The sequence below is a fragment of the Cynocephalus volans genome, chromosome 10 (genome assembly GCF_027409185.1).
Source record: "Cynocephalus volans isolate mCynVol1 chromosome 10, mCynVol1.pri, whole genome shotgun sequence".
Taxonomy (NCBI): Eukaryota; Metazoa; Chordata; class Mammalia; order Dermoptera; family Cynocephalidae; genus Cynocephalus; species Cynocephalus volans.
Window position 1 is genome coordinate 21,041,927 of NC_084469.1, and position 58,464 is coordinate 21,100,390.

The 58,464-nt window shown below is 39.0% G+C and overlaps 1 protein-coding gene across 1 annotated transcript; it reads right to left on the reverse strand.

Moving 5' to 3' along the window:
• Positions 1-672: 672 nt before the first annotated feature.
• Positions 673-31,284, reverse strand: SLFN5 (schlafen family member 5). Its single transcript, XM_063112570.1, has 5 exons — positions 31,244-31,284; positions 12,883-13,919; positions 11,745-11,870; positions 2,016-2,736; positions 673-1,857 (listed from the first exon to the last, which is right to left on the reverse strand). Exons 1-5 carry the CDS (start codon positions 31,267-31,269, stop codon positions 1,047-1,049), a joined length of 2,721 nt encoding a protein of 906 aa, XP_062968640.1. The 5' UTR covers positions 31,270-31,284; the 3' UTR covers positions 673-1,046.
• Between the last annotated feature and the right edge of the window lie 27,180 nt (positions 31,285-58,464).

Sequence of the window (58,464 nt, forward strand, 5' to 3'; positions counted from 1 at the left end):
GAGCTAGAAGATGAAGCAATGTCTAAGATGAAAAATAATGGGATTAATGGCATATTCAACATAACAGAAGAAAAAATTGATGAACTTGAAGACAAAGCAATAGAAACAACCTGAAACAAAGAGAAATTTAAAGCAAAGAGCACCAGTGAACTGTGGAACAGAGTCAAGTGATCTAACATACATATAATTGGACTACCCGAGGAGAGAAAAAGATGTAGAAAATACACTGGAAGAAATAACTGCTGAAAAATTTGTAAATTTGGTGAAAACTATAAACCCACAGGTCCAAGGAGCTCTCAACAAACCTCACACACAAGAATTGATTGTTCAAACAAAAATAATATCAATATATTGTGGAGTTTATAGCATATATAGAAATAAAGTATATCTCAACAACACTACAACCTTAAGAAGGAGAAATGGAAGTATACTGCTGTAGCATTCTTATACTAGAATGAAATGATAATACTATCAACTGAAGGTAGACAGTGATACGTTAAAAATATACAGTGTAAATCCTAGAGCAACTACTAAAATAATAAAACAAAGAGTTATAACTAATAACCCAACAAAGGAGATAAAATGAAATCATCATAAAATGCTCAATTAAGCCAAAAGAATGTTTTTAAAAAAAAAAGAAGAAAAGAGATAACAAAGAATACAGGGGACAAATAGGAAACAAACAGCAATGGGGTAGATTAAAACCCAAACATAACAATAATCCTATTAAAAATCAATGGCCTAGAAACTGGGTGAAGGATCCAGGAGCCCTTCTGTACTACTCTGTACTGCCTTTGCAACTTCCTGTGAATTATTTTCTGAAATTCCTTGTACTTGTATTTGTTTCCTTGCCAGTGGTTTGCCTCTGCCCCAAAAGAGGACTCTTATCTGTTTTGTTTGCCACCTCATTCTCTATCTCCAACAATATGAGGCTTAACAAGTGGGTGCTCATTAAATACTTGATGTTTAAATGTTTAGATTAAGTAGTTTCACAGTTAAGTAGAGATGAGAGCTACCTAGCTGCTTCTTAGACTGGGATCTTCCTATCAGACAGACACTGTCAGAATATACAGATGTTTCTTCGCCCTGGAAGCCAGACAGAGCAGGAGATTGCTGGAAATGGCTGGCTCAGTTGTCTTTGGGTTGATCCCAAACACGATGTTTCTTTCCAGACCTGAGAATCGATGGATGCTGTCCAACACAATATGATTGGCCAGAATATCTGATGCATCCCTGATCTGTACTAACAGATCCGATTCCTCATCGAGCTGAGACATTTTTCTCTTCCTCATCGCCATTAGAAACTTATCTTTATATTTTTCCACTTCACTTTGTTTGCTGAAAAGCACAGCAATATCCTTGGGAGAATAACCATTTCTCATGAAAAACTGGCACTCCTCTGCTACATAGCTCACCACCCCCTCCAGGTCCAAGTCTTCAATAATCTCTAAGTTGCCTGGAACATCTTGAGGCCATTTAGGTTCATACAGCATCACCAGGGACCCGGGGGGGACGTTCGGTGGAGGATTTTCTCTGACCTGCTGCATGACATCTTGCATGTAGTTGAGTATCGGATATGTATTACGTACCACTCTGGTGAGCTCTTCTCTGGGATGCTGGGCTGAGAGAGGAGGCAGGCCACTGCAACTCAAGTGGTTGGTCTGAAAGTAGTCCAGAAAAATCCAGAGAATTCCTGGGCAGTCCTTTTCCTTCTGAGCAATGGATTTTGCCTTCCCATACCAGTCCCCATTTTCAGTGCGGAAATTCTGAGCTTCATCAATGACAATGTGTTGAATATTTTTAAAGTCATTTTTCATGAAGGTTTTCCGGGTCACTGCCTGGCAAATGTTTTTCTTCCTGAAAATATAAGAAACACACTCAGTTTTCCCCAATCGAACAAAGGAATCCAATCCTACTCTTACACTTCTCTGGGTATGATAAATACAATAGAATCTTAAAGCTACACCAGCCAGAGTTGCTCAGGAAGAGAAAGTGAATATAGTCAGGCTGCTTACCTCACAAGCTTCTGCAAGGGCTGTTTCTCACAGATGTAGAGAATGTCATCTGGCTGACAGTCAAACACATTCCTGATTTTCTCCATGATCCTAAGAGCTAGGATGGTCTTCCCTGTCCCAGGTAAGCCATGAACAAACAGCTCTCTGGTCTTGTGCAGGTTCTTTGAAAGCAACTCATACTGTTTGTCTGTGAGTAGGTTCAAAACTTCAGAGCCCACCTCGTCACTTAAGAAGGATCTGAACCCAAACAAGACTATCACAAGGGACTGTAACAGAGCTTCCATGTGCTGGGTGGTCGTAAGGTTATAGGACTCGGGGTAAATCTGCAGATCTGAACCATGAAGGATGTTTGCTGTTTTATCAGGATTTAGCAGGAAGACCAAGGGAATGATGCATAATCTCCCAGTGTAGCCACCTGTGTTCACCAGCCTTTGCTTCAAACAACGGGCGACTATCATAGAATAGCTCCTGCATTCCACATCCTTCTTGCTGAAGATGGTGTAGAGGATTGGGGTGTTGTCCTGGGAAATTAGAAGAGCATCACAGATGACCCCTTGCTTCTCTTTCAGACCTAAGTCCACAGCCCAGCTTTGAGAAAATATTAATATTCCTTCAGAAACAGTGCGCATTTCTGTATTTATTAAGTCTCTGAGTCCTTTATGTTGTGAGAAGAGTTCCTTGTAGAGGCTTTTTGGAGTATATATCACTCTGCCTGATGATACTAGGCAGGGAAAGAATTGGAAAAAATTAGAGGAAAACTCCTAGACAAGCTAGTAATCATCACTATATGAAGGAGATTCGATCAACATTTGGGCCCTACCACATGTCAACACTAGATTTTACATTAGCAGCAAAACGATAAAATAGTTCCGATGGAACTGCTAATTGGATACATGCACGGGGACAACAATAACTATGATGCAAAGTGGTGAATGCAACTGGAAAGAAGTACACAAAGTATTACGTGAACCCCAAGAAAAGGTACAGTTCAGGAAGGAAGAAAATGTGAAAATCTTTATGAAGAAGGAGACATCTGAGCTGATTCTTAAAGGATGACTTCGAGTTAGCCAGTTGAAGGCTGGGGGAAGAGAGAGATAGTCAAAAGGGGCACATGGGTAAAGCGTGGAGGCAAGAAACACCAAGGTCTGTTCACATAACGGCCAGCGGTTTGTGTCGCTGCTGTCTGAAGTGAGAGGTGAAGGGGTGGAGACGGGTTGGGGAGGAAGGCAACAGAGTGGCATCTTAACCCTGGCAAATGTTATTTCGTGTATGGTCTCACTTAACGTGACATTCTGTAAAGCAAAACTATAGGTATGGAAAACAGATCGGTGGCTGCCAGAGGTTGGGGACTGGGGGAAAGTTTGACTCCAAAGGAGCAGCATAAAGGAGTTTTGTTTTGTTTTGGGTGATGGAACTGTTCTGTATCTTGAATGTGGTGGTATTTACCCAAATCTACACATTTGAAAACTCTTAGGGCTATAACAAAGAAGTCTATTTTATGTATGCAAAATTAAAAAAAAATTTTTTGAAGTACTTTAAAAAAAAAAGCTTTGGATACATATATATAAGAGATTCTTAAATCTTTCGGGATCACAAACCCAAATTTGGACTCTAACGAAAACTATGAATCCTCTGCCAAGAAAAAAAATTAAATGCACACAAAACGTGAATTTTGAATTCAGAATAGAGGGAAGAGTCAAGGATGAATCCAGATTTCTGTGCTTGGCTGGATGGAGCAGGAACTCTCCAATTGATAAAGATAATGTGGAAGAAACAGTAGAAAAATAATACTCAATATAGCATAATATGCAGAATATACGGAAGAAGTAGCAGATTGTCAGAGTGAGAGATCAGTTTTGGAAATGCTCAATTTGGGATGCCGATGGTACATCAAGATGTCCAGCAAGCCACTGGACACACCTGTAAAGTTTGTCTGGCCTCAGAGAAATACTATAATTATTTTCTTAAAAAGTTGACTAAACTAAGGGTATCTCCTACTACTGTTTTGATTTAATATTGTTCTGGAGTAATTAGCCAATGAATTAGAATAAGTACAGGAAAGTAAAGTATAAATATAGGAAAGGTTGTTAATTAAAAATTATCTTCTCTTTTGCCTTGATGAAATTATTAAATAAAATGTTTAGAAATGGAATAACGTATGTTTTTAAACTGAAAGAGGGGCACGCAAGATGGCTGACAAGAGACACCTATTGCTCATCCCAATCACAAAAAGGCACCAAAATAACTAACAAACAGCTAAAAATTGACAGGAGCATCAGTGGGAGAGCATGGGATTGCAGCAGGAGACTGGCGAGATCCCTGTGGAGTGCAAAAGCCCAGAATAGCAGCATAGAGAGGGAAGAAAGACACACTACCTCAGCTACCACGTGTCTGCCACCAGGATCAGTGCAGGAGGGACTTTCCCTGTGGAGAAAAGGTAAATAGAAGGCCACCACTAGCCCTCATCCTCGTCACTGAAACTTGCAATTCCTAGTACAGGAACATACCACAGCCCTTGCACACCTGGAGCCAAGTGTGGGGAGCTGCTTAGAAGACATGCACCACATTGCTTCAGAACAGAAGCACATAATGCTCACTCCCCTCACCCCACCCAAGTGACCCAAGCTGATGCAGTGCAGCGCCATCTTGAAACCAGAGCCACTGCAAGAGCATGCCCTGCCTGGGGACCGTAACCAAAGTGCTTCCCCGGGCTTAAAGATCTGCTGTCATCCCAATGCACTCACATGAGAGGCTACAATGTTCTGATCCCAGTGGATTGGAGCCTGGGTACAGGTGGAGCTGAGATCCACTCTTGCATGTCTGGTAATCTAACCCCAGGGCAGCTGAACTGCCCACCCCCACACCCCCAGCCAGAGATTAGACAGGTGGACACAATTCCATCAGGCTCCCCCACTCCCCACGAGCCAACTGAGCTTCTTCTATGTGCCTGTGACCCCAGCCCAGAAAAATAGATCAGAAGTCCCTACCCTAATGAACACAACATGGAGCGAGCAAAGCTAAAGTATGCCCACACTTTCTGACTAGAGAAGTGGCAGGGCAGTTTTGCCTTCCACAGGTCTACCTTTGACCTCACCACAGCCCAGGAAGTGGCTGGGTGACCCCAACCTCCACAGGCCTGCCCTGCCACCTTGCCCTCAGCCTGAGAAGCAGCCAAGGGCCCACCCTTGACAGACCTGCTCCAGAACCACCAAAAGAAGCATGACCTGATTCCCAGCCCTGAGAAGCAGCTTAGTGGACCAACCAGACAGACCCACACCCAGCTGGCCAGCCAAGCAAAAGGTGCCCATGACCCTGGCCAAGAGAAACAGCCCAGCTGTCACACCCCTGCCAGACCTGCGTGAGTCTTTGAGCCATCCCATGCCTACACATCTGACTGAGAAACAATCCAGATGATGTCCCCCAGATGGGCCTTCCCTCAGTTGGAGAATCTGCATGGTGACCCTATTACCAGCATACCAGTCCCAGAGACCCTAACATGCCACACAACCACATCCCCAGCCTAGGAAATATTAAGAATATTTATAGCAATAAACGCCTGCTTGAAAAAAATAGAAAGATTTCAAATAACCTAAAAATGCACCTCAAGGAACTAGAAAAGCAAGAGTGAACCAAACCCAAAATAAGTAGAAGAAAGCAAATAATTAAAATCAGAGCCAAAATAAATGAAATTGAGACTAAAAATACAAATCAAAAGATCAATCAAACAAAAAGTTGTGTTTTTTTTTTGAAAAAATAAACAAAATTGACAAACCACTAGCTAGACTAGCCAAGAAAAAAAGAGAAAAGACCAAAATAAATAAAATCAGAAATGCAAAAAGAGAGATTATAACTGATACCACTGAAATACAAAGGATCATTAGAGACTATTATAAACAACTATACACCAACAAATTTGAGAATGGATAAATTCCTGTATACATACAGCTTGCCAAAATTGAGCCAAGAAGAAATGGAAAATCTGAACACACTGATAATGATTAATGAGATTGAATCAGTAATAAAATGTCTCCTGACAAAGAAAAGCCCAGGGCCAGATGGCTTTACTGCAGAATATTACCAAACTTTTAAAGAATGAATACTAATACTTCTCTATTTTAAAAAATTGAAGTGGATGGAATTCTTTCAAATTCATTCTACAAGGCCAGCATTACTATGATGCTAAAACCAGGCTAGGACATATGAAAAAAAGAAAACTGTAGGCTGATATTCCTGATGAACATAAATGTAAAAATCATCAACAAAATACTAGCAAACTGAATCCAAGAGAACATCAAAAGGATTATACACCACGATCAAGTGGGATTTATCCCAGGGATGCAAGGATGGTTCAACATACCCAAATCAATAAGTGTGATACTTTATATTAACATAATGAAAGAAAAAACCCCACATATGATCATCTCAATAAGTGCAGGAAAGGCATTTGAGAAAATTCAACATCTCTTCATGATGAAAACCCTCAACAAATTAGGTATAGAAGTAAAGTATCTCAACACAATAAAAACTATATATGTCAAACACAGCTAACATGATACCAAACATGGAAAAGCTGAAAGCTCTTCCCCTAAGAACTGTAACAAGACAAAGATTCCCACTGTCACCACTTTTATTCAACATGGTACTGGAAGTCATAGCCAGAGCAATCAGGCAAGAGAAAAAAATAAAGGTATCCAAATTGGAGAAAAGGAAGTCAAATTGTCTCTGTTTGCAGATGACATAATCTTATATATAGAGAAAACTAAGGACTATACCAAAAAACTCCTAGACCTGATAAATAAATTCAGTAAATTTGCAGGATACAAAATCAACATACAAAAATCAGGAGCATTTCTATATACCAACAATGAACTGCCAGAAAAAGAAATCAAGAACACAATCCCATTTACAATAGTGAGAAAAACAAACAAACAAACAAACAAACAAAAATCTAGGAAAAAATTTAACCAAGGAAGTGGAAGATCTCTACAAGGAAAACCATAAAACACTGATTAAAAAATTTTAAAAAGACACACAAAAATTGGAAAGACATCCCACATTCATGGATTGAAAGAATCAATATTGTCAAAATGACCATACTACGCAAAGCAATCTACAGATTCAATGCAATCCCCATCAAACTACCAATGACATACTTCACAGAAAAAAACAATTAAAAAATCTATATGGAAAAACAAAAGACCCTGAATAGCCAAAGCAATCCTGAGCAATTAGAACAAAGCAGGAGGCATCATACTCCCTGACTTCAAAATATACTACAAACCTATAGTAATAAAAACAGCATAGTAGTGGCACAAAGACAGACACACAGGCCAATAGGACAGAACAGAGAATTCAGAAATAAATGTACATATCTACAGCCAACTGATTTTTGACAAAGGTGCCAAGAACATACATTGGGAAAAGGCCAGTTTCTTCAATAAATGATGCTGGGAAAACTGGAGACCCATATGCAGAAGAATGAAACTAGACTGTCTCTCACCACACACAAATACCAAAATCAAAATGGATTAAAGACTTAAATGAAAGACCTGAAAATATAAAACTACAAGAAGAAAACACAGGGGAAATGCTTCAGGACATAGGACTGGGCAAAGATTTTATGAATAAGACCTCAAAAGCACAGGCAACAAAGGAAAAATAAACAAATAGGATCATAACAAACTTAAAAGCTTCTGCACAGCAAAGGAAACAATCAACATAGTGAAGAGACAACCTGCAGAATAGAAAAAAAAAATTGTCAAACTATTCATCCAACAAGGGAATAATATCCAGAATACACAAGGAACTCAAACAACTCAATAGTTAAAAAAAAAAAAAATCCAAATAAAAAATGGGCAATGACCTGAATAGATATTTCTCAAAAGAAGACATACAGATGGCCAACAGGTATATGAAAAACTACTCAACATCACTAATCATCAGGGAGATGCAAATCAAAACCACAATGAGATATCATCTCACCCCCGTCAGAATGGCTATTATCAAAAAGACAGAAAACAACAAATGCTGGCAAGGATGTGGAGAAAGGGAAACTCTTATACAATCCCACTACTGAGTATATATCCAAAGGAATGAAATGATCATGTCAAAGGGATACCTACACTCTCATGTTTGTTGTGGCTCTATTCACAATAGTCAAGATATGGAATCAACCATCAACGGATGATCAGACAAAGAAAGCCTATTATAGATCCACAATGGAAGAATGAAATCCTGCCATCTGCAGCAACATGGATGAGCTTGGAGAAACTTATGTTAAGAGAAGTAAGCCAGGCACAGAAAGAGATACACTGCATGTTCTCACTCATACGTGGAAGCTAAAAAAGTTGATTTCATAGAAGTAGAGAGTAAAATAGTGGTTACTAGAGACTGGTAAGGGTAGAGGGGAGGGTGGAATAGGGAGAGGGTAGTCAATGGATACAATATTGTAGCTAGATAGGAAAAATAAGAGCTAGTATGCTATAGCACTTAGGGAGACTACAGTTAACAACAATTTTATTGTGCAACTTCAAATAGCTACTAGAGAGGATTTTGAATACTCCCATCACAAAGATATGATAAATGTTTGAGGTGATAGATATGCTGATATGATCATTGCATACTATAAATATACCCAAATATCACATTGTACCCCATAAATATACACAATTATCACGGGTGAAAAAACAAAACTAGGCGCTTTCCTACATGCCAGCAACTCACAACCAGAAATTAATATCATTTAAGGATCCCATTCTAGGATTAAATTTAATATATACAGTAACAATATGGGTGAAACTTTGAAACAATTGAGAGATAGACCATATTTCAGTGAATATAAATGGACTTAACATCTCTGAAGTCAGGATACATCTTATAGTTTAACTGGCAATATTTTCTTTTTTAGTGTTAAATAAAATAATAGCACAAAGTTGTTTTCTTTAGTTTGACAAAATATGGCAAATGGCCAAACATTCCATGTTCAACAATGAGACTTTTAATTCACTTTTGCAAAAATGACAATTCTTTCCAAATTAATTGATTTCATGTAATAGTCATAATTGTCATCAAAATAATCTCAGACTACTTTTTTTTTGTAGAACAAAATGATTCTGAAGCTTCTTGTAGAAAAGAAACATCACAATAATGATGTTAGTGAAAGCGTATTTGGATATGTTTTAGTTAACAATTTGGCAATGTTTATCTAAATTTACAAGCATTGTTACTACTTAGAATTTATCCTAAGAAACACATCAGGTATTTTTACAAAAATGTATATTGTAGCACTGTATAAAACAGAAAAAAAAATAGACATTATCTAAAAGTCCTTCAGAAATGGGACTAAAGAAGTGATAGCAAGGGTGTTTCCAAATTTGTAGCTTTTTCTTACTTGGGTAGTGATTACCCAGGTTTCACTGTATAATTATTTGTTAAATCATATCTTTGTTTTATACACTTTCTGTATGTCTAATATATTTCACAATCAAAACAACTAAAAATAAGAACATTTATGTTTAGGGATACTATGAAATACTACAGTCAATAAAAAAATGGGGTAAATTGGGTAGTCATGACAATATGTACATATACATTACTCAGATGAAGCCCTGTGCTTTCATATGGCTGTAGTCCATCTATTTTCACTGCCTAACAGTATTCCATTATGTGAATATACTACAATACATTTATTCATTGTTGTGACAATAGATATTTTGGTTGTTTCCTGTCTAAAGCTATTACAAATAGTGATTATATGAGGACTTGGGTCATATCTAAAATTATACACATCTCCTGATGGATGTGTACACATTTTCTCTAGAAACCAGAAGGAATTGATGAGTAGTAGTAGAGTACAAATGACCAACTATACAAGGTAATACCAAGTTTGTTTTCCAAAGAGATTAGACCAAATTAAACTCCCAGCAGTAATGTACAAAAGATCGCATTTACCAACAACATCTCCAACACCTGATTTTGGCAATTCAATGGTATACAGTGGTATCTACTTGTGGTTTTTTGTTTGTTTACTTGTCTTTAAATTTTAAAAATATTGTCCATATTTATGGGGTGCAGTTTGTTGTTTTGATGCATGAATATATTGTATAATGATCTAATCAGAATAGTTAGCATATCTATCACCTAAACATTTACCATTTCTTTGTGGTTATAACATTAAAGGATCCTCTTTTCTGGTTATCTTGAAATACACAATACAATATTATTACCTATTTTCACCCTAGAGCACCAGAACTTATTCTTCCTATTTAATTACAACTTTGTAATTGCAACTTTGTACCAGTCTACGAACATTTCCCTGGCCCCTCCCCGTGTTTTTCTTAATTGATCCATGATAATTGTATGTATTTATGGAATACGACATGATATTTGGGTACATTCATACTGTGTGCAATAACCATATCAAGGTACTTAGTATATCTATCACCTCAAACATTTGTCATTTTTTTATGTTAGGAACATTCAACATCATCTCGACTAGCTATTCAAAGATACATAGTACTTTGTTGTTAAGTGTAGTCTCCCTGTATTACTGTTGAACACTAGATCCCTTTCTTCCTGTCTCTCTCCTGTTTTGTATACACTGACCACCCTCTCCCCATCCCCTCTCCACCTTCCCCCCCCCCCGCTAATCTCTAGTAAGCACTATTCTACTCTGTACTATGAAATCAACTTTTTTAGCTTCCACATGTGAGTGACAACATGTGGTATTTCTCTCTCTGTGCCTGGCTTATTCCACTTAACATAATTTTCTCCAAGCTCATCCATGTTGCTGCAAATGGCAGAATTTCATTCTTTTTTATGGCTGAGTAGTATTCCACTGAGTATGTATACCACATTTTCTTTAGCCAGTCAAGCACTGAAGGACCTTTAAGTTGGTCCCAACTCTTGGCTATTGTGAACAGAGCTGCAATAAACATGGGAGTGCAGGTGTCCCTTCGATATGTTGACTTCCATTCCTTTGGGTATATACCCAGTAGTGGGATTGCTGGATCATATGGTAGTTCTATCTGTAGTTGTTTGAGAAATTTCCATACTGTTTTCCATCATGGCTGTACTAATTTACAGTCCCACCAACAGTGTATAAAGTGTTCCCCTTTCTCCACATCCTCACCAGCATTTGTTATTCTCTGTCTTTTTGATAACAGCCAGTATAGCTGGGGTGAGATGATATCTCATTGTGGTTTTGATCTGCATTTTGCTCATGACTAATGGATCGAGCATCTCTTCTTAAGTTTATTGATATATGTGACTCTTTTTCTGAGAAATGCATCTTTATAACTATTCCCCATTATTCTATTGGGTCGTTTGTCCTTTTAAAAATTTGTATACGTTTTCATGGCATTCTTGATACCAATCCTTTGTCAGCTACATGGATTGCAACTTATCTTCTTCAAATTTGTAATTGAATTGTCTTACTTTCTTTAAGGTATCTTTTGAGGAACAGAAGTTCTTAATTTTAATGTAGTGGAATTTATCAACCTTTTTGTTGAATACTTTTGTGTCTGGTGTAGGAAATCCTTTCCAACCGCAATGACAAAATTATTCACATACATTCCTTACTAAAAGTTTTAAAAGTTTGTTTCTGATATTTAAGTCCTTAAACCTTCTGAAATTGGTTTTGTACATCATATAAAAGACGATCAAATTTAATTTTTTCCCATATGAATGAACAACAAACATGTTCCAAGGCAACCAGAGGTGACATATTACCTGGAAAGTAATGTTCCTGCTGTTCTTTAAGACATTCCAAATTCTTATGAGTGCACACAGTCCTGCTGCAGGGAGTGCCGGATGACAAACTCAGTGCAAGGACCATCTCGGAAAACCTGGAAAGATCTTAGCAAACAAGAACCAAAGGTTCAATACGCAAAAAGGCAGACCCCAACTTACAGCTGAACAGTGTTGCAAAGTCTTTTACTTAATCTTATAACTCAAGGCCACGGCCCACATATGCTTGTGTTTACATCCCAGGTCAGCTAAGGAAAGTATATTGAGGTTTTGTGAGGGGGGAAAGATAAAAACTAGTGTGGAGCAACAGTTTTTAATTTTTAATTTTATTAAAATAAATAATATGTTGTTTTAACTTTACTAAAACAAAACTATTTTAGACTGTTAGAGTGATATTTTTGAAGAAATATGATTAGATGTGAAGGTCAATGGATATAGATTTCTGAGCAGATTCTGAAATAGGCTTTGTTTTTCCTGGACTTTTGAGGAAGTTACCATTGCTTTTGTCAAATTTCATCTCAGTCTCTCCTTTTCCAAGGCGGATGCATCTCACCAACACTACCCTTTGGCTTATTAATCAAGGTTAGCATCACATGTTGGCTCCAAAAGGAAAAATGGGAAAGGAGAGGGAAAGCTATGGTTTGCTCATGTTTTGGTTCAAAATGGAAGTGGGGCAATGAGAAAGAAATTTAATCAGGGGAACCGGGCAAGAATGGGAAGTCAGACAAAAGTGGCAGGACATTAAGGAGGACACATCTGTACATGTGAAAAAGGAATTTCTTGAATGATTGAATGCAATTCATAATCAGAAAGGAAAAGATTTGAATACGAACACAAGAAGGGGTGTGAAAATAGAAACAACTAGGTCAAACAGCCTCCCGCACCAACCTCTAGTGGGACTACTAGCCCAGGGCATCTGTTGAATGCAGAATATTCTAGATGGGTGGAGGGAAGGAAGGGCAATGACCCACAAACTGCATCTATGCAAATTAATAATTCTGGCATCTGCAACTCAGAGAGTCCCTCTCTTTCCCCAGATTCCAGAGAACACCATATCTCCCTTTCCTCCCTGCCCCACCCCCAGCAAATATTACAATCATTGTTGGTCTTGCTCCCTGACCTGGGTCGGTTTCCATCATCTTAGCTGCCCATTCCTTTGTGGCTAGCTGTCTCACACGGTTGTCCTCCACCTGCCAGGAACTAGGCACTTTGGCAAACACTGCACAGCAGAATCTCTCCACCTTAACCGCACAGACATATCCACGGAGGGCCCCCTTATCGTGTACCTCAAGGAATTTGATAGCATATTGTATTTCACGCCTCTGCGTACAGAGATGATGGACAGGTAACTTCCTAATACAGCCATTAATAGAATTCCTCAAGGTGGTAAGATCTGTTTTCTCTTTTTCACATCCAATGACTTGACGGGTCTCATCATGCACACCAAAAAATACATATCCTCCTTCGGTATTTGCAAATGCAGAAACACATGTGGGGAGATTCTCTTTAACGCATTGTGACACATCTGCTGTGAACATTTTGAATTCAACGTGCGTGGACTCAGTAAAGGTGAGTTTTTCCAGGTACTGAAGCTGTGCTCTATCAAACAAAGCAGCGGCCGAGGCCTTCATGTTAGCTTCATGTGCACCAACCCGAACTTCCTGTGGACTTAACGAGTTGGAATTATTAATATTCATAAAAGTCTGACTCTTCTGCTTGAGAAATGCCAGCGCTTCCTGAGAATCCATGACATCAGTAAATGTTCTAAGTCTGTGGTATAAATTGGTGCACAAGGTAGCAAGTCGTACACCAGAGGTCTCCGTGTTCCATGATTTCACAAAAATCAAAAAGAGGTTTCCCTGCTGCATCTCATCTAAATAGCTTCTGAATGTCTCAGGCAGGTCCAATCCATGACTCTCATAATCATTCTCAGCCTCAGCCTTGATCACTCCCCCACCAGAATTCAGCAGAGTACAAATTGCTTGCAAGATGGTTTCATTCTCTTTCTTCTGCAGTTGAGGGTCCATTTCCTTCCTTTGATTCACCCCAAGGGTAACTTTTCCTACATCTATAACCAACTCAGCAAAGTTTGTTTCCAGATCAATTTTGAGACTCATCTTTTCAGCACTTGGCCTATTCATACCCTGAAATGTTCCCCTGAAAAACAGAAAGAAAGAACCATTAGGATAGGACAAAAATGGGAGGGGGGTGGGGCAAGAAAAGCAGCAGTTTAAAGCCGTCCTTCTGAGGTTGGTCACTTCATTTTTTGGTGATTCATGCAGAGATAAAGTCTGTAGGGCAGGTCGAGGAGCTACATTTGTTCAGAGCCCACTGCCACTACGGAAATGATCGAGGGGCTATTTTTCTGCTGTGATTTCCTAACTGTTTCTGCCAAGTTCTCTGAGTGGCAGGGTCTCTCAGGTCACCTGCAGAAAATAGGAAATTTTTACAATGATAACTTGTGGACTGGAGCTAGAATGTCACTGGAAAGTTTGCATGGTCACAGGTGTCTTGGGTGTGCTGATGTTTCTTGTTTTTCTTGGTTCTTTGTATTTCTCCTGTTACTGAGACCTGGGCAATTTTCAAATTTTTTTTGTAGCCCAGTTATGGGAAGGAACAAATCTGATTGAGTTGGTAATTTATCATTGTTGCTGTGGAGCAGATCCTTTAGCTTCCCCTGATCCAAACAGTTTCCATCTTGTCAAAAAAAAAAAAAAAGTGTGTATATATACATATATATGTGTGTGTGTTATGTGTGTGTGTGTGTGTGTGCGTGCGCGCGCGTGCGCGTGTGTGTGTATGTGTAAAGCCCATGAGGGGTCTTCAAAAAGTTGATGGAAAGATTTGTATTATCCTTTTTTTAATTGAAATATATTGATTATACATATTTATAGGGTACCGAGTTATGCTTTAATTTTAGTTTTCCACGAACTTTTTGAAGTACGCTCATACACACACACACACACACACACACACACACACACACACACACACACACACACACACATCCCAGCTCTGCTTCTTTGAGCAGGGGCCATAGAGGGGCAGTTTCAGTTAGACGGAGCATCAGCAAAACTGAAAATAACATCTCCAGCACTAGAATACATCTTGATCCATATTCAGCTTGCTCCACAGTAGCTCTACAAAACATCAAGCACTGACATTTTTTAAAAAAAAGTACTTTACTCCTGCGGGAGAAAAAGTAGTGATCCAGAAGAGAATAAATCAGAGGTACATGATGTAAACACTGGCAAAAGACCTCAGGTTGATGTTGGGGTATTGCCAGGAAAAGCCACATGTCCAATCTGCCAAGAATTGCAGGTCCTTGAATTTAACTACATCCCAGGTCGAGCCTTATAAGACCATAAAATTAATCTTTTTAGGAACCCCAAAGTTGATAGGTCTGAGGAAAGCTATTTACTACCCCAAACTCAAAATAGACTGAAGTATCTGATCCATAATGGTACATGATTCCTGTTCAGTGAGAACTGTAACTATCAGGGAGCTCAAGCATTTATCTCAAACTTACATCTTATTCTCCTCCTGTAGGTACAGAACATGTGAAGCCAGATTTCAGAAGGCTGCTTGGAAAGCATGAAATCAGATCAAAGGGGGGCTTTTTATGACTTGATTGACCCCAGTATACAATAATTTCACACAGCTGGGCTACAAAGCAATAAACAAAAGGGAGGTGGCATAGAATAATAGTAAATATCTAGGGCAGTGGAGGGAGGAAGACCTGAGTTTACATTCCTTTCCCACTATTTGCTAGCTTTGTGTCTTTGGGAAAATTACTTAACCTATTTTTATATATTCTGAAATAGAGGCAAAAGAACTAACCTGATAATGTTTTGTGAAATTAAAATTGAAAAAAAAAAAAGGCATGTATCCTGGAGATGTGAACAAGAATTTTCAGAGCATCACTGTTCAAAATAGCAAAAGACTGAAAACAAACTGTAATAGTTGTGCTAGGTATAGAAAACAGCATTCACTTGTACTGCTACATGCACTATTTTGAATGAACTCTAAGAACATAATATTGAAAAAAAATGCAAACCACATCTAGTATGATTCCACTTATATGAAGTTCAAAAGCAGGCAAAACTAAATATGTTATTTAGGAATTATATATAGGTAGTGTATATAAAGAAAAGCAAAGGAATATTAGCTCTAACAGTCAAAATAGTGGTTACTTCTGGTGCGGGAGGAAGAGGATAAAATTAGAGGGTAAGAATATACAAGAAGCATCTTTGGAACTGGAAACATATTTCTTAATCTGGGGTGGGTAAGTGGGTGTTCATTTTAATATTATTTTTTAACTGTGAAAATAAAGTTATATTCTCTTTTGTATGTGTGATATATTTTACAATAAGATTACCCCAAAATAGGCTTTCAAAAAAATTTTTTTTTTCTAGGCATTGTTATACAGGTACAAGCTTTCTGCTCAGGCAGACAATGGATTCCTGAAGGACTCCCTCCATTTTTCCATCTGTGTCTTTTCATTCCTAGTTAAAACCCCAGAGCCCAACCCTGAGAGACACACAGATTCATTAGACTCTGCTAAAACACACACTAAAACACACACACACACACACACACACACACACACACTCACCATTGTTGTTTTTCAAAGGCAGATTCAGTGTTCCCTATATTATTTTATTTTAAATTTACTTTTTTCCCCAGCAGTGAAAGCAATACATGCTCAATGTAAAAAGAAATTGGGAAAAAAATTGAAAGCAGAATTAAAGAAAAAGAACACTTGTAGATTCATCACTTAACTATTTAGCATTTCTGATGCATTTCCTTCTGGGCTTTCCTTTAGTACATTCTTGTGTTGGTTTGCAGAGCTATACATAAAATAAAAGAATTATCTTTTTTTGCATTTTTAATTTTTTTCTAATTAGAAGAATAACAAATTTCAATTTAAGAATCTTGGGAAAGATATCTGTGCCTGCCTCCTTATCTCCTCATAAGCCACAGGAAAAAAATTGTGAGTGATGAAATATCCAGAAATTTAAACCCCAACATACACACAGAAGGAATGCCAAGTAGGGTGAAAACATAACCAGGGTGGTCGAGGACACCAGAATAGAATGCCTGCAATTGCAGACGCTGGGCATCGTGCACAGAATTTAAAATTCTCTGAAGTAGGAAGAAAACCAATGACTGCTTGAATCAACCAGAGTGGTGGGTTGGGGTGGGCCTTACACATTTCTGATACCCCAGCTGACAACACGGGATCTCAGAAGAGGGAACACTGGATCAGAGCCCATGGACGCACCACCCTGTGAATGAGATTAGTGCCCTTAAAGAGTGGCCCAGGGGAGCTCCTTTGACACTTCTACCATGTGAGGGCACAGTGAGAAGGTGCCATCTATGATCCAGAAAGAGGGTCCTCACCAACCACCAAATCAGTGCCTTCATCTTGGACTTCCCAGCTCCAGAACTCAGAAATAAATTTCTGTTGTTTATCAGTCACCCACTCTATGGTATTTTGTTATAACAGCCCAAACAGACTAAGAAACATCTAAAACTTGGGGGGAGGGGAGTAAAGAGTATAAGCATGTTGTTTAGAAATATAGAAACAAATGCCGAAAGAAAAAGCTGAGAGGCAAGAGGTTGCCTAGAGGGCAGGAGTAAAGGGGGATAGTAAGGGGCCACCCATCTTCTCACTCTGTCTGGAGGAACTATGACTTTCAAAACGACATATGCGAGACTCCCACTTCCAGTCAGAATAGAGTACCAGGGACTAGATCACTTTCCTGTCTAAAATGACCAAACCATTTCTGAAGAAATAATGCCTGAAGATTTTCCAAATTTGATGAACACTATAAAAAATCAAGATCAAGATCTAAGACCACAGACCCCAAGCACGAGAAACATGAAGAAGACCATAGCAAGGCACATTATAATTAAATGGCTCAAAACCAGTGATAAAGAGAAAGTCTTAAAAACATCCAGAGGAAAAACACACATTACATATATATATATAGTAACAAAGAATGACATTAAATTTTTTTGTCAGGTCCAAGGAAAGCGAGAAGATGGTGGATCAATATCTTTAAACCACTGAAAGACAAAAATACCTAGGGTTCTATGTCCAGTGAAAATATCTGTTAAAAATTAAGATGACTCAATAACAAAAAGACAAACAACCCAATTTAAAAAATGAGCAAAGGACTCGAACAGGTATTTCTCCAAAGAAGAAATACAAATGGCCAATAAGCACATGAAATGATGTTCAATGTCACTAGTAATTAGGGAAATTACTTCACACCCACTAAGATAGTTATTTTAAAAAACTGAAAATAACTTGATGAGGATATGGAGAAATTGGAACCCCCATATAATGACGATGGGAATACAAAAATGTACAGCTGTTGAGGAAGACAGACAGTTTAGAGGTTCTTTACAAAGTTAAACATAGAATTTCTACATGACGCAGCCATTCCACTCCTAAGTATATACCCAACAGGATTGAAAACAGGTACTCAAATCCTTGAGATTCAACAAGTCACAAATGTTCGTAGCAACACTATTCACAATAACTGAAAGGTGGAAATAACCCAAATGTCTAGCAACAGATGAATGGACAAAAATTGTCCTATATCCATGAAATACAATATTATTCAGTCACAGAAAGGAACAAAGTACTGTTACATGCTTCAGTGTGAACGAACCTAGAAAACATTATGCACAGTGAAAAAAGCCAGACACAAAAGGTCATGTACTGTTTGATTTTATTCACGTGAGATATCCAGAACGGATAGGTCACTGAAACAAAAATGAGATGGGCGGTTTCCAGGGGCTAGGGGAAGAGGAGATTGGGGAATAATTGCTTAATAGGGTTTTATTGGGGAGTAATGAAAATGTTTTGAAGCTTGATAGAGGTGCTGGTTGCACAACATTGTGAATGAACTAAATGCCACTGATTCGTTTACTTTAAAATGGTCAATTTTATATTAGGTAAATTTCACCTCCCTTTTAAAAATTAATTTTTAAAAGGGAGGTGAAATAAAAACTTTCTAAGACATAAAAGCTGAAAGAATTCATTAGCAGCAGAGCTGCAATACAAGAAATGTTAAAGAAAGTGCTTCAGGCAGAAGAAAAATGATACCAGTTGGAAAACGAATATACACAAAGCAGGGAAGAACACTGGAAATGGTCACTACATGGATAAAGATATGAGATTTTCCAAAACTTAAATCTCTTTAAAAGAAGAACAGAATTAGAGTGCTAATATTAACTGATTTCAAGCCTCAATTATGAAGTTACAGTAATCGAGACCGTATGGTACTGGTATAAAGACAGATAAATAGATCCATGGAACAGAATAAAGAGTCCAAAAATAAAACCACACATATATGAACAACTAACTTTTTTAAAAGGAACAAAATGGGGAAAGTGTAATATTTTCAACAAATTGAACTGGAAAAATTGGATGCCCATATATCACACCATCTACAAAAATTTACTCAAAAATTGCATAGACCTAAATGTAAAACCTAAAACTATGTGGAAATACATGAAGACTGCCCAAATGAGAATAAGCAGAGGCTATTTATTCAGAGCTCACTATAACAAGGGAGTCAGCCACCATCACTTGCATTTGGCAGAGACTCAAAGGCAGGCAGGGGTATGGGAAAGCTTTAGAGTGGAAAAAGAGAAGGCTCCTGGTATGCTCTCATTTAAGGTTGTTGATAGGGAAGCTGGAAGCAGGGTTAGTAGAAGTGGGGCTTCCTATGTGATTGGTTTAGGGAGTATATTTGGCTTTCTCTAGCTGGTCCTGAATTGGAAATAGGGGCAAAAATTAGGAAAGCTAGTGGTTATTGCCAAGTTCTGACTACTTTTGGCTAACTGCTGCAGAGATTATGATTTGGCTTCCTGGGCCAGTTGCCTCAGAGTTTGTGGTCAGAGTTCTACTTTTACACATGATCTAGCTATTGCCCATATGTATATTCAGTCTCTCAATCCTTCTTCCCTTCCCTTGGTCATTTTCTTGCTTGTAAGAAGTTAACCAATTCAAGGAAGGCTAGAAATCCTTATCTTCACCGCTCAAGGATTGTTCAGTCACCTCCACAGTCAACTGTATTGCAAGATCTTCTTGACATTTTTTGTTGTTGTATCATCAAGGTGATAATCTGATGAGAGAGCTATGTAGAAGCATCTAAGACTCTGGAAAGAAAGCAATGGACAAGCATCATGACCACTACGACAAAAGCAAGAATAGTGCCCGTAAGATGCCTTGGAACCAGGAACCCCGTTACTCAACCCAGGCCAAAAGAACAAATCCCGTAAGCCATGAGGATCAATCTTAGATAGCCAAGTAGCTTTTTCCTTAAGATATGTATAGCCTGTTCCACATTGCCCTTTCATTAATCCAAGTACAGCAAGAAGTAATAGCAACGGCACAGATGCCACTCTAGCCAGTCAACAAGAATTCTAGAACAATGCAATTGTCTGTCACTACTTGTACCAGGGATTGCTCATTACTACTTGTGTTAATTTGTGTTCTATCTAGAGAAGTTATAGTATCATTAATAACTTCTGTCAGAGCCAGTGACAACTTTCTTACAGTCTTTTCTATTGTATGATTCCCATGGTTGGAATGCTTTCTGATTGTTTATATAAACAGTGAGTCAGAAATTCCACTAAATAGTGGCCCCAAATAATCAAGGTGGCCTCATTTTGGATCTCACATTAGTGTCGGAGTTTCCAAACTTCATGATTTATAGAGTTAGGGTTTCTGTATATAGACAGGTCTCTGAATATGATTCCTAAAGTGCATGGGGTATTCGTTTGAGGCAAAGAAGACCAGGAACCTGGGCACAAAGGAAGCAGTATCCAGGAAATGCATAGAGATCCAGGAAAAAATTTATTTACAACATGAAGTTGGAACAAGGCCTTCTAATAGCTGGGTTAGATATTTGGGTCTCTATTAGTCTCTTCCAGGTTGTGAGGATTTGGTTCACTGCTCTATGAAGGTTGTTGAATTCAAAGTTATAATTGCCTAGGGTCTGATCAATAGATTGTAATAATTGCTTCCTTTTCTAGGATAGGGGAACACTAGCAAAGTCACAGGTTGATTTGTTTAAGGTCATTTGTCCATGTAGGTGCAAGTGGAAATGCCATTGGCTGTAATTTCCTATGGTCTCATTAGATAAGACTGGAATTGACCAAAGGTTTTTATCACGGGGGTTTGGTGATGAATGGCATATCCAGCAATCAATAACATTAAGGGCAGTGGTTACTATTTGGGATAATCTAAGAATGGCATTAGAATGAATAGGTTCTCATCTAACAATTATAATAAGGAGAGAAGAAAAGAGAAAAAGGTCCATTATAGGTGGATGACAACCACAGGTCTATGAAAAATGAGAAGAAGAATGATTATAAGCAAGCAGATAAGAACCAAAACAGGAATTATACAGGGGTCTTGGTCTGACATCTCAGGTCATCCACTTGTTCCAAAGGTCTTGGGTTAGCTGTCTGTCTCTGAAGATCAGTTACTTCTAGAAAATCTCTGAGAATCCTTTGTTTGAGGTTCTCTGTTGGAATAGTTTTCCAATTGTAGAATTCTAAATTGCTTCTCTAGTTAGGAAATATGAACTTAAGGAATGACTTCTTGGAGTTTCACTGCTGTATTTGTTAACAGTACCTGATAAGGTCCCTTCAATGAAATTCAAGAGAAGTTTTTCTCTAATATCTCTTCTAATAGATGAAATCTCCTGGCTGAAGATCATCCCAAGGTTGTTTAGAAAGATGTGGGAAGGCAGCCTTGACCTGTTGGTGATAGAACTGGGTATAGTATGTAAGTCCTTGGAGATTTTTTGCCATGCGTGCATGCAGTAGGACATAGTCCAGTATTGCAGGGAAAATCCCTTGCAGTTACTAATTCACAGAAGGATAACCAAAATATCTCTGAGGAAATGGACCTCATGGCCATAAGGGTTAGTTGGGAATACCTTTGACCAAGGAAGCACAAGGGTTTCTGAAAGATTTGCCAATTTTAATTTAAGGATTAAATTAAAGGATTACATTTCAAAATTAAATTAAATTATAGGCCATTGGTCTTTTCAACATTTCCAGAAGATTGTGAATGGTAAAGACAGTATAGTTTTTGAGTAATGGGTGACATCTTACAGAGTTCTTTTATATGGTTCCTGTAAAGTATGTGCCTTGATCACTTGATATAAAAGTTGGTATGCTCCATGTTGGAAACAAAATCAAGCAGCCTTTTAGTGGCTGAAGGACTGTAGCGTTTTGGCAAGAAAATGCTTCAATTCATCCTGGAACTATACATACAAATAACTAAAACATATTCAAATCCTATCGAGGGTGGAAACTGGATAAAGTCCAGCTGAAGGTGATAAAAGGCCCTCGAGGCTCTGGTTACTGACCAGGTCTCAGCTTTATAATTCTCCAGGATCATGTTGCCAACAGATGACACATTACCTGAAAACAGTCTCAGCTGTCTTTTTAAAATTGCCCCCAAATGTTGATTTAAGACAGTAACCAATTTGTCTATATTATAATGAATAATTTCATGGAGAAATTTAGCTAAAATCCATTTTAAATAACTTGATGCCAGCAAGTGGCCATTTAAAGAGTTCCAGAGATTACTTGAATAAAGGATTCAACCACATGTTTCCATTCTTCCTTTTCAAAATCGGGGGCTAAACGATGATATTTTGTGATAGCCTCTTTGAATCCCTCAAGAGATTTATCCTTTGAGGGTTTAGATAGTATCATAACCTTAGTTAAGACTTCTTGTTTGGCATAATAATCTGCTAGAGTGTTTCCTCTACCTTAGTTTCCTCAACCTTTATATACCCCTGTGGGAAGTAGGAGTGTGTCTAAAAGTCCCTCATCTTACTGTCCACTTCTGCTGGGGTTCCTGCAGAGGTGACAAACCCCCTTTGTTTCAAAAGCACAAAAACACACCTATCTGTGTATATGTTTACTTGCTGGTCTTCAGCTAGTTGCAAAACTCCAGTAAGTGCAATTAGTTCACCATCTAGGCTAATTTTACCTCAGGTAGAGGACTATGTTCTAAAGAAGAGCTTAAATTAGTGATAGCACATCTTGCTGGGTAACCTTCAGTTTCAGTTTTAAGTTGCAATACATCAATGAATAATACTAAGTTAGTGTTCTCAGTGGGAGTCAACAAATCTGAGTGTGGTACAGAAGCTTCCCTAACCAAGAAAATATAATTATGAGGTTCCCCTTCCTCTGCTAAGGGCAGGATTCAGAGTGGTGTAGCAGTAAATAGTAATGAGAGAGGGAGAGAGTAACAGAATCTCATAAGAGGATAATCTGCTGACTGAGAAGTATTGGGTGTTCTCAGTCAGTAGTAATGTCTGTACTGCATGAGGAATGATGAAGTCAGCAGGGAGCCTAGAACTAGTTCAGAAGAAGCATCAGCATGTTTTGCAGTGGCACCTATTGCCCAAAGAAAAGAGGGATAAGCTTTTGCAACAGGGTCAAGAGTAATGGTTTTTTGATGGTTCCCATGAAGTTGAGTTAAAACCACAAGGGCTTGTCCAGATCACTCATGCACAAATAGACAAAATGGCTTTTTGTAGTTAGGGGTGCCTAAGAAAGGAGGATGTTGAAGAACCTTCCTCAGGTTCCAGAAGGCCTGTTTATGTTCAGGCTCTCAGAGGAGAGGCTGTTCTCTAAGGACTTAGTTAATTCATGAAAAGGTATTTCAATCACAGAAAATTCTGATACCCATTGTCTGTAATATCCAGTCAAGCCTAGAAATGACAGCTGTCATTTTGTGAGGGCTCTAGGATAAGTTTAGGTAATCTTTAGTTTATCAGGAGAGAATGTTTGTCCCTCCTTACATAGGGCATGCCCCAAATAGTGGACTGTGTTTGGGTAAAATTGTAATTTATCTTTTGAAATATTATGTCCCTTTTCTGCTAAGGCTGAGAACAAGTAAATGGAATCCTTTTTAAAGACTTCCCTGTTCTCTGAACAAAGTAGGACATCATCTACATATTTTATCAGAACTCTGTCACAAGGGAAATTTAGATACTTTAAGTCTTGATTGAGGAACTGAAAAACAAAAGGGGCTTCAATGAACTAGGCAAGACTGTCCAGTTATATGATTGTCTTCCCCCAAGTGAAGGCAAAAAAGTATCGACTATCCTAGTCAAAAAGCAGGCTGAAAAAGGCAGAGAAAATTTCTCCTACAATAAAGCAAGTGACTGCAGGTAGAATTGACAGATGGTATGTGGTTTAGATACTACTGGAAAACAAAAGTAAATTTTATTGGTGGCCTGAAGTCTTGAACAAACCAATATCTTTGCCAATTTGGGTTTTTCACTGGCAAGACAGGAATATTACAAGGGAGAGTGTGGGATATGAGAAGATCTTTGGAAATAAGGCCTTCAACCATGGGTTCAAGTCCCTCCTCTTCTTCTGGCTTCAAAGGATATTGGGGAAGTTTGATAATGGTTTGGTAGGATCTGTCTGAATTTAATAGGTTCTACTCCAGTTATTTTTCCTGTGTCACTGGAATTTTTAGTCCCTAGGGCATCAACAATCTTAAGGAAATTCAATGAGATGTAAGAAGACTCAGTTAGACAACACAATGAAATGAGAAAACCTATCCAGGATATGAAGGAGGAAATTTAAAAAGAGATTAATATCTTTAAAAAAAATGTAGTGGAACTCTTGGAACTGAAGGATTCGCTCAATGAAATAAAGCAACAGCAACTGAGACCTTAAATAGCAGGCTAGAGCAAGCAGAAGAAAAGATTTCTAATCTTGAAGATAGTCTTACTAAAATAACCCAGGTGAACCAAAAAAAAAAAAAAAAAGAAAGAAAGAAAAAAGAAAAAAAGAAAAGTAAAGAAAGAAAGAAAGAAAGAGAAAAGAAAAAAGAATTTTTAAAAAATGAAGAAAAACTAAGAGAGCTAGCAGACAACCTTAAGTGCACAAACAACAAACATCCAGATCATGGGTGCTCCAAAAGGGGAAGAGAAATGAAACGGCATTGAAAACATATTAAATGAAATAACAGTGGAAAACTTCCCAGATATAGGGAGAGACATGGGCCTTCAGATCCAGGAGGCTCAAAGATCCCCAAACAGATTCAATTCAAAAAGGTCCTCTCCAAGACACATTGTAGTCAAACTGGCAAAACTCAAAGACAAAGAGAGAATCCTAAAAATTGCAAGAGAAAAGCATTAAGTCAACTATAAGGGTATCCCCATCAGACTAACAGCAGACTCCTCAATAGAAATTCTCCAGGCCACAAGAGAATGGGATAATATATTCAAAATACTAAAAGAAAAAAAAAAAAAAACCTGCCAGCCAAGAATACTGTACCCAGCAAGGCTAACCTTCAGATAAGAAGGAGGAAGAGTATTTCCCAGACGAACAAGAACAGTGGGAGTTCACCACCATATAACCAGCCCTACAAGAAATTCTCATGGGACTCCTGCATCATGAATACAAAAAGATAATAATCACTACCATGGATACACAAAGAAGAATAAAACCCACTGGTAGAACAAAAATGCAAATGAGAAAGAGAAAGAAACTATATCTTACCACCTCAAAAAACCAACAAACACTAAAGACAAACAATAAAAGGGAAAAAAAGGAACAAAAGATATTTAAAAGATCCAAACAAAATTTGATAAAATGCCAGGGGTGTTGTCTTACCATAAATGCAAATGGATTAAATTCCCCACTCAAAAGACACAGACTGACTGATTGGATTAAAAATCTAGACCCAACTATACGCTGTCTACAAGAGATTCACCTCACCTGCAAACACACACACAGACTAATAGTGAAGGGATAGACAAAGATATACCACACAAATGGAAACCAAAAATGAGCAGGAGTAACTATTCTTATATCGGATAAGTAGACTTTAAACCAAAAACTATAAAAAGAGACAAAGAAGGCCATTATATAATGATAAAGGGATCTATCCAGCAAGAAGAAATAACAACCATAAATATATATGCACTCAACACCAGAGCACCCAGATATATAAAGCAAACACTATTAGACCTAAAGAAAGAGATAGACCCCAACACAGTAATAGTTGGGGACCTGAACACCCCTCTGTCAGCACTGGACAGATCATCTATGCAATAAGTCAACAGAGAAACACAGGAATTAAACTACACTTTAAACCAATTGGACTTGGCAGATATCTACAGAACATTTCATCCAACAACTATGGAATATATATTCTTTTCATCTGCACATGAAACATTCTCCAGGATAGACTACATGTTAGGTCACAAGTCAAGTCTCAACAATTTTTTAAAAATTGAAATTATTTCAAGTATATTTTCAGACCACAACAGATTAAAACTAGAAGTCAATAACAGGACAAACTCTGGAAACTATACAAATACATGGAAATAAACAATATGCTCTTCAATGACCTATGGATCCAAGAAGAAATTAAACAGGAAATCAAAAAATTCCTTGAATTGAATGAAAATAAAGACACATCATACTAAAACCTGTGGGATACTGCAAAAGCAGTACTAAGAGGGTAGTTTACTGCAATAGATGCCTACATCAAAAGTATAGAAAGATTTCAAGTAAGCAACACTTCAAAGAACTAGAAAAACAAGAACAGTCTAATCCCAAAATTAACAGACAGAAATAAATAGTTAAGATCAGAGCAGAACTAGATAAAATAGAGACCCAGAAAATGATACAAAAGATCAATGAAACAAAAAGTTGGTTTTTTGAGAAGATATACAAAATAGACAAATCATTAGTTAGGCTAACAGAAAAAAGAGAGAAGACCCAAATAACAAAATCAGAAATGAGAAAGGAGACATTACAACTGGTACCACAGAAATACAAGAATAATTAGAGACTATTATAAGAAACATATGCCAACAAATTTGAAAACCTGGAGGAAATGGATAAATTTATGGACACATACAAACTACCAAGAATGAACCAAGAAGAAACAGAAAATCTGAACAGACCGATAACAAGCAACAAGATTGAAGCAGTAATCAGCAGTCTCCCAACAAAGAAAAGCCCAGGAACAGATGGCTTTACTGCTGAATTCTACCAACCTCTAAACCAATTCTCTTCAAACTATTCCAAAAAATTGAAACAGAGGCCATTGTCACCAACTCATTGTATGAGGACACATCACCTTGATACAAAACCAGACAAAGATACAACAAAAAAGAAAACTATAGGCCAATATCTTTGATGAACATAGATGCAAAAATCCTCAACAAAATATTAGCAAACAAAATACAACAAAGCATTAAAAAAAATTATACACCATGATGAAGTGGAATTCATCCCTGGGATGCAAGGATGGTTCAACATTTGCAAGTCAATAAATGTGACACACCACATCAACAAAATCAAGGACAAAAACCATATGACTATCTGAGTAGACACAGGAAAAAGCTTTTGACAAAATTCAACATCCCTTCATGATAAAGACTCTCAGAAAATTAGGTGTAGAAAGAAAGTATCTCAACACAATAAAAGCCACATATGGCAAATCTACTGCCAATATCACCCTGAATGGGGAAAAGCTGAAAGCTCTTAAGAACAGGAACAAGACAAGGATGCCCACTCTCACCACTCCTACTTAACATAGTACTGGAAGTACTAAACACAGTAATCAGACAAGAGAAAGAAATAAAGGGTATCCAGACTGGAAAAGATGAAGTCAAACTGTCTCTGTTTGCAGATGACATGATCCTATGTATAGAAAAACAGAAAGACTCTACAAAAAAATAACAAAAAAAACTCATATGGCTGATAAATGATTTCAGTAAAGTTGCAGGATACCAAAAGAAATAAACAAAAATCAGTAGCATTTTTATACTTTAACAATGAACCAGCAGAAAAAGAAATCAAGAAAGCAAGCCCATTTAAAGTCACCAAAAAAAAAAAGAAACCTAGGAATAAATTTAGCCAAGGAGGCGAAAGATCTCTAAAATTAGAACTACAAATCACTGCTGAAAGAAATTAAAGAGGACACATAAAGATGGAAAAACATCCCATGTTCATGGATTGGAAGAATTAACATTGTGAAAATGTCTATACTACCCAAAGCAATCTGCAGATTCAATGCAATCCCCATCAAAATATTAATGACATTCTTCATGGAAATAGAAAAAACAATCCTAACATTCACATGGAACAACAAAAGACCCTGAATTGCCAAAGAAATCCTGAGCAAAAAAATAAATAAATAAAGCCAGAAGCATTACACCATCTGACTTCAAATTATACCACAGGCCTATAGTAACCAAAACAGCATGGTACTGGCATAAAAACACATTCAGACCAGTGAAACAGAATAGAGAACCTAGAAAACAACCTACATTCTTACAGCCAACTGATCTTTGCCAAAGGCACCAAGAACATACATTGGGGAAAAGACTGCCTCTTCAATAAATGCTGCTGGGAAAACTAGATATCCATATGTCGAAGAATGAAACTAGACCCATACCTCTCGCCATATACTAAAATCAACTCAAAGTGGATTAAAGACTTAAACATAAGACTTGAAATTATAAAACTTCTAAAAGAAAAAAATAGGGGAAACACTTCAAGAAGTAGGACTGGGCAAAGACCTTAGGAATAAGACCTCAAAAGCACAGGCAACAAAAGAAAAACATAAACAAATGGGATTATATCAAACTAAAAAGCTTCTACACTGCAAATAAAACAGTTAACAGAGTGAAAAGACAAGCTACAGAATGGGAGAAAATATTTGCAAACTACACATCTGACAAAGGATTAATATCCAGAATATACAAGGAACTCAAATAACTTAACAGTAAAAAAGGTAACTTGATCAAAAAATGGGCAAAGGAGGTAAAGAGGCATTTCTCAAAGGAAGATAAACAAATGGCCAACAGACACATGAAAAAAATGCTCAATATTTAGTGATGTTGCTTAGCGACAGAAGGGAAATGTAAATCAAAACCACATTGAGATGTCATCTCACCCTAGTTAGACTGGCTGTTATCAAAAAGACAGATAATAACAAATGCTGGCGAGGATGTGGAGAAAAGAGAACCCTCCTACACCGTTGGTGGGACTGTAAACTAGTGCAGCCATTACGGGAAACAGTATGTAGGTCCCTCAAACAACTGCAGATAGAACTGCCATATATCCAGTAACCCTATTGCTTTGGGTATATACCCAGAAGAACGGAAATCATCACGTCAAAGGGATACCTCCACTCCTGCGTTTATCACAGCTCTATCTACAATAGCCAAGAGTCAGAACCAGCTTAAATGTCCATTGACGGATGACTGGGTAAGGAAAATATGCTTATATACACCATGGAATACTACTCAGCCATAGAAAAGAATGACATTCTGCCATCTGCAGCAACACGGATGAACTTAGAAAAAAGTTATGTTGAGTGAGATAAGCCAGACATAGAAAGAGAAATACTGCATGTCCTTACTCATAAGTGGGAACTGAAAAAAATAAACAACAACAACAAAAAAAGAAAGATAAAACAATCACAATAATTCGTTGAACTTTCTAAAGGAGAGAACAAAACTGAGGTCACCAGAGGAGAGAAAGGCGGGGGGTGGGGGTGGGGAGGGGTAGCAAGAAATTGGTAATGGGCCACAAAATATTACATCGTGTAATGTTGAATATTTTAATTACCCTGATTTGAACAGCACATATTGCACATAGGTATTAATATTCAACACTGTAACCCACAGAAACGTACAATCGTTTCAATTAAAAAATTCCTCCTAAAGTTATTAAAAACTTCATGCATGGATAACTTTGAAAAAATAAGTTAAAATATTTTGTTACAACTCAAAAAGCAGTAGGATATTTATGTGCCGGCTCTTACTGAGTTTTTTCCATAGAAACAAAATCTATGACAGGGTTAGTGTCCCAAATTCTGCATACTCCAGATGGAGACCTTTACATGCCCCCTCATTCACTTGATAATAACTCCCCTGCCCTCATCTTGCCTGTCGTGAATTTATACCTCTCAAGCCTGCCAAGTCCCTTGTCAGCAGAAGCTTAGTGCGTGGTATGGAAAACAGCCACCGAAAATTACTCCAGCAATATAAGAAGAAATGTTCTCTCTTCCCTTACAGATGCATAAAAGAAGGAAGTATTTAGCTTCATAAAATCGCCCTTGTAGATTTTTTTCTAACAAAGTCATCTTCTAAGACATCTGTCTTCAGAGACTGTTCTGGCCTGTGAACGTGTCAATTAGCCTTCAGAAATACTGTAATTATTAGTGGTTGTTACTTAATGTCCTGCTGCCATGACAATAATACTGAAGTCGATTTCTGCTTTCTGATAGGTATAAACACCTGTGAATTTTCATAGGCCAGAAGAGGATCATGACATTTCCCTCTTCTTCCACTTGCAGGGAGGTAATAAAATCTGTGACTGTTAATTTCCTATTTACACAAACGAGTTTAAAATTCTTGTGATGTCTAAATGAATGCTTCTGACCCAGGATGCTGTCACACTCAGCGCTCATCCGTTCGCCAGCCACAGAAACTCTCAGCTCCGCCCCTGACAGGCAGATTGGGAATCAGTTTCTTTTCCCCCCACCATGACAGGCACAACCTCGCCTTCTTCTGATAGGACAACGCCAGAAACTTTAGTCACCGCGCCCATCTTCTCCTAGAGGCTTGGTTTTGAACCACCGCACCCAACCCCACCCCATCGGTAGGAAATCGCGAAGGAGCTATTGCAAAGTCCCAACGTCAAGCCTCCCCTCCCTCCTGCAGCAGTCCTAAAGGATTCCCTTCTGGCTCCTAGGACATTCTGTACAAAACAATCACGCACCGCAGCCGCAGCCTCTGCAGACAGAACCCACAGGGGCTCTACGTAGCCACTTCTGGGGGGATGCAGGGCTCTGAGCGCTACCTTGGGAGCCTACCCACCCTGTCCGATGCTGTTACTGTTTGAAGGCTTGATGTTCCAAACCAGGGACTTACAGGCAAACACACACAGACTCTTGTAACAGACCGGACACTGACGCTACTTGCCCCCAGGCCACAATCTCCCTTGGCTTCCTCTGCAGGAGACTCGGCACCGGATTTAGTCGTTTCCTCTAAAGCCCTTCGTGCTCCTGAAGCGTGGGGGAATTTCTACTAGGCTTGGTTTGGTAAGATTTAGGCTCTGTTGCCTTCCCTCTTCCCCAGCTCGTCCCGCGTTCCAAGCCACCCAGCTCCCGGGTCTTCCACAGCCCGCTGTCGTTGGAAGTTGCTACCGAGAGTCAACAAACCAAATCCCTGGAGCGAGAAAGAAGCTGTCGCCGCAGCGTCCAGTGCCGAGGAGCTGCCGTCGCCGCGCCCCGCCTTCGCCACAGCCCAGTCGCAGGAACGGGCGCGGAGCTGGGGAGGCTTTTGTTAAATCAACTTAACAATAACCCACAACGCTCGGACCAACTAGGGGAGGCTTTTGGAGGACCTGTGTAAACAAGCGGAGGGGAGGGGGGCACTCATTACCGGCCAGTATTTCTCCTCGGCAGCATGTCTCCCTCCCCGGGTAAGCGATGGAGCCTCCAAAGTCCAAATCCTGCCGCGTCCGCCCTTTATATCAGCTGAGCGCGGTGAGCCCTCGTGGGGCGGGGCGTCGCGCAGGAGACAGACAGGGACAGCCCAACAGTACCGTTTACATGGACTGGGAAACCCACTCCAAAGATAACAGCTTTGGTTAACTTTGGGTGGATATGGGGTCGATATGGGCAGTGGGGCTTCTTTGTTGCTTCTCTTCGTTTTCTGATTCATTTGGGGGGGGAAGTGGGGTTTGCAGTTCCAACGCCCAGCCCCGGGAGGGAGACCTGGGAGCAAGCCCACGACTTCCAGACTTCCCCGGCCCGGCTCTGGCCCTTCCTGAGACGCCCCAGGCTCAGGCGCGCTCCGCGGGCCTCTCCCCACTACGCCTCCAGCCCCGCCACTCCTGCTCGAATTGCCCCATGAGCGGCTGCGGCTGCGGCTGTCCGCCGGGGTTGTCGGGTGGGGAACTGGTGGGTGCCGGCACTAGGCGGAGCAGGAAGCAGAAACTCAGCTCCGCTTTTTCCCCCTCCCCGCTCCCATCCCCCCAATAATTTGAGAATTTTGATTCCAGCTGCTTTCTCTTGCGGGTGTTTTAATCTGTAAAGAGGTGATGCCTGCTGCAAAGGGCTGCCACCAAGAGCAGCCGCGACGCAGGTGGGCCAAGGGGAAGAGGAGCGAACTGCGGGGGCGCTGACGGAGCCCGCGCGCCCGGGGACGGACGTAGCGCTCGGGGACTCCTGCAGCGTTCAGTCAGTTCTGACTCCAGTGCTCCTCTTCTGCTCGTACTTGGCCCTCTTAAAATTCTGGTAAGTCAATGTCTCTCCATCTACTGTCTTCCATCTCCCGCGCCCAGAGCCAGAAGGCCCTCTGGAGCCCTCCCTGCAAGACCCCCCCCTCACCTTTTGCCCAAGAGCTCGAGGTCTCAGTGGACCCAGCGCAGGAAACGGAGCCCGCCCAAGCAGCCTGGGCCGGGCCGAGACCCGGTCGCAGCTGTCCCACTCACTTCTCAGGAACCCGCAAGGGATCGGCGCGACCGGACCCGGGGGGATGAGGAGAATCCGAAGCTTTGAGCCGAGCGACTGCAAAAAGGGTCACTGTAGGACCGCACAGGTCCTCCACAGGCTACCTCGATGCCCAACCACATTCAAATCCCTGCCCAGGAGGGAGGAGGCGCCTGAGACTCTGCCCTTTCCTGGAAGTAGGCAGGATCACTCCGCGAAGGGGGCCTACAGGGCTGGGCCGCGAGGGGCTCAGGGTGCTGGCCGCTTAAGCAGAAAATCAAGGCAGAGGTAAACGTCTGGAAGACCTGTGGGCATTTCTGGGGGCGAGGGTTAAGAGATGACTGTAGAATTTCTGAGTGTATTGTCAAATAGCTAAGGTATACATAAGGAACAAAATAATAATAACTTGAACGCCCATGTTGTCACCACCCAGCTTCAACCACAAAACATTAGCGATGCTTGTGTACCCCCAGTTGGTCTCATTTCCTCATCCCACCGGTCCTCTACTCACCAGATAACAAGTACAATTTGGAGTTACTATTCCCATGCAATTCTTTATACTTTTACTGTATGTGTTATGTCCCTCATCAACACATGACACTGTTTCACACATTATATACGTTTAAAACATTTGTAAAAAGTGGTACCGTGTTGTAAGCATTCTGCAGAACTTGCTTCTACGACTTAACATTTTGCTTTAAAGATTTATCTGGGTATCTAGATCATTCATTTTCACTGCTATGTGAACTGGATCCTTTCTGCTCACCTTTTCATCCATCTCCCTTGGTCCCCAAATTATGTAGGTCTGCCCAACATTTCCTGCAGAAGATCTCAGCTCACAAGGTTTCCAGGACATAATTGCTCCAGCATTACTCTCCCATGCCCTTTCCTTTTCTCAAGATATGAGGAGGGTCATGAGAAAGAAAGTGCCTTGATAAAATGTTGCTCTTCAAGTTGTTTGCTTGTTTGCTTGGAGTCGGAAGGGAGTGAGGGCAGACACCATTTATTCTGAGTATTAACTCAAGTTTAAAAGTAAAACCCTTAGAGGGTTCAGATCCCCATACCAGCCAGCCACCAAAAAATTAAAAAAAAAAAAAAATTAAAGTAAACCCTTAGGTTTGCCCTGTCCAAGAGTAGGATGTGTCAGAGCCATGATTACGCACTCCCTTGGCTAATGCAATATTTACTCCCCCCACCCCCAAGCAAAACAGGAAGCAAGCTAATGAGAAGAGAGGTGGTGGGTTAAAAGACATATGACCTTTTTAGGGACAGGCAGTCTCTCAAAGAAAGAGAATGACTATGTTAGTGTAAAGAGAGTCACTGACTAGACTAGCCATGCATCAGTGACTCCCGCCAGCACAATTTTCTTGTCTGCACAGCGAGGTTGGAGACTGCATGCCATGGTCTGCAGATCCCTGACTGCAGAAAACCCACTTCAGCATTCTCCCTGAGAGTCACAGGGACATTGATGCTGGGGCTCAATGCTCACTGGCATTGTGGCTGGCCAGACTTTTTGCAAAAGCTTTTACTAGGGGACTACGAGTTACAGCAGCCTTAGTATATGTGCTTAGCCTTAGCAGTCTTAGCACAGAGCCATATCAGTGTGTCCACAGACTTTCTTTTAAATCCAAGCAGATTTTTAAAATAATATTCACTTTTCAGGCAAGAACATATTCTATTTTTTCTTTACTTTTCTCAATAATAACAAATTTAAGATTTAAATTTTGCATAAACATGTTTATGACTTTTCTTAAGAACAATGTTCACCATTTGACCAAGTGGAGTGAAACCTTATCAAAGCAAGTTAGTTTGCAGGAGCAGTCACATCCTTTACCAATGTTTATATGAGTTGCACATATCAGAGAGGGTGGTAAGGAGAATCTTGGTTCTCTGTCCCTCCCAGCACCCACATTGATATCCAAGATGTTTTTTCCTGTCCAAAAACATGATTATGCTTTTCCTGAAAGAGCTGTTTCCTGAAGGGTTGATTTGCTCTTGCAGGTACAGGAAAATGAAAGTGTGACTCAGAATTTTCTCTCTGCACCCTCCCTCAGATCTTTAGCTCACTGAGAATGAGCATATTAGACAGAACAATGGCTTCCCAAAAATGTCTACATCCTAATTCCTAGAACCAGTGAATAAGTTATACAACTTGGCAGGAGAATTAAGGTTGTAGATGGAATTAAGGTTGTTAATCAGCTGACCTTAAAACAAAGAGATTGTCCTGGTGGGCCCACGGTAATCACAAGAATCCTTTCAATGTGGAAGAGGAAGGAAGAATAGTCAGAGCCAGAGTGATGGGATGTGAGAGAGACCTAACTGGTAGTTGCTGGCTTTGAAAATGGAAGGGGCTCACCAGCCAAGGAATGAGGGCGGCTAGAGCCTCCAGAAAGAAACTCAGTCTTGCCAACAGCTTGGTGTTAGCCCAGTGAGACCCATTTTGGATTTCTGATCTCCAAAAGTATAAGATAATAAGTTTCCTTTGTTGTGAGCCACTAAATTTACGGTAATTTGTTGTAGTAGCTATAGAATCAACATAGTGATTCAGACTACTGTACAACAGTCATCAATCCACATGGTCACCCATTCAGCAAAAAATCACAAAGATTCCACAATCTCTTGTGAGTGAAAGAGGACACCTGAAAACAGTTCTCAAAGTCTGGTCTCAGAACCCAACACCCTTTTGGGGGGCTGCTAGGTCAAAACAATTTCATTTTAATATCAAGACATTATTTACGATTTTCACTCTCATTTTTTCTCAAGTGTGTAATGGAGTTTTCCGGAGGCTACATGTTGTATGATATTGCAGCAGATCGAATGAAGAAGCAGATAAGAGACTCTGTCTTCTCGTAAGCCAAATATCAGAAATTTGCAAAATTATAAACCATGTCTCTCTTCTCACTAAAATTTTTGCTTTGCACAATATTATAATTTGTCATTAAAATATGTTATTAATGTTATCATTTTGGTGGTATTTTAATAGGATATTATTTTAAATGAGTTAATAAATGAATACTTTAAATATATTCATTTTTATCTCTAAGGTAGTAAATACTGATAGATTTGTTCATATACAGAAGCTCTCTGGGGTCACAATAATATTTAAGAGTGTGTAGGAGTCCTAAGACCAGAGAGCTTGAGAATCATTGCCTAAAACTTTAGTCAGAAAGCTAAGTGAAGAAACTTTTTAGTCCCATCTGATTTGTTACATTTTTGATTTACAAATATCAATTTTTCAAGAAAATTTTTATTTAAATTATAACTCAACTTAGTTAAAACCTATATTTATTTTTATAAACTCTAATATATTTGTGTAATCCAACCAAGAATTTAGAGAGCTTCGTACATTGCTTGCACTCTCACCAAAAGACTTCAGACTTGCCTAGGTAAGATGACATTCTTTGCTTTTCTATTTTACACCCTGGTAAAATCAGTGACAAGGCATATAACTAACTATTAAACCTCAATTTAAACATTTTTAGTATATCAAAAAACTTTACATAATAATCTATTGAATTTGAATTACTGTATTTATGCGGTAATATTTTAAATGATCTGAATTGCTTTTTCTCCCCCTTTTTATTTCCTTAAAAAATATTTACTGGAGAGAGCTGAAGAGATGTCTAGTGGGAAAGGACCAGGGAGTGAACTGGTGTGGTTGGAATATTGGATACCTAAAGTGGATTATTCAAACGAGGGATTGAGGATAATGGGAGCCCAGTTTCTCATTGTCAGAGAAAGAAGTTACATACAAGGAAGAAAAAGTTTGTGAAAAAATAAAATTAAATTAAAAGATAAAAATAAAAAATGTAAACATTATTTCTCACCATCAGCTTCATTATATTTAAGACAGTTCTGTAAGCAATGATACCAGCCATTTAATCCATCCCTAAAGAACTGAGGGTCCTGGGAATTTAACCATGCAATGCAGTCTTTTTTACTTATTCACTGAAGAAAAATAGGTACCCTTTAAAGATTTTTTAAGATTAGGAAACAAAAATAAGTCAGAAGGAGCCAAATCAGGACCGTAAGGTGAATGCCTAAAGATTTCCCATCAAAAGTTGGCAAAATTGCCCTTGTTTGATGAGAGGAATGATCAGGAGCATTGTTGTGGTGGAGAAGGACTCTCTGGTGGAGCTTTCCTGGGCACTTTTCTGCTAAAGCTTTGGCTGACTTTCTCCAAACACTCTCATAATAAGCAGATGTTATTGTTCTTTGCCCTTCCTGAAAGTCAACAAGCAAAATGCCTTGAGCATCCCAAAAACTGTTGCCATGACCTTTGCTCTTGACTGGTCTGCTTTTGCTTTGACTGGACCACTTCCAACTCTTGGTAGCAATTGCTTTGATTGTACTTTGTCTTCATGGGAGAGCCATGTTTCACCTCTTGTTATAATTCTTGAGTGAAATGCTTCAGGATCTTGATCCCGCTTATTTAAGTTTCCATTGGAAGCTGTGCTCTTGTCTGCAGTTGATCTGGGTGCAACAGTTTTGGCACCCATCGAGCAAAAAAGTTTGCTCAACTGTAACTGTTTAATCAGAATTGTGTAAACTGAACCAGTTGAGATGTCTAAGGTGTTGGCTATTGTTTCTGCTGTTCATTTTCAGTCCTCTTTAATCAGAGCACAAACAAGATTAAGTTTTTCCTCATAAATTGATGTGGATGGTATATGCTACTGTGGGCTTCATCATCAACATCATCTTGTCCCTTCTTAAAATGAGTTATCAATTTGTAAACTATTTATTTCTTTGGGGCATTGTCCCCATAAACTTTTCCTAAAACATCAGTGATTTCACCATCCTTCCACCCAAGCTTCACCATAAATTTGATGTTTGTCCTTGTTTCAATTTTAGCAGAATTACATGTTGCTCTGATAGAGGCTCTTTTCAAACTGATGTCTTATCCTTAGTGCCTCAAACTAGGTCCTGCTCAGATGTGTTATAACAAGTTAGTATGAGTTTATTTTGGTGCAAAAAAATTATTTTTTGCAACCCATGCATAGTTTTTTCAAAATACACATTTCCCATGAACTTTTTGAAGGCCTTTCTTATAAGAAAAGGAGAGAAGACTAGAATAACTCCTGTGGTGTTGGATTAGAATTAGAGGTATCCATATGAACTCATGGTTTTAAATATATCTAACTAAAAGATGATTTAAAATATGTGTGTGTACAGACATAAACATATTTTCCAGCTCTGTCCACAGAAAGGGCCTTGAAGCAATGGCTCTTTAGTAGCAATGAACATACCTAGCACCAGGATGTTGGCTTTTAGATACCATTCCCTGCTAAAAGGAACCAGGGCTCCTTGAAGAAATGGCTGATTCCAGGGCTGGGGCAGAACAAGTATAAGATGAGCTTGGAACACCTTTTTGTGCCAGAAATTAAGGAAGTTCTCTTAAAATGATGGGGACATGTCAAATGTACACTGTAGCCAATTTGAAGGAATTCCCATTTGCCAAATCTGGGACAATTTGAGCATCAAAATAAATATTGACAGCAATGGATTATAACCCATTGAATTCAAGAAGAATCCATGAGTCCAAATTGATATAAATAAACACACAACTAAATGAATAAATGGGGAGAAGGGAACACTCTTTCTTATAGTAAAATGCCAACTAATAAATGTCAATGAAAAAGTAGAATTAGGAAATCAGTACTTGGAAACCATCAGAATAGCTGATTCAGACTGATTATTCTTCATCGGCAGATCTGGCACAATAGGCACATGAACAGAGTGGCCATGGTGGCAGAGATGGAATCTACATATGGGCCCAAGAGAAAGAACTCCTGCTTAACAAGGTGAGTCCAGCCACTGCTGCCTCTTAATGTCCAACTGGTCAGGAACAGAGAGCAACAGGGAACTCCCAGTGTGGCACTATTCCTCAAGGAGATCAACCTGCCACTGGGTGGCAAGTTGACTGCATCAGCCCCTTCCATTCAGGAAGGGCCAGCAGTCTGTATTCACAGGGATAGATATCTATTCTAGAAATGGTTTGCCCTTCCTGCCCACAGAGCCTCAGCCAGCACCACCATCCAGGAGTTTGTGAATGGTGATCCGCAGGCAGGGAATCCCACACATCACAGTATCCAACCAAGAGACTCTTCACAGCAAGGTAGTTGGGCCTGTGATCATGGGATCTGTTTATGTCACATATCACACCACCCAGAGGCAGCCAGCATCATATAATTCTGGAACAGCTTCTAAGTGTACAATTGAATGGCAGCTCAAGGAAAACACTCTAAAAGGATGGGGTGCTATCCTTCAGGAGACAGTATGTTTATTAAGTCAGAGACCCGTATATGGTGCTATATCCCCATTAGGAAGGATACATGGTCCAGGAACCAAAGGGTAGAAGCAGGAGGGGCCCCAATTACCATCATTCCCAATGGGGGGGTTTGTGCTTCCTATTCCTGCAAGTCTGGGCTTTGTGAGCTAGAGGTCCTGAACCCCAAAAGTGGTATATACTTGTCAGGGAACACAGCAAGGGTCCCACTGAACTATAAGTTACAGCTGCTGAAAGGGCACTTTGAACTCCTTGGGCACAGGGAACAGTAGGTAAGAAGTCACCAGACCAGCAAGAATGATTGATCCTGCTCAGCAGAAGAGGGCAGGCTGCTCTCACACAATGGGGGCAGGAAGGAATATGCGTGAAACCCAGGTGATCTGCTTGGGTGCCTTCTGGTAACTCCCATGCCCCATTGCAGGTATGAACAAACATGTGGTAAGTCAGACTGGTAAGGGTACAATTATTAAGGATTCAAAAGTCTCAGGAATGAAAGTATGGATCACACCACCAGCTAAGCCACCTAGACCTGCAGATGTGATAGCTGAGGGTGAGAGGTATTTAGAATGGATAGTGGAAGAGGGAAAGGATGAGAACCAGTTGTAGCCTCGAGATCAATTGTACTGACAGGCACTGCAGTTCATCCCACTAACCTCTCTCTTCCCACAGGAATCATGAGTGAGCTGCTCTCCACACCTGTATGGTGAAATAGATCAGCACACATAGGGGCTGGACTGTGGTGGCCATGGGAATGTACCTAACAAACCTCCAACTACAGAGAGCTTAATTAACCAAGGGCTCCAGATGCCACGCTCTGAAACCCCTCCCCACATTTGTGCTGAAGTCGTGCTTCCCACAGGCTAGTGACTGAGCACAGCTGGGAGACTAAAACAGGACCACTCTGGGAGACATGGGACCCCTCTGATGGCCGGCTTTGACTTGAGAAACTCCTGATGGCCTCGCCAAACCTTCCTTATAACACACTTTGGTCTAGGATGCTTCTACCCAGTCTTCCTTCCCTCTCTCCTTCACTCGGGGTTAGATTTGCAACGTAATCTGACACCTCTCCCAGGCTCCATCATTTTGTGAGTTTACCACTTGCAAAATTTCATCATTTTGTGGGTGTACTGGCTCCCACCAATTTTCTCTCACAAGTATTTTTCCTAATAAAATTCTTGCATGTTTAATCCCAATTGGGTGATTATTGGGATAATTACTGGGACTATTATTGGACCAGTTGACAACATGTCTCTGGGGCTCTAAGGATTAAATAGTAGTTTTATATGAATCAGTGTTAATTTCCTGGTTGTGGTGACTGTACTGTGGTTACATAGAAGTGTCCTTGGTGTTTAGGAATTACACAGTGAAATGTTTAGGATAATGGGGCATCATGTTCACAACTTACTTTCAGTGGCTCCAGATAGAGGTAGATACTTATAGGCAGGCATATAGATATAGATAGACAGAGAGACAGACAGACAGATGATAAAGTGAGTGAGAATAATAGAGCAATGTGACATAATGTTTTGTGCGAAGAGTGTATAGAAGTTCTTTGTAGTATTCTCGCAACTTTTCTGTAAGACTGAAATTATCACAAAATAAAAATGATTTTAAAATGCTCTGAATCTTGAGTAAAAGTCTTGGTGCAAAGGGCTTGTGCAGCCTTCTTTCTTATCTGGAAACTAATCATGGGCACCAAATCCATTCCACCCATGTTAAGAGTTTCCCTTTTATCCTCCAAAACAGAGAGAAAAGTGGTTTATACTGGGAAAATGGAGGACTGTTTACACTTTTATTGATTGCTTAGTTTTGTTTTTATGATTATACGCTTAAAAATTCTTGCACAGTGTATTAGTTTGCTAGGGCTGCCATAACAAAATACCACAGACTGTGTGGCTTAAACAACATAAATTGTTTTCTCACAGTTCTGGAGGCTGGACATCCAAGATCAAGGTGTCAGCAGGTTTGGTTTCTTCTCAGACCTCTTTGCGTGGCTTGCAGATGGCCACCTTCTCACTGTGTCCTCACATGGTCTTTCTTTTGTGCGTGTGCATCCCTGGTGACTCTTGCTCTTCTTACAAGGACACCAATCAAATTGATTTAGGGCCCCACCCTTATGACCTCATTAAACTTAATACCTCTTTAAAGGCCCTGTCTCCATATATAGTCCCATTCTGAGGTATTGGGGGTTGGGGCTTCAACATGTGAATTTGAGTGGACACAATTCAGCCCATAACATAGAGTGTATTTTCCCTTTAACCAAAAGTTATTTATTTTCGTCCCACATATCCAGAAGGCAACTTTTTCTAAAAGAAAACCACCTTAAGATACAGCCCTCTGAAGAATAATGGAAATCTCAGCTCTTTTGAAAATCTGGTTAATGTTGCTAAAGTAAAAAAAAAAGAGAGAGAGAGAGACGAATCTCTAAGAAAAATGTTTTATTTGGGAAAACAGTATTGCAATCTGGGGCATAAACACAGACCAGGGGGGTCCCCAATATGACCAAAGAACGAATAAATGCTCGGGAGTTTTATTAGAGAGAGAAATGCTATGCATTGTTTTGAAGGACAGCTCATTGGCACTAGTGAAGTTTTGGAGAATTGTCAGGCTTTGCTTGGTGAGTGATGTGGTAGGTAAAATTAGAGTCATGGCAGGTCACTTCAGCAGCTGCTAGATAGAATTAATCTTAGGGTTATAGCAGGGTGTTCCAGCAGCTGGGTTTGTAGAAAATTCTAATTGAAGAAGGTGCTATGTGCCCCACGTGCTTTTCTCCCCGGGTCTCCAACCCCAACTTTAGTTTGGGGAGCACAAGAATGACTCAATTTGTATAACCAACTTTGACAATGTAGAACCTGTATTCTTAGTTTCATTTTCTTTCAACCTGAAGAATTTTTCTGAAAGGGCTCTCCTATTTAAAGTTTTGGCTAGATTTCTTTCTTTCTTTCTTTCTTTCTTTTTTTTCTGGGAGTTTCTGAAGTCCCTCATTCATAAGCACTTAGTAGTCTCTTGACACCACTAAAAATAGAAGATCTGTAGAATTTGAAAGACTATATGGACTTTGCTTTCTAACAATATCTGAAGATGTATTATTCCACCTAATTTAGGAGGAACAAGGAAGCTTCTTTCGCTTGTCATTCTCTATATGTTCATATCAATCCCCCAGGAACAGAGAGCCTCTAGACGTATATTGTTTCAGAATTAGAAAGGTTGGAGTCCCTTTTGGGCTGGCTTAGGAATCTTCTCATTCTAACCTCACTAACAGTGAAGGAAATACATTCTACGAGTCTCACAAAGAAGGAAACTTCACTTACTTCTTATCACAATAAAAATCTAACTTGATCCACTCTCAAACTTAGTATCCCAGAAGACAGTATTGCAATAGCTGTACCTCTAATCTAAGTGAGAGCAGATTCCATTTATCCTATGGACTGATACTGACCACACAGTGACATCTGGCAAAAGCCAGAAGACAACAGTCAAAAACAGAACAAAAAATTGATTCTTTATTTTCCAGTGACTCTGATTTTAAGTAAAACTAATTCTTTAGCAATGGAGTTCAGAGCTGTCCTGAGCTAGACTACAGAGACAGGCAGCTCCCTTCCCTCTGCATCGGCACTTTTGTTTTTACTTATTCAAATTTGGGCTCAAATCGGAGTTACCATCCGTAGTAATTTCCCAAGGCTTAAAACAACAGAAACTTATTCTCTTGCAGTTCTGAAGACCAGAAGCATGAAATCAAGTTGTCAGCAGGACCCCGCTTCCTCTGAGACTCAGTAGAATTCTTTCTTACCTCTTCTTGGTGGAGGCTGTCAATCCCTGGTGTTCCTTGGCTTGCGGCTGTTTCACTCTAACCTCTGCCTCCACCATTACCTGGCCTTCCCCCTGTGTATCTCTCTTCACATCATTTTCAATCTTCTTATATGTATGTCAGTCATATTGGATTAGGAGCTCACCCTACTCCAGAATGACCTCACCTTAACTAATTACATCTTCAACAGCTCTATTCCAAGTAAGGTCATATGCTGGGGCACTGAGGGTTAGGACATCACCATATCTTTCGGTGGGGACACAGTTCAACCCATAACACCATCCTTCCCATTTCTTTCAATCATTCATTTCATAGTCTTATTTGTGAGTTTTTTCATTGCATATACAGCAAATGGGAAATATCAACCATCCTCTTCTGGGTTAACAAAGAAATTCACAACTATTTATTCCTTTATTTTTTTAAGGAAGTGATGTCACTTGAAATAAACCTGGGTAAGAAGTCATTACACAAACCACCAAGCAAAATTAGACTTTTTTCTTTTTTTGGAAGTTACCTTCTCAAAACAGCAGTAACTCAAAAAGTCTGAGTGTCTTAACAAACTCGTTTGTTAGAACTGACGGCAATAAGGTTTGGTGACATGGAAAAACACATCATTTTCTGCAGGTGCAAGAGAAAGAAACATTTTCTTTTTCTTTCTTCTTTGCTTTTTTTTTTTTTTTTTTTTTTTGGCCTTTCTGAGTTTTCTTCCACCAGCGGTAGAAGGGCCTAGAGTTTCAAGGCTAAATGCTGAAATTCCAAAAATTAGCACCAAAAGAAGAATAAAAAGTAAGCTTTTGAATAAAGACCTACTCAAAACTTCAAATAACTTCAAAATTTCCAATAATGTAAGGAAAAGTATAGAATAGGATAATGTTAAAACATGAGGGTACTTCAAAACGTTCATGGAAAGACTCATATTACTTTTTCCATGAACTTTTCAAGGTTTCTTCATAGATGATCAGCTATATATTTGCTATTTATATTTGTCATCCAAACTTTTTATGGTTAATCAATTTTATTAATTTTTACTCATTTTTAATTCACTGATAAGCAAATAATTGTTAGCTGTATTAAGAATCAAGGATTTCATTTAGAGGAATAATCATATGGCTCACCAAGTTATAAGTGAAAGGCATTATAATTATGAGTTGAGAAAAGGTTTAAAATTTATAGATGTTTTATACAGTAATCCTAGAAATAAATTCATAAATTTTAATATGAATTCATTTGTAAAACAAGAGTAAAAATATCATGCCTGCTACAAGTCCTTTGAGGAGTAAATGTGATAGTACATACAAAGTATCTGGCATATAGAAAATGCTCAATAAACATTAACTCTGTTCTCCTTCCCTTAGCTCAATGTAACTGAACCTCAAACAGTCCCCTGAAAAGTCTCCATTAATTGGGGATTAAGAAACACACCCAGGAATTAAATGCCCTTTTCATCCCCCTTATGTGGCGTGTGACAAAGCACATAGCCCTCTAATTAGTATGGAACTCCATGCTGCCCAAGGACAAATGCTTCCAGCCCCAGAGACCACCAATGGGTGGCAAGTCCCCTGTTTCACATCCACACAGAACATTCAGTTGCTCCATCGATCACAAAATTTCTCCCTGTATTATGGGGGGCAAAGAACACTTAACTGATGGAAGACCTAATCTGGTCTTTATCATTTGAAATTCATTTTAATAACCATTTGTTTTGAAGAACAAAAATATAAAATTAATTTCTGTCTTCACGTGATGCTCTTAAATTATGATCTAGACTCCATAATAAAACTTTTTTATTAGTTCTCAGTTGCCATTATTTAAGAGCGTGTTTTAAACATAGCTTTAGAAACCAAAGGGAAATATCCATTTCATCTACAATTTTAAATTTACATTCATATATTAAAATTCATGAGTTTATAATAACACTTATTTATTTATTTATTTATTTATTCATTCATTCAATCATTCATTTATTTATTTATTTATTTTAGTGTCTATAAATAAAGTTTTACTGGACTATAGCCACTCTTATTTGTTTACTTATTGTCTATGGTTGCTTTAATGTCATAACAGCAGAGTTGAGTAGCTGTGACAAAGACTGGCCTGCAAAGCCTGAAATATTTACTATTCAGCCATTTACGGAAAAACATACTATTTTGCCATTTACAGAAAAACATGCCTACCCCACATCAAAGCACTTTCTCTATTCAACCTTTTTGTTTTGACAACTATGGAAGGTCCCAGCCCTCAAGTCTTCTTCCTACCCAAGAGCCTTTAAATCTTAGCCTGCCCATGGTCACACGTCCACACCCAGCAAGCAGGTCTCTCTTTCAGTAGACAGGACACCACAAGGAGTTAGGGTGCAGCTGAGACCTGAACTCCACTTGGTCTCCTGACACCCAGGTTGGTGGTCCCTCCTCCCTACCTGCTGTTGCTCTCTTGTGTACTAGTTAACTTGAGAGGAACTTGCTACTTTTTATTTTTATTTATTTATTTTTTTAAAAATTTTTTATTGAATCGTAATTGATTATACATATTTTGGGGGTTCAACATTGAGATATGTTGATCAAATCAATATTACTAGCATATGTATTGTTACAATCAGACTTATTCTTTGTGCCCCTTGTCCAGTCTCTTCCTATCCACCTCTCCTTCCCACCACCCCCCTCTAATTACCCTAGATTTCTTCTCTCCTTCTGAAAGAATAATGGTTACTCTGTTGATTTGTTGCCTGGATGATCTGCCCAATGCTGAGAGGTGTGTTCAGGTCCCCCAATATTATTGTAGAGCAGATGCTTCTTCTGTCACCCTGGAATGGGCTTTGTAGAGAGAGACATCCTCTTCTTTTCTTTATCTCTCCTTCTGTCAATGCACTCCAGTGGCTGGTGGACCATCTGTGTGGTGGTTGTGGTGTCTAGCTGCTTTCATGGCAGCCATGGGTATTGTGGTGGCTATGGTGGGCCACCCACATGGAGGCAATGTTTTTGGCATGCTCCTTGGTGCTGGCAATGTGCCCGGTTGTGGGGGGGGGGGTCCAGTCCCTGGCTCCATACCTCAGGACCCTGGTCAGGCCCCGAGGCACTGGCAGTGTGTCTGGTTGTGGGAAGAGGGTCCAGTCCATACCTCAGGACCAAATGGGGAACTTTATAATAGATAGATCAGACTGCCAATGCCTCAACCTGCTCACCAATTCCAATGTTACTATGAGTGGGACAACCAAACATTATATAGAAGATAAATGGCGCCACAAAGAAGCAATCAGCTGAATCATGAATGTGGGAAATTCAACATGACAAATGAACTGGATTTTTCTGAAAATAACTTGGAAGAAAAGGGAGGGCTAATGTTATAGATTAAAAGAGACCTAAGTCACCTATCAACTAAATGCAATGTGTGAGTTTTGTAACAAACAAAATGTTAAAAAAAAAAAAAAAAAGCAAAACCCAAAACTTATGACAATTGGGAAACTCTCTTACTGTGACTGGGTATTAGATTATAAGAAGAAATTATTTTTAATTTTTTAAGTGTAATAATGACATGCATCATGGTTGTATATTTTTTAAAAGTATTTTGTCTATTAGAGATATACACTGAAATGTTTGTAAGTAAAATGAACTTGCTTAAACTTGCTTTAAAATACCCTAGAAAAAAAAATTGGGTAGAAGTTAGATTACTGAAAAAATGTTGATAATGTTGAAGCTGAGTAATGGGTATATGGGGGTTCACTATATTACCTCTACTTTTGTGTTCATCTGGAAATTTCCATAACAAAAAGTATGTATATGCATGTATACATGCACACGTACACAATAAAATTCATATAATTAACATTTTTAAAGCAAGCTGCCAACTATATAGTACGATAACATCTATGTGAGGCAAACACCCCAAAAAATTCTCTACGTTTATATAAGTACATCTGTGTGTAAAATTTTAAAGATCAAATGTACACTAAACTAAAAATATGTGTGTGGTGGGAGAGCTGAAGAGTAGAAGTAGGGGACATATGATTGGAGTTGGATTCAAAGGGGTCTTTAGTTTTATTTGTAATATTCTGGTTTTAAAGAAGAATGGGTTAATTACTAACTTATTTAATAACAAGTTAATTTTAAATTAAATTTAAGTGGAATAAGACAAATCGAAGAAAGTATTAATGATTCACTGATTGCCTACAAAGTAGCAGGCACCTTACACATATTTTCTTGAGCTGAGGTTTGAGCTTTTTCCTCTTCTTTCAGCCATGTGCATAGGTTTCTCCCCCAGGCCCCATACAGCCAAGGTGCGAACTATTGTAAGTGTGGTGGGTGACATGAAGGAGTCTTGACCACTTGTCTATGCAACTTACTTGAGTCCTCTGGTCCTTCTCAGGCTCCATCCTGGATGTATCATTTCTATCTTATGATAAACTACTGCTGGGCCCATATAACTATGTGACTTGGGTCCAACAGAACCCAGTTCATAATGAACAGCTCCAGATGCTTGGACAATTGGTATCCCAAGCAAGAGAGTTTGTTCTTTATGAGGTCTGACTAGCATGCCAAGAGATGTTTCTTAAAGGGGATATGGAAATGTATCCTTAAGGATGAGAAGTTCATAAGTGAATAAGTTAAGGACAGCATTGGAGGCACAAGGTCCCAAACTACATTAGGAGTGGTGAATAGCCTTATGTCACTGATGCAAAATACATAGGGGGTGGGGGATTTTGTGCCCCCAAATTTGCTAATTACTATGTGAAATACCAAAGACATCAAAGAAGCATCAAGGAATATTTTTCTTGAGAAAGATGTACCATCATACAATTAAAGAAAAAAAGTAAAAGATGAAGTGAATCAAGATGACACCAACATCAAGGGCTACAGTTGCATATGCTCATGCTTAGGGAGAAGTGGTCTTTTTGGCTTAAAATAGCTGGGTGTAGTGGAAAGATAGATAGGCCCAGATTCAAATCCTGACTCTGTCATTTCCTGGTTTTGTAACTGCCTGCAAGTTACTTGACCACCTTGAGCCCCAGGTGGTCTCAAAGCCAATGACACGTTTTAGATTTTTGTTACATCGGCTCATTTGTACCCAGTTCCAGGTATGATTTCTATTTAGTTATTATTATATGGCAAATCACCCCAAAATGTAGTTGGTTAAACCATATTTTATGTGCTCATAATTCTGTGGGTGGGGCAGGGCTCAGCTAGGCAGTTCTTCTGCTGGTCTCACTTGGTATCTCATGCAGTTGCAGTCAGAGGGTGGCTGGGGCTGGGACATCCAAGACAGTACTTCACCCATATGGCTGGCACCTTGGAGGGGATGCTCAGAAGCTATACGAACCTGGGACATGTTTTGTCTGAGCCTTTCTCTCTCTCTCTCTCCATGTGGCCTCTCAGGTAAGGAGCCATATTTCTTACTAAGCAGCTCAGGCCTCTGAAGAGCACAAAAGAGGAAGTTGCTAGACTTCCTAAGGCTGAGGCCCAGACCTGACACAGCATTACTTTCACCTCATTCTATTGGTTAAAGCCAGTCATGGGGCCAGCCCAATTCAAGGAAAGGAAACTATGCAAAGGAATGAGTACCAGAATGCATGCCTCATTTGGGGCCACTAATGTGACAGACTACTACTGCCTAATACAGGTTTTCTTTCTGAAAGTTTTTGAAAAAGCATTAAAAAACAAAAGCCTAGCTATAATAAAGACAACATATTAGCACTTATGAGTATGTACTTGTGTCAGATGAATTAGACTTCCAGCTCTACCACTTTACTAGCTCTGTGACATGGGCAAGCTAATCTCTCTGAGCTGCATGTGTTCCTCATCTATAGATGCTTCCCTCACAGGAGCTTAAAAGAGATGAGTCTAAGATCCTTGCACTCAGTAGGTGCTGAGTAGATGATAGCTGCTGCTATATTGTTAAAATTGCCACTGCTGTTGCTACTGTTATTATTAATTACTGAGATGTCTTGCCATCAATGCAAAGACACGTGGCTAATGTAGCACATTTCTCATAAACTGAGAAAAAAATGTTATTTTCATCCTCTTCTTCAATTTCAGTTGACTATTTCACATCTTTATTTTATTTCTTTTCTATCAGTATGTTTTATTAGTTAATGAGTTTAAAATCATTAACTTTAAATTAGTTGTAGTTTCCTATTAGCAAAACAATTGATAAAACAAATTCTTAGATTAAAACTGAAGGATAAAAATTTCTCCTACCTTCTATAAAGTCATGAAAACACATATTTTAGAGGAGATACTGATACACCCCAATTAATTTACACACACACAAAGAGTTCTTATGTATAATAACATTTTTTACAGCTGTTGTATTTTTCCATGCTTGCAAGATGCTTCAAGTTAGGACTACAACATCAAAATGAGTACTTTCTTAGTGAGGAAAAATATCAGTCACTGTTGCCTTAGAATGTCCTAAAGTATATACTCCCTAGGGTTTTGAGTGGCTTAGTATTGAAGTATACACTTGATGACTCTTTTGCATTTTGTGAACTCATCCTTATATTAAAACTTTAAAAACAGTTGCTTTGGGGTTAAATTCAGCTGTGGTGGAAACTTTGTAAGTATTAATATCCATAATATACAAGGAACTTAAGCAATTACACAGTAAAAAAACCAAATAACCCAATTAAAAAATGGGCAAAGGAGCTGAATAGACATTTTTCAAAGGAAGACATACAAATGGCCAATAGGTATGTGAAAAAATGCTCAACATCACTAGTCATAAGGGAAATGCGAATCAGAACCACATTGAGATACCACCTCACCCCAGTTAGGCTGCCTATAATCAAAAAGACAGTGAATAACAAATGCTGGGGAGGGTGTGGAGAGAAAGGAACACTCCTACACTGCTGATGGGACTGTAAATTAGTACAACCACTATGGTAAATAGTATGGAGGTTTCTCAAACAACTACAGAGAGATCTTTCATACAATCCAGCAATCCCACTTCTGGGTATATACACAGAGGAATGGAAATCATCATGTTGAAGGGTTACCTGCACTCCCATGTTCATCGCAGCTCTGTTTGCAATAGCCAAGATATGGAACCAACCTAAATGTCCATCGATGGATGATTGGATAAAGAAGCTGTGGTATAAATACACCATGGAATACTACTCTGCCATAAAAAAGAATGAAATTCTCCCATTTGCAACAACATGGATGAGCTTAGAGAAACTCATGTTGAGTGAAATAATCAGAGCTCAGAGGGATAAATACCACATGTGCTCACTCATAAGTGAGAGCTAAGAGAGAAAGAAGGAAGGAGAGAAAGACCACAGTGGCGTGTTGGACTTGCAGAGGGCAGAGCATACCTAGGGATACAAAGTGGAGTGGGGGAAAGGGGGATGGGGAGGGAGGTTGGGGATAATTGGGTGGGGGACACGGGGTACAATTGCAATTGTGGTAATGCCAGTACGGATCTGGATTTCACATCTTGGGCATGAGGGGTGACAATCAGCTTGTATCTCATGAATATTCATAACCAATAATAAATAAATAAATAAATAAGTGGTCTGTTACGCTAGAGGTTTTAGTGGAAAATTTGTTCAGAAGATTATTAACCAACATAAACAATGTGTATTACAGTTTCCTTTTTGAGACTTTGACTTTTCTATCATTAGTATTCTTCCTAAATCTACTTTGTTATAAAGGGCCACAGGTGTTTTTGCCCTAGATGGCTTGGTAGCATTTGGGGGTGATTGGCTGTCTGCCACATAGTTCTTTATGTGGGGGCAAGAAATACACGTTTTAGCAGGAAGTGTCTTCGGCCAATACATAATTTACAAGTTTACCCGGGAACTCTTTAAAATGTGATCTGTACGTACTAAACAGCTTGGTGTAGTAGAAAGAGCACCGTCTTTGAAATCAGACTGCTTTGGGCACTGTGAAGCCTTGGGTACATCCTTCGGCTTCTTTGAGCTGTGCTCTCTTCAACTGTAAACAATACAGACCCACCTCTCAGAGTTGTGACAACTTACTGTGTTAACAGTGAACACATTGGAACGTGGTAGGGACTCATGGATGTTAGTGTCCCTCACACTTTGAATTCAGAATTAAACTTTAAGAAACTCTTTTTAATAAGATGAGAATAGAAATTCAGCTAAAATATGTAATACGAGCATTCATAGAAAATGCTTCATAAGGCAATTCCACTTATACCATGTCAAGTACGAAGCAATTCATTTAGCAGTGAAGTACACATTTTAAAAATGAGTTTCACAAGTCAGGCACAGAAAGAGAAATACCACATGTACTCACTTATTTGTGGGAGCTAAAAATAAATAAATAAATATACAAACAAATCAAGGGTAGGGGGGAAGAAGACACAACAATCAAACAATTCCTTGAACTTGTTGAGATAAGTGTACAGATATGATGTAGAGGTGAGGGGAGGGGAGACAGGGTGGGGGAAAGAGGAACGGGTAAAGGGACATGAAAATCAACTGCAATGTATATTGAGAGGTTAAAATAAAAAAAATTAATTAAATAAATTAAAAAATAAAGAAACTTAAAAAAAAGTTTCACAAAGCCAATGCAAACGAACTTAATTATATATGACTGAATTTTAGGTGACTGAGGCTTTACTTTATGAACTATTTCAGAGAGAAGAAAATAATTCCAAGTTAATATTGAATTTGAAACAGCAATGGTTGGGTGTCTATGAATGAAAGGAATCGAGAGGCACGAAAGTCAGGTTGGAGATGGATTCCCTCTTACCCGGCCCTCTCACTGCTTTGTGTTCACATACTTCCTTCTATTCAGAGGTTCTGAAACAGAAACAAAACATAGGTTCTGCAACAGTTGAAGGAACTTTTGAATTCTCTCTAAAAAGGAAACTGACTTTACGTAACCAATGCTCTTCCTACGTGTGTCACACCAATTAAATATTGAGAAATGGCCTTGGTGGTATAATGCTCAGAGGATGTTTGGGCAGTGAAACCATTCTGCATGATACTACAATGGTGGACATCTGGCATCATACATTTGTCAAAACACATAGACTGTATAATACCAGGAGTGAACCCTATTGTAACCCTATGGATTTGGGGTAATGATGATGTGTCAATGTAGGTTCATCAATTACAACAAATGTACCACTCTGGTGAGGAATGTTGATAGTGGGGGACGTTGTACTTGTGTGGGGTCAGAGGGTATATGAGAACTCTCTGTACTTTCTGTTCAGTTTTGCCATGAACCTAAAACTGCTCTAAAAGTCAAAGTTAGTGCCGCGCTCTCCGTGGCGCACTCGGGAGAGTGCGGCGCTGGGAGCGCGGCAACACTCCCGCCGCGGGTTCGGATCCTATATGAGAATGGCTAGTGCACAAAAATTTAAAGTTAGTCCAATGGCTGGGAAAGGAGGACCTGCAACCATCTGACTTGCTCTCTGTTAATGATGTCTCACCCTCCCAACCCTGTTAAGGACTGGCAGAGGCAGAGCAAGCACCAGAGCCCAGGTCTTGGTGGTTATCAAGATGTTAAATCCTGGGGCTGGCTGGTTAGCTCAGTTGATTAGAACACGGTGATATAACCAAGGTCAAGGGTTCAGATCGCTGCACCAGCCAGCCACCAAAAAAAAAAAAAAAAAAAGAAAGAAAAAGATGTTAAACCTTGTGCTGAAAATTCCTTGTGATTTAATCAGTAAAGAATACTTTCTAGCTAAATAAATAAAAGGGACTTTGCTGAAAAGCTAAAATAAAGTTTATTAATTTTAAAATCAAGAAGTAAATAAACAGTAAAAGTGAGGTACCTATGCAAAAACAGGAAACCAACTTTACCTGATCAATGCACTTCTGTGTGTGCTGTGCCAGATAAAGATCAAGAAACAGCCTTAGTGGTGTAGTGTTCAACTACAGGACTTCCTGTGTGGGTGCGAGTGCAAAATGTATTACAGTGCTCTGACACAATGTCTTCATTTATTCTGGTATCTGGTTGGTCTGTATGAATCATTGGGGGATCTTGTTAAAAATGCAGGTCTGATTCAGTAGTTTGGAATTGGGTTTCAGACTCTGCATTTCTAACAAGCTCCCAAGTGATGCTTGGAGAATTTAGAGGACACTGGGCAAACATGCATCCCCTTCTTTACCTAGATTACTGTCCTTGCTGTGTGCCTTTGCTGCATGCCAAGAGATTCACCATTAAAGAATAGTTCCTTTGGATTCTGAAAACATTTCCCTGTTCAGTATGATTCTGCTTTCTGTGAGTCTCATTAGCACTTTGCTTGTAGTTCTCTTATGGAACTTAGCACATTCTTTCACTGTATTTATCTCTACATATTTTAATTGCCTACCCTTCCCTTCTCCACCTCCACTATACCCAATCTTCATATTAGATTAAGGCCTCACTATAAAATGTTCTCCTAGATCTCTGTGTTTTTCGTTAATAGCCCTTATAACTCTAATTAAATAAGTATTTTTGCAATTTTTATGGGTGTTTCCCCTACTAAATCAAAATTTCCATGTTGTATATATTGTACAACACTGCATCCCCATCATTATCACATTATCTGTGAGATAGTAGGTGCTCAATAAATAAATACTTGTTGAATAAATGAATAAATTGTAAGGTTCTTGGAAAGAGAAACTTTGTGTTCCCTGGAGAACCCAGCATAGAGCCCTTCAGCAAATAATTGTTGCCTTAATGGAGATAATCTCAGGAGAAGTGCACCAGCCTTTTTCCCATTCACTCATTAATTCATTCAACAGCAATGTATTGACTAGCTATTATATGCCACGCCTGATTCTGTCATCAAAGATCTAACAGTATCTGGAGAAGAACAAATGTAAAAACAATTCACTTCCTCAAGGTAGATTTCTCTACCCTTGATTTAAGTTCAGTTGTTTTTTAGGCCAACAGGTTCCCAAGGCCATGTTCATGCCTTTACAAGGGTTTCTAAGTAAGAAAGAGACATAGTCCAATCTATACTTTTATTTTTATTTATTTATTTTTTTGACTGGTAAGGGTATCACAACTCTCGGCACGGTGTGGTCTGCACCACGCTCAGCCAGTGAGTGCACTGGCCATCCCTATATAGGATCCAAACCCACGGCCTCGGCGCTACCAGCACCGCACTCTCCCGAGTGAGCCATGGGGCCAGCTCCCAATCTACACTTTTAAATGTCCTCTTATTACTTCAGGGTGAAAGGAAGATGTGGGGAGGAAGATAAGCAGGGGAACCATAGAGGACCTTTGTAACCATGCAGTTGAGAGATGCTCTAGACTAAAGTAGCAGCAGCAGGGTAGGAGAGACTTGGGAAAATTTAGGAGATATTAGAAAATAAAATGAACAGGACACTATGATCAACTGCATTTGGTAGAAGAGGAACAGGGAGACTTAAGCAATATGAGTCTAGAGTTTGAGAGACAGGCCTAGGATGGAGAGACAGATCCAGGCACAATCAGCTTGGAACAATGGGATGGCAGAGCTTGCCCAGGGAGACTGAAGAAAAACGAGGAGAGAATGTCCTGTTTAGAACAAAGGCTGAGGGATGTCCCCATCAAGAGAGAGGTGAATGTCGAAATTGCAAAATAGCCTGCAGAGAAGACTGAGGGTGAATGGCCAGAATGGTAACAGTAAAAAAGAAAGAGGGAGAGAGAGAGAGATTGTGGGCTATCAGGGATGCCCTGGGAAGTGGTGTTTCCAGGTGTGATAAGTCAAAATGTCAAATACCTGCTAAAGAGCACAACAAAGTAATGATTACAAAATGTTCGGTTTTAGTTCAGGATAGGTGCTGAAAAAAAAAAAACTCATTGGATTCAGTGAACTGTGCATCATAATGACCTTGACGAGGCTCATTCTGAAGAGAAGAAGGAAGTGGGTGTCAGGATGTCACCCGTGGTTAAGTTCTTCGAATCTATATGTAAATGAAGGCCAGAACAGTCACAATGATATCTACTTGTTTAATAGAGACCGCTTTGTGGAAAGTTATATTTGTAACCATCTTGTTCTGTATTAAAGGGTACTTAAAGATTATTTGGAAAAGTCCTATTTGAGACATCTAGCCTTCAGAACTTTAAAGTTTTGCCCTGTGTGTTGATGCCTTTAACTTGAACACATTTCATGTTAGTTCATTGCTGAAATAATTACATTCCTATTGGAAACTCTCTGTCATGAATAAAAGGTCTTCAGTCTTTTGTTTGCTGGAAGAACCACAGCAGACTATATCACCGTCTCTCATACTTTTAGGCTTAAAAGAAAAGTAATGGGGCCGGCCCGTGGCTCACTCGGGAGAGTGTGGTGTTGATAACACCAAGGCCCTGGGTTCGGATCCCATATAGGGATGGCCGGTTAGCTCACTGGCTGAGCGTGGTGCTGACAACACCAAGCCAAGGGTTAAGATCCCCTTACCGGTCATCTTTAAAAAAAAAAAAAAGAAAAAGAAAAGAAAAGTAATGATTTGGTGGTAGATGAAATTTAAAAAAATAATGAGTTAGAGATTTTTACCATGTTCTATCATGGTATATATCAAGAAGAGTTTGAAAAACTATATGAAGTGGAGAGACTTTCAAAGTATGTACAAAACCAACATTAATTCAATAAAAAATCAAAACTTCATATGAACCAATGAAGAGGAAATAAATCAGCAAATTTACCAGAGTGTTTTTAGGAGTGTTGGCCCTTTTGGATTTAGAGGAGAACTTTTAAAAAATCTGTTAAACAAAGCTTATGGGAAGCCATTGTTCGGACTAGCCTCCTGCTCCAGGACCCAAAGGACCAGACAAACCAAAATGGAGTCACTTATGCTAAGTGCCACATAATCAAACTGAAACTTTAAGGAAGCAGGTAAATCCCCAGACAGACTAATACATATTTCTGTTGTCCATGTACCTAGGATTTGCTGGCTGTGCATATGTTCAATTTTATGCCAAACACTTTTAGGGGATACTGCCAAATACATTTTCCTAAGTGTTTCTAGTAATTTGCATTCCCACCTGCAATGTGTAAAAGTTCCAGTTACTCCATATTCTCAGCAACACTTGGTTCTGTCAGTGTTTTTAATATTAGCCATTCGGATGGGTCTGTAGAGACACTTCATTATAATTATATTTTTCATTTCCTTGATAACTAGTAAGATTGAGCATCTTTTCGTATACTTATTGGCTTTTTAATGAAGTGCCTGTTCAGCCTGTTCAAGTACTTCACTCATTTTTCTTTCCTGCCTTTTTTGTATTGATTTGCAGAAATGCTGCGTTCCAGATACTAGTCCTTTACTGATTATATCTTTTCCCACTCTGTAACTGACTTTATTACTCTCTTTAAAAAAAAAAAAAAAAAAAAAGATGACCGGTAAGGGGATCTTAACCCTTGGCTTGGTATTGTCAGCACTGCGCTCACCCAGTGAGCCAACCGGCCATCCATGTATAGGGATCCGAACCCGTGCCCTTGGTGTTATCAGCACCACACTCTCCCAAGTGAGCCACAGGCTGGCCCTTTATTACTCTCTTAATGGTGTCTTTTGATAAATTGAAGTTACTAATGTTAATGAAGTCCAATTTATCAATATTTCCTTTATGGTTAGTACTTCTTTGCCTTGTTTAAAAAATATTTGCCTACTCCAAGTCATGAAGATATTCTCTAGTATTATCCTCTAGAAGGTTTCTAGTTTTATTTTTTGCATTTAGATCTCCATCTGACGTTTGAGTATGTTGTGAGGTAGGGGTTAAGTTTTATTTTTTTCCATATGGATATCTAGTTGACCCAATATCATTTATTGAAAAGTTCATTCTTTCCCTCCTGCTCTGTAGTGCTGCCTTTGTCACAAGTCAAACATACAAGTCATGTGTGGATCTGTTTCTGAATTCTCTGTTGTTTCATTGGTCTATTTGCTGATTCTTGTGCAGATATCATCTTAATAACTATAGCCTTAAAATACATTGCTTGCTTTTAGTCCTCCAAATTTATTTTTCTTCAAGATTGTCTTTTGCTATTCTTGATCCTTGCATTTTCATAAACATTAGAAACAACTTATTAATCTCTGTCCCCCCAGAAGCCTCAAAGTTTGATTGGGATTTTATGGAATCTATGTATCAATTCGGAGAGAATTTTTATCTCCATAATGTTGTCTTTCAATCCATGAGCAGTTTAATATCTCCATTTTTGCAGGTTTTCTTTTGTTTCTGTCAACAATATTTTCTAGTTAGAGTCTTCAAGGATCTTTCATGGTTTATCCCCAGGCATTTGATGTATTTTATGCTATTGTAAACAGCATCCTCTTTTACAAATTAATTTCCTAATTGTTTGTTACAGTTATATAGAAACACAATTGATTTTTGTTAATTGACCTTGTATCTAAATTCACTTATCAGTTCTAAGAGTTTATCTGTAGATGTGAGGTTATATATATGGACAATCCTTTTGTGTGAATAACTTGAAAGTTTTACTTCTTAGTTTTCAATCTTTATGCCTTTTATTTCCTTTTCTTGCTGTATTGCACTTTCTAGAATCTCCAGTACAAAGATAAATAGAGTTGGTAAGAGCAAATATTGTTGTGTCATTCTTAATCTCAGGGGGATCATTAAAATATGATGTTTGCTGTGGGTTTTATATGGATAGCTTTATCAGGCTAAGGAAAATTTCTTCTATTTTTAGTTTACTTAAAACTTTTATCATGAATTGTTGAATTTTATCAAATGTTTTTCCTTGCCTCTTTTGAGATAATCGTATTATTTTTCTTCTTTATTCTGTTAATGCAATACATCAAATTGGTTGATTTTCTCATGCTAATCAACTTAATATTCCCAGAATAAACCCAACTTAATTAATGCATTATCTTTTTTGTATAATCCTGGATTTGGTGTGCTAGTACTTATTAAAGGATTTTGAATCTATAATTATAAAAGGCATTAAGGTACATTTTTCCTATAGTGTAATGTTCTCGCCAAGTTTTGGTATCAAGGTATTGCTGCCTTTATAAAAAGAACTGAACAAGTACCTTCTTCTCTGTTCTCTGGGAGAGTTTGTATAAGACCCATATTGTTGCTTAAAATGTTTGGAGAATTCACCAGTAAAATTCAATGGGCCTGAATTTCCCTTGTGGGAAGGTTTTTATTATTACTACTGTGGTGCTGTTAGAAACACAATTTATTCAGTTGGTATAGTACTATTCAAAATTTCTATTCATTCTTTTAGCCGTTTCTCAAACCTCTTGACTCTCAACCTCTGCTTGCAAATTGGCAAATATCTTGAGTAGAAAAGCCTCCACTAAAACGTCGTGTTCCCTTTTCTGTCCTTCTCTTTTTGCTGATATTCGCCCTTCGAATCCTCACTGCCTTAATAGCTCTCTGGTGCTTTTAAACAGATTAAATTTTGCCCGGCTTTTCTGTTTTCTCTTTCAGAATATTGGTCTGCCATGAGCTAGAATTCTATTACCAGAAACAGAAATCCTTTATTTTTAACTAATGAGAAGACTAAGGGTCAATTAGGCTACATTTTTACAAAATGTCATTTTGGAGATATAAAGTTTAAAATCGTGTGCTTCTCAAATGGCAGAGGGTTAATATCAAACAGACCAAGTTCTCTGACAACAATGTATTTAAATTAAAAGGAATGATTAAAATTTTGAATTTTCCATTACACGTTTAGAAATTTAAAAACATACCTCTCCTGTATTTATGGGTTTGCTCTAAGGGAACTGGTTGAAAAAATTTAGAAAGCTAGCAGGTATTTGCTGCTCCTTGCTGTTTTTTAGCAAGCTACTTTAATAAAGAGACCATCTCAGGCTGGCATCAGCCTATGTGCAAGCATAGATGGAAAAAAATAGAACTCTGCTAAGAACTCCCTCTTACCTGTGGCCTGCAAGCAAGAATGACTGAGATCCAGGTTGGAAGAACCAACCACTTCTGTAACCTAATGGGAAACAAAGACTTTCTCACAGCTTTTCTCAAAGGCCTCCCATGATGACTTCTCAGCCAGACAGTGGGAGACAGCCCGGAGGCAAAAATCATACTAAGGAGTTCCACCTTCCCTCCCAAGGGTATGGGTTTCCTCTGGATCTTCTTGGATTATGTGCAGAAAATTGATGTTAAAGAATGTGGTCTCTCCAACCCAAACAAGAAGAGATTTATCCAACTGGCCCTGAATGCCACTG

What these genes read in the sequence shown, in the direction of transcription:
- SLFN5 (XM_063112570.1), bottom strand. Translation starts at nt 31,269, where the DNA reads ATGCTGCCGAGGAGAAATACTGGCCG. An exon ending in GCAGGAACATTACTTTCCAG is followed by an intron (nt 2,737 to 11,744) that starts GTAATATGTCAC and finishes TTCCCTGCCTAG; the next exon opens with TATCATCAGGCAGAGTGATA. An exon ending in CCCTTGCAGAAGCTTGTGAG is followed by an intron (nt 1,858 to 2,015) that starts GTAAGCAGCCTG and finishes TTATATTTTCAG; the next exon opens with GAAGAAAAACATTTGCCAGG.